The sequence below is a fragment of the Miscanthus floridulus genome, chromosome 2 (genome assembly GCF_019320115.1).
Source record: "Miscanthus floridulus cultivar M001 chromosome 2, ASM1932011v1, whole genome shotgun sequence".
NCBI classification, from domain to species: domain Eukaryota; kingdom Viridiplantae; phylum Streptophyta; class Magnoliopsida; order Poales; family Poaceae; genus Miscanthus; species Miscanthus floridulus.
In genome coordinates, this window is record NC_089581.1 from 53,863,085 (window position 1) to 53,926,827 (window position 63,743).

Below are 63,743 nucleotides of genomic sequence, written 5' to 3' on the forward strand. Positions count from 1 at the left end.
TGAAACTCTGCTCACTAGGGGTAAGGCTAAGGTTGAGGGCCTGGGGAAGTAGATAGAACTCTGTCGTCTTCAGGTGCTGGTAATGGTCCCTCATCACTCTATGAAGTGCCTTGTGTGAGATAGCTTGCAGTCCCTCCTCGATTGTGTCCTCTATAGTCAACTCGGTGAAAGCTGGGACAGAAGGTAAGGTAGTGCTAGCTAGGAACTCAATTGAGGTGACAATCGGTCCTTCGATTCCTCCTTCCTAAGCTGGCTTCCCAGTGCAGGTGACCTTGACAAGCTCGTCGGGGACACCTAACATGACGAGAACTCGGCAGAGGGTCTATGAAAAACCCCCGAGCTCACGTAGGTTGAAGATAAGCTTGGCGTGGTCCAGAGGTAGCAGTCCTAGAGGCGGCCAGCCGACGTTCATTGCCATCTGCATGTTTTTAAGGAACAGGTGTTAGCAGGTCCATAATAGATAAGCCTTACATAAAAGTAAATGCAGGGTCGGTATATAACCGAAAGAAGGATTGTTTACGTCCTATTCTATCGTCCATTTCTGAGGGTTTCATCCTATGGTCAAGTATGTCTCTGATACCAACTGAAATGACCTGATTTTCGCGAAGGGAAATCCACAGATTCAAAGTGTAATAAGACCGTTGTAGATCATATTACCCAATTTTTCAATCGAATACCACATCCATACAACGATAATATCAGAGTACAAATAGTGTAGAATTACATAATTTATTACATCACCGCATTGGCGGAATCAAAAGTAGCATTCATTCAGAACAGCTTGAAGATAAGATCACCAAACTCGAGCATAGGCACGAACCCCTCAACCATCAAACTCCTCGGAGCTATATTCCTTAGCAGAACCTGTGTGCCAAAATTTATCAGTACGATTTGTACTGGCCACTCCCACCCTATGAGCATTGCTTTATGGAAATTGGATGCAATTTGGATATATTCAAAAGGAACCTATAAGGCTAGGGTTTCCTATGTTTTAGCATGTCAAGTATATAATAATAGTTGGTCAAGTTTTAACATCATTCCCACACACATTCCACCCCATTCCCTTTCTAGAGGCAGGTTTCAATCCTAGGATCGATATACCACCATCTCTACATCATCACCACATCACCACCATACCATCGCTCAGTCGACAGGCCAACTCCCTCTCGGCACTGTCTCATGGCCCATAGCCCCTGGCTACGACCGACACTCTCTCACGGGGGAAGAAGAGAAGGACTCAACTCACTATCTAGTTTAAGCGAAACCCAGAAAAGGTCCATAGCCGATAAGTCGACACATGTATCGATCAATCAACCATACACTCTGCAGAGGTTTTACATAACCACAAGATCTACCTTTCTCGCTGACCGTCGTCAACTGGGCTGATTCTGGCCACTTGCTAGCCTAGGATAATGCCACTCTACCATTCAGCCCTGGTACACCCTAAGTCTAGTCTGGGGTGGCTGAAACTGTGAGTTATGAGTTGGGTCCACAAGGTCTCCATGAAGTCTCGGAAGGGTGTGGGGGAAATCCTCTATGCCCCGTACCTCCTTACATTGTCCGCTATCAACCTAGCAGTAGTGGCAATATCCTACCAAGTAGTCCGGCCATCCTGCACCATATAGGGCGAGTGGTACATAAGGCTTCCTGGTGAATCTGAGTACTAGTAAGTCCTTAGGGATGACCAAGGCAGAATATCTCCATTAGGGTTTCCATTTACCGTGCCACCACAACACCTCCATCCCGGGCTCCTCCCATCACAGGTTCACACCCAGGACCACCTCATATACCATTTTACCCACCACAGGTATCCATTCCAGGGGTGCCCAGGTAGCACCCCATGGCAAGACTTACCCTAGGCTCGTCGTATACTCCAACTTGGTCGACACAACCCTCACCCTCCACACACCCAAGTCACACATGCAACACTCTCCCCATAGTCTAGATAACACCAGTTTCCACCACGTATTTAATGTAGTATAAGCGTAGTAGAAGTATAAGCAATAAAATATAGCAGTAAGCATGTATCTAGCCTAATAGCAGGGTATGTAGGGGTAAGGTTGCGCCAAGATAAAGGCCATCAAGTAAGCATACTACCATGCAAGTCCTATCTTAGTATGATTATAACAGTAAAGTAAAGCAATAGCAGTTTTATATTAGCCATGCGTAAAAGGTGCTACGAGATTGGGTGGGATGTGGCACCTTCAGTGTAGTCGTCTCTATTCTCCTCACGGTACTCATGATCCTCGTCCGTCAGGTTCTCCTCTGAGTCTGCAACGATCGCATTATAGTCGCGTTAGCGACATCTATAGAATAGCACAAGGAAGCAATGAAAATTTAAAAGAGCCAAATGCACTCAAACATGGGTTCATTGCGTAGAGCTTAATTTTAGATGAATTTTGGTCCTAGTTTCGTATTTTTCTGAGGTTGTATGAATTAGTTATGAATTTATGAAGTTTAATTCCTCTCTAAAAATGGAAAAAGGTTGAATTAATCCTGGGCTGACATGTGTCACGCTGTAACTGGTCCACATGGTGTGCTGACATCAGCATGATGTCACCGGCTCGGCTCTGAGCTGACAAGTGGGGTCCTGCTGATGTCAGCATGACATCATCAACGTCATCGTTCTGACAGGTGGTGCTAGGGTTTCTTAGGTCACTGACCTATGGGTCTGGTCAGAGTCAACGTCAAGTCAATAGGTGAGTCAACGGTCAATGGGTCAGGGTCACTGACATGTGGGGCCAGGGCTGCTGACATCATCATGACATCACCTCGGCTGTGTTGGTACTGCCAGGTGGGACCCACGTGATGTTGTCATGATGTCAGCATGACATCACTCACTGATGAGTGGGTCCAGAGTCCCTGTGACGATGACTTGTGGGGCTAGGTCAACCGTCAATGTTGATCGGTCAACGGTCAACATGGACCGGGTCTGAACTGGGCCAGTTGGGCTTGGACTGGGCTAGATTTGGGCTGGGCTGGGCCAGACACATGGCATGCTGTGGCGCTGCCACGTCATAGCCGAGGGCCCCCACTGGGCTTGGTTCATAGGCATGGTCCACGGTGGACGCAAGCGCTGGTCTACGGTGGACCGTGTCTCCTTCCGGTGAACCGTGTCCACCCTTCCTTTCTTCTCTCTATGGTCTATGTGTACCAGGTGTAGGCGCATGTGGCCGATGAAAGGAGGCCTCTGCTTCCATCCCTGGCGTGCTCCTACCGGTGATGTGCTCGCCGGCGTGATCCTACGACGGCACTGGCGTCCAATTAAGGTGGGGAAAAGCTTCCCCAGGCCATGGCGAACACGATGGTGGGGTCTAGGTGGTGGCTGAGGCTTTCCAGGGCGCTGGCCACAGTGGTCGGTGGCTTGGTCATGGCGGTGCTCACCGATGAGGCAGCTAGGAGCCGTTCCAAGGGTCTTGGTTCCCCGTTCCCTTTCATACGGCCAGCGAGCGACCAGGACAAGTGACGACGGCAACCAAAAGACATGGCGGAGTCCATGCACGGTGATGGTGCACGGTGGAGCTCCGACCGAGGTTCGATGCACGTGGCCAGGGTGCTGTGGTTGGCTAACAGGGCCTCGGGCTATGCGGCTACCCTCCGGGCATCCTAGTGGTGCTACGGCTGCGTCCTAGTACGGTGAGGCGGTCGGGTGCGCAAGCGGTGGCCGCGCCATGATGGCGGTGTCGGGAGCACGGCGTGTGCGTGCTCTGCTACGGCATCTAGGGGCTAGGAGGGGTCTTAGCAGCGAGGGCTCACCGTTGGTGTTGTGGAAGATAGGATGGTGACATAGTGGCGGGTCATGGCCGTGTCGAGACGAAGCTGTGTAGTGCCGACCCACAACCGAGATGAAGACGACGGCATCGTCTTTGGCTCCGATGACTTCGACAGCACGCGGGTGGCTCCGTTCCTCCTCTCCCAAACTCCTTCTCAGCCCTCTTCTCTCAGTGCAGTGCGGCTGCTGGGCCACCAAGCGACGGCGGTGGCTGACGAAGAGGCTAAGGCTCTGGGCATGGCTTTATAGCCGAGCACCATGCCTCCAATGGCGTTCAGCATCGTACGGTGGAAGGGCGTGCGATGCATCCAACGGTGGCGCGAGGTTGCGTGAGCGCGGCGCAAGGGAGAGCAAGGCCATGCCCCGGGTGTGACCCCCTGGCCCGCTCCTGCCAGCGTTGTCGGCCTCCGGTCACGCGAGCAGTTGAGGTGTGGGCGTGGAGAAGATGAACAGGAAAGCTGACAGGTGGGGTCTAGTGGCAGCGGCAGCAAGCGAGGCAGACAGGCGTGCGGGCGTGAGCGCGTGCTGGGCCGGCTCGTGGGCCATGTGCGCGCGTATTGGGTGCAAGGCGGGCACGGTCGGGCTAGCTAGGCCACGAAGCCGAGCAGGCCTGGCTGCTGCGAGGCTTCCCTCTTCCTTTTCTTTTTCTATTTTGTTTTTCTTCTTCTTTGTTTGAATTCAAATTTGGTTTGAAATTTGAATTCCAAATTGGTGCACCTTATTCGTTGGAGTTTTAGATATGAGGCCCACAACATTCTTTATATATATATATATTAGGAATTTTATTTAGCTATTTTGTATAACAAAAAATAGGTGTAGTTTTGTTATACAAAAATGGAAATAGTTTTCTCTTTAAATATTTATTCTTTGGTTTGAGTAATAATTACTTTATGGTGTATTTCTTTAAGGGAGTTGTTAGGCATTACATAAAATGACAATCCAAATCACCATATGAGTTAACAATGTATGCTATCTTTCGTTTGTCAGTGTTTAGATAAACATGATTAATAAATGGCATGCCATGCTTATGTGTTGACTTAGGTTGGGGTTAGACCTAGTGCATCTCTTAGGTTGGGTTTCTATTCATGACATTCATCAACACATGAGAGTTTTAAGAAAAATTTTATAGTTGGTATTTTTGGTATATGGATTTTTGGATTGTTACATAAACCTAGAGCAAGTGCATCAGCGGTGGTCTAATCAACCTAAACACTTCGTAAAGCACCTACGCTAATCACCTAATGAATCACTAAGCACTATGCAAATGGAGATCACTAAAATAGTGTATCAACACCCTTGGTATGTTTCCTCAGCTCTCCACTTCTCAAATAGCCGGTTGGGTGTCTATTTATAAGCCACATAGAGAAAGTAGCCGTTGGGAGCGAAACTCAGCTTTATGCTACTGACCGAACGCTGCTGTCGTCCTGGCCGGATGCGTTCGGTCGTCCCGACTATTGAGCGCACGCGTAGAGATCGAACGCACTGCTGAGTCCGATCATCATCGACCGGACGCGTCCGGTCGCATTTGCGCCGCTCTAGAACCTTTCTGGATATGATCGGACGCTGCACTTTGTGCGTCCGGTCATCCAGTGCCGCTGCGTCCGATCCTCACTAAGTTGTTGCCGCGACGATGAACAGTGAATCCCGTGCATCCAGTCAGTGCCTCGCTCAGGTCGCTGCTGCTGACGCCTGCTATTACCGAGCAACTGATCGGACATGTCCTGTCACATCTGCCGAGCTCATTTCTTCGCGATCTTGCGTCTGGCTTGGTTTCCATCTTCGTGCTTGGACTTTGCTTGATATCTTGGGTCTTCTCTTGTGCTTCTAGGGTCTTGCTTATTGTGTTGATCATGGAATCATCATGTCGTCTTCGTCCAAGTCACGTCTTGCACCCTATTGAACTACAAAACAATTACTTGCAAATTCATTAGTCTAATTTAGTTGTGTTGGTCATTAAACACCAAAATCTAAAGTAAATGGATCTATGGTCCATTTTCCTTACATGTAATTCTTGCAGTAGCGCGCGGGGCATTCTTCTGGTTACTTATTGATCGAAAGTATTACACACCAGAACCAAAGAGCTACCTACTCCTTACATGGTGGCCTTTAGCCATTCCAACCCTAAGATAAGTATAATAATCATATTTCATCTTTTTCGCCCTTCACACTCGGCTAGAGGGTGGGATTCATTCATCCAATTGATGAGAAAAAGAACATGCCAAAACCCCGTCAAATCATCAACTTGACAATCATAATTAAGAATGTGAAGAGATGGACGCCCTATTTTTTTATGTGAAGGAATTCTGTCAGCTATTGCCTGTGGTCTATGTACCTGATTTCTTCCATGTATAATTGCAATCTTACTATTTTTCAAATGCTAGTGAACTTCACTTCTTATAATAGTCAATTACATAATGGGAACACACTTGAAACCATACACAACTAATACACTATTTCTTTTCGTGTCCTAAAGAACTTCAATTAAACGAGCTCTACTAGGAACCCACACATGGCATGGTTTAGAAATTGGTAAAGGCAACTTGAATTTTCTTGGTAAAAATATATACTTTTATTTTCAAAAGATATTAGTGAACTACATGATTTAGTAGAAAATGGATTTGGTAAGTGATTGTAGTAGCATGATTTGTGGTTTCTCGTTCTATCAATTTCGGTTAATTATCAGAGGAAATTAGTTCCTTGGCCCTAAAAAAATTATGTTTCCTTTCTTGGCCCTTTTCTTTAACTTCCCTATTTGGCCCCAAAATGAAATTCGTTTCCTTTCTTGGCCCTTCCGTCTAGTCCGTTTGTCTCTATCATGAACCAGCCCTTTGGAGCAACGCGAGAAGACCGAAATGCCCTTACCTGTTCGTATTTCTGCACGCGTCGAAGCGTAGCCGTTCACAGTCGCGATATAGGCGGCCAAACTCTAGTTGGTGGTCGGGCCAGCGCCGGATCTACCTCGGGCGCGCCACAGCATGGCGGCCCGGTTGGTCGCGAGCGTCCGAGTCACCCGTGTGGGCCTGAGTGCCGCTGCCTCGGGGCCGGCCACCGTGAGCCAGGGTGTCGAGCAGGGCCTAGCCGCCGGTCGTGCTAGTCTGGGCGCCACCTCAGGGGTGGCCACCGGCTGCGCAGTTTTGGACACCTCCTCATGTGTGGCCGGTGTCACGAGCCAAGAGTCCACCGCAGGGATGGCTGCCGCTGCAGCCTAGACGTCTGAGACAGCTGCTGGCCAGGCTTCGCAGGTGACTGACGGAGATGACGACTAAAGTGACTTGCTCGGAGGGTGAGTCTAACATCGTTGTTTTTATTTCCATCACCTACAAATTTGCATGGCTGTGAATATGACGTCTTCCTTGTGTGAACAGGTTGGAATCTAGTCAAAACTCGGAAGCAACTAACAAAAAGAGAAATAGGGATGATTGTACTCCGGAAGCATATAGAAGATAATTGGCAATAGTGCTGAAAATTTGTGTTACTATTCATGACAACTTGGTTAGGAAACTAAATAGATGCTCTCTATCATCACAGCCAAAGCTTAGAGATTTCAAGTAAGACTAAGGGAAAACATGGTAAATCTAAATCTAGACCATCAAAAAGGTGTTTTTCCTAATTCTGATTTTTTTTCCATTCAACTATTCTATATTAAACTAACACCATTTGTTGTTGAAAATGAACGTTTGTAGGTCAAGAAGAGGCTCAAATCAGGAGCAAGGGCTAGGTACAAAGCATAATGTGTCACTTGACAGCCCCTCCATGGGTACTAGAAGCAAAAAGAACACAACCACCTAGCCCGGCAACGAGTACAAGAAGCAAAAGAAGATTTAGCCTTTGATTTTCGATATGCTTGTTCTCATATGTGATGCCATGCTTGGTTAATGTGAGCCAACATATGTGAATTTATTTGTGAACTTAGACATCTCATTTACATATGCGTGCACCTTGTTCATATATGACCTGAACCTACTTAATGCTCCATCCATTGATTTGTCATTATTGTGTATGTGCACACTTGAATTGCAGTTGTGGATTTTAGATGCATTTCAAATGGTCAGTGTGATGTATGTCATGTGCAAATATAAAAAATAATGATTCCATGAAAATATATTATACCTTATTTTAGAAAATTATTGATAGTAGGCAGCATGAAAGACCTTTATGGCTCTACTGTTGCACGAGGTTGCGATTGATGTACTGTTGCCTTCGACACCAGAGGTAAAAGGGTAATTTTGCGTACAAATTAACATCGTTAGAGCCTCAAACTAATAGAAGGGCCAAGAAAGGAAACAAATTTTGTTTGGGCCAATAGGGAAGTTCAGAAAAAATATCCAAGAAAGGAAATACAACTTCTTTAGGCCAAGGAACTAAGTTTCTCTAATTATTATGTCCACCCTTACTAAATAATAGATGTTGGGCCATCCGAGCCCAGCCCAGCCCAGCCCAAACTTCTGAGTGGACCAACAGTTTGTATAAATATGGCTCAAAATGGCCCAATAGCCCGCCCTTGGGTTTTAGGCTGACGTGACCAATCCACACACTTAAGGATGAATTCGATCGGAAACGGTCGAAAAACTCCTCTATTGTTTTCTACTTTTATATTTGAATACGAACGCGAAAGCGGAAACGATATAGCCGGAAACGAAAACGAAAACGAACTTTCGGTATTTCGAAAACGAACCAATTCGATCGGAATTATGTCGAACACGGTCGGCATACGAAAATTCAATACGAAATACCGACCCACGGTCCATGACTTTAAAAATGTGCATGACCAAACTAAGAAGTGCATGATTTAGTTCAAGTGCACATAATAGTTAACGAATAACGAGTGCATGACCTTAAGTATCATCACAATTGACAAACATATAGTCACCGACACGCTAATACAAGTTACGAATAAGCAATTAATTAATAGGACATAGATAGGACATGAACATCTACAGTTCATTGGCATCATTCATGATGTCAGGACTCAGGATCACTTTCCATGTCAATTGCTTCCTCATTGTCCAGCCTCATTGTCCTCATCCCGCTCCTTGTTATTTTCCTACAAGTATGCAAAGTTAATTAAAATTAGATGTAGCAGCTAGTATATTTCACAGGAAGCAGTACAAATTTGCGAAGTTAATTAAAACTACATGTAGCTAGCAGCTAGTATATTTCATAGGAAGCAGCCAATAAACATACCTCAATTTTCAGTTTAGCCACAACATTAGTCAAAGCATCAACCTCAAGATCACTCACAATTGATCCAAGCTTTTTAGAATCTGAAAAAAATAAGGAAGGAAAAAATGCAATGCATTATTCGGCTGCAACTACAAGTATCTAAGTGAAAATAACAAGTAAAATTAGCACCTTTACTTGCTGCAGCAACCCAATCCTTTGTGCAAATTAAAGCCTGTACCATCTCGGGATCAAGACGACTGCGATAGGGATCAACAACACGGCCAGCAGCACTAAAAGCAGACTCGGATGCTACTGTTGACACTTGTATGGCCATTACATCCCGAACAATTTGTGAAAGGATAGGATATTGTTCTCTCTTGTTTTTCCACCATGCTAAGATGTCAAACTCACCATAAAGTTTCACTAGTGATTCTGCCATATACATGTCCAACTCATTTGACTCAACCATTCCAGATTCACTTGCTTCATATAAGAATTCTTCTAGGCCATGGTCTACATTTCCCATTAATATATCAGTTATGTTACTAGGTCTAGGTGCAGCCCCTTGACTAGTTTTCTTTGATGATGCAGCATAAAAGTTGTACAGTTTCTTTACCACACTAACAAACTCATCAAGTTCAGCTTGATAATAAGCACCATGGAACTTCTTCATGTAGTACTCTATGCCCCTTTTCTTATACCTAGGGTCAAGAAAATAGGCTACAGCTAGAGCAATGTTGGACTGCTCCCAATATTTCTCAAATTTTGCATTCATAGAAATTGCCATTTCTCTAATTGTAATATTTTCAGCATAGCACCACTCATCAAGCAAGACCTTTATCTCACAGAAACCTCTATAAAACAAGTTTGCAGTAGGGTATGAAGTGCCAGAGAGAATTTCAGTGAGATCATAAAATTTCTTCAAGCAACCATAAAGTGTCAATGCATTCTCCCATTCAGCATAAGATGGAGAAAACTTGTCATACTTACGACGATTTGAAGACTTGAGCCTAATAAATGCATCCTTATAGTACAAGGCATCTCGCAGCATTAGATAGGTAGAGTTCCACCTTGTTGAAACATCCATTTGAATACCCCTCTTTGTATCCAACCCAGCTTCAGTGGCACACTTCATAAGCTCTTCCCACTGCAATGGAGAACCTTTCACAGCTAGTACAAGTGATTTGATCTTGCTGAGTGTTCCTGAAATGACTTTCAACCCATCTCTAGCAACTAAATTCAGAATATGGCAGGCACATCTAACATGAAAAAACATCCCATCACAAACTAGGGAACCAGTAGCATTGTCTTTCAGATCTGAAATTATATCGTTGACAGCCACTTCATTTGAACTAGCATTATCCAAAGTCAGAGCAAACAGTCTATTCTCAATGTACCATTTAACCATAACTTCAGTGAATGTTTGAGACAACTTTGCACCAGTATGCCTACCTTTTACATTGAAAAAACCAATAATTCTCTTTTGTATATGCCAATTATCATCTATCCAATGAATAGTAACACACATGTATCCTTTGTTTTGGCATGAGGTCCACATATCCATTGTTGCACTAAAGCGGCACTTCATAGTTTTCAAGTGTGCATACAAAGTTTCCTTTTCAGCAAGATATCTGTCCATTATTTCTTTCCTAACAGTGACACGGGATTTTATCGGAAAGCTAGGACGGAGAGATTTGATGAAATCAACAAGATACTCATGCTCAACTATATTGAAAGGATATTCATGCATGGTTATTGCCAAATTTAATTTCTTCAAGCTAGCTTCTTGGTCATATTTGTAAGGCTGAACATGAGCAATTTCAGAACCAGGTGTCTTACCAGCTTTAAGCTGTTGTTGTCCCTTCACAATACTGTGTTTTGAAAGCAAGTGGTGCTTGAATGAAGTCGTCCCATTGGAGCCCTCAGCTCTATATTTGTGATCACACCTAGAGAAATTGCAGTGTCCCCACAACTCCTCAACTAGCTTTCCTTCCACCTCTACATACTCCTTTTTCTTGGTGAAATATTGCCAGACCCACGATGTCAATTTCTTAAACCTCTTGCCAGAAAGGCGAGCCTGCTCTGGATCGTCGTCATCCTCTTGATCATCAACATTAATTGGCACTTGATTAGGTGGAGATGTTGTGGTTGTTGCTGGTGCATCACTATCAACTGATGCTGCCACTGATGCCGCCATTGATCCTAGCACTGATGCTGCTGTAGCTGGACTTTCACAAGTTCCACTAGATGCAACACTTTGAGATGAAGGCCTTCTAATCCCAGATCCTACCAAAAGCCAAGTGAAACATTGCTAAATCAGAAAAAAAAAACTGGAATTGCCAAATAAAATAGGGACTGTTGCTATTAAAATAATTTGTGTGAGGTAAAGACATACTAAATCTTATTATTCTTACACACTGCTAACTGGTGGGGAAATACACAGGCAATTTTCATCACTGGTAGCCGAAGGAGTATGGGATGAACAGCAAGCGGCAGCAATGTAGCAGGCTAGCAGCTAGGTGCCTAGGTGAGTGAGTGGGTGGCGTGCAGCTTTTGCACCGAGAAATGAAGGGAAACTCTTCTCAATTGGAAAGAAAACGCCAAAAATGATGGGATGGGATCAGGGGACGCCATGAGTGGCCGGACAGCGGAAAGAAAACGCCAGAAATGAAAGCGATGCGTCAGGGCTCGCTGCCGCTGCTGCTGATTGCGGCAGTAGCGGCTGCCGCGGTTTCCGCCGCGCCGGCGTCGACGCTGTCCGGGCCGTCGCGGCCGGTGCCGGTGCCGGTCGAGGACAGAGGCCACGCGGTGGACCTGCCGGACACGGACCCGCGGGTGCAGCGCCGCGTCACGGGCTGGGATGGGATCAGGGGACGCCATGAGTGGCCGGACAGCAGAAAGAAAACGCCAGAAATGAAAGCGATGCGTCAGGGCTCGCTGCCGCTGCTGCTGATTGCGGCAGTAGCGGCTGCCGCGGTTTCCGCCGCGCCGGCGTCGACGCTGTCCGGGCCGTCGCGGCCGGTGCCGGTGCCGGTCGAGGACAGAGGCCACGCGGTGGACCTGCCGGACACGGACCCGCGGGTGCAGCGCCGCGTCACGGGCTGGGCGCCCGAGCAGGTCGCCATTGCGCTCTCCGCCGCGCCCACCTCCGCCTGGGTCTCTTGGATCACAGACTGGTAGGAATGTAGGATTGTAGGAAGATGAACCTGTTGGAGACGTCGTTGTTGTCGCTGCCGGAACAGGCGGAGGCTCTAGAAGTTGACGCACGCTCTTCGTCTTGGGCTTGCCCTTCGTTCCAAGAGGGGGCGCCATCGACGCGCGGGGTGGCGGCGCTGGCGGAGTGGGGTCTGGTCGGCGGAGGACGGCGCTGGTGGCGGCGCCGCTAGGAAGGGAGGGAGGACGGAGGACCGGAGGACGGGAGGGGGCAGGTGCGTCGTGACTCGCGACGGTCGCGTGCGGGTGCGGCGCCGCAATTGCACGGAGTGAAGGGATAAGGGAATACGGGAATAGGAGTGGAGGGTTTAGGGTTGTCAAGTTGGGCTGGGCTGTAGAGTAGGCTTACTGGGCTTCGTGAGTTTGTGAATATTGGACCAAATTCGGTTAGCACCGAATTTCGAATTCGGTTACATACCGAATATAATATAGAAATGTAGAAAACGGTCGAAAATAGCTTAAACCGAATTCCGCTCCGTTTTCGAATTTTCTATCCGAATTTCGTATCGAATTTGTATTTTTCCGAAAAAACTGAAAACAATCGGATCAAATGTAAAAAACGATGCGATTCGGTCGGGAATTTTCGTTTTCGTTTTCAACCGTACACACACTCCCTCCGGCCGCCTCCACGGGTTCTCCATGGAGCGGCTCAAATCGGCGGTTCCGACCGAACTCCGGCGGGCCGTCGGCGAGGGCACGGCTGCCGACCTCCCCGCCACCACCTCTCGCCTGTTCGCCTTCTTCGACAGCCTTCCTCTCTTCCACCAGGTAACCACCGCCTACCCTCCCCTTTCGATGCCCCTCTACCCCAGGAGGCCTGAGTTTAGCTGATAGGTCGCTGGTCTGAATGGATGTTTCCGACTGCAAGGTTATGCAAGAGCTGACCGACCCCGAACTTGCGCTGTGCCGCAAAGACAAGGTGAAGGCTGTAGAGTTGAAGGGCCATGGCAATGCGTGCTTCTCAAGGAGGGAGTTTGGGGAAGCTCTCGGGTACTATTCGCAGGTTTGCGTCCACCAACTTATTTGGAACATGCGGATTGCATTTTCACTTTGGTTGGTCGAAATTATATAACGGCTGTAAACTTGATTGATATTATAAGAGTTAGGTGGCTCTTAAATTGAACATCTTTGTTTGTTACTGTGCCAAGAAAGCATATCAACGGGACAGTTAAAAGAATTACAGAAAGAAACGGTAAATATCTGCTACATTGGAATTGGATGGTGGGCTTAAATGAGTGTAATGTTTCAGTTTTTCACACCAAATATACAATCTTTTGGATGTAACACTTCAAAAGCAGATATCTCTGTAGCTATGATTACATTCCTAGGCGAAGCCATGACTGTTTGAAAGGAGGTGCTTTATGCTTACGTTTTAGCTAGATCAGTGCTATAACATTCGAATTTAACTTCCCAACTGTTCTTAGACTCCTGAAAATACATGAATTGCTTAGACATTCATGGGCTCAGGGGGTGCTGCAGCATGGACAGCACCTGCCCTGGCTCCGCCCCTGACTACATTTTTCACTTGTTGTAACACTAAAGTTAAGCAGCTACATCTGCAGCCATCCTATAATTGAAGTTTGTGGGCAGCTACCAAGTTCAGAAGAAATTGTATTTTTCACCATTGAAGTTTGTGGTCAGTTAGATTGTTAAAATAGTGGCAAATTTACACAACCGATCCCCATACATCCATTTGTAATGGTAATTTTTCTGTGGCTGATTGATGAATATTCTATCATGATAATAACAGATTGTTTGAATTATATCTTGCAGGCATTGCGGCATGTCCCCATTAATTCGGATGGCATGGATGTGAAGTTGGTATCTGCAATATATGTCAATCGAGCCTCCACCATGCATGTTAGTCTTCCGTTTACTTGCTTGCAGAATATGAACAGTGGACAAATTTGTGCCCTTTTAGTACTGAGTTTGATAAGTATTTGAGTCTATTAGGCTGAAAATAGGATGTGAAGATATACTTGTGGCAGGTGGATAGCAGAACAAGTCTATACCCACAGTTCCACAAAGCTTTAGAGACAGTTGGTCAAGATCTGTGAAAAATATTGAAAAGCTTGGAGTGGATGTACTAAATGTGTTTTCTGCTACTATTTATTTCTATCACTGAAAATAATACTACTTTGTACTTTTGGCTGAAGAGTTTCTGTATTCTAATCATTCTTCTCAACTATGCAGAAATTAGGCCTGTTCAAAGAATCTATAAGGGATTGTGACAGGGCCATAACCATATCACCTAATTATTCTAAGGCATGACATTGCTGTTTCACATAATTATACTGAGGTCTCTGTTTTGGAGAATTCAAGCAAAAGCATGGAGGCTACTCTTTTCATTTCGCCTGTTTCTGCATTTCAGGCATGGTACAGGAAGGGAATGGTAAAAACAGCGCTTAAGAATTATTCATCTGCAGTACATGATTTAGAGGTTGCATTGAGCCTGGAAGAGACTTCTTCAGGTAAGAATAACATAGAACAAGAGCTAAAGTTGATTTTGCAAAAGCATGAAAGTGTCAATGAAGCCGGGACATCAAACTGTGATAGCAAGGATGAAGATTTGCCTCTTGCAGGTTAGAATTTCTTATGTGCAGTCCATACTACTTTCTTCTGTTGGATGCGTACTTAGTGACAGATATTGTTTGACTAACTGACAGGACAACCTCAACCTCATAAGGTTGTTATAGAGAGTATCTCAACACCAAACAAAGGTAGAGGAATGGCTTCTACAGATGATATCCCCCCAGCTTCGTTGATTCACGTCGAGGATCCTCTTGCCGCGGTATTAATTAAGACCCATCTCTGTTGATGCCAAATGACACTTCTCCGTCTTCCTATAGTATGTATCACTGAAGCCACAACAATTTGCATATATGAATGGCCCTAAATATTTGTTAATGTGCATACGAGATTGCTTTTTGAGGTCTGGTGTTTATGTCATGTCTATGAACCTGTTTTTCCTCAGATGAATAATTATTGCTTCTGATTTCAGTTTCCTCATAAGCATGAACTGAAGGTTTGTGTGCTGCTTACTTGCAACAGTTGAATGCAGATTATCATGAAATCTTCCCGTGAAATACACTGCCACTTTTGCTTCAGTGAAACTCCAGCAGATGTTGTGTTCTGTCCTTCGTGTACAATACCAATTTACTGTTCAAAAAGGTGCCAGGAGCAATCCATAGGTGATATTTCTTATGATGAAGATACTCATCTTGGATATTCAACAAGTATTGCAAACCTGAGTATAACTTCTTCTAGTTGCAAGTCTCCAAGATCTAAGCTATTTGCTGAACATAAGCATGAATGTGGAGGTGCCCATTGGGCAGCTGTTTTACCAACTGATGTAGTTTTAGCTGGACGAATAATGGCACGCAGCATAGAAAAAACGATGCTATCTGGAAAGAGTTTTGCTATCTCTGGCCCAAATTTGGTAAAGTACCTCGTTTCTAAATTAGGTTGACATTCTCTTATGCTGTTAGCACTCAAATGTTATGGCATAGATGATATCATATCAGGAATTAATGAGCTAAGTTGGCTATTGCAGGATCTAGTTCACCATTACGATCAACATTCTCCTGCCAACAAGTTGGAATCACATATATATGCAATTGTCCTATTGTTTTGCCTCCAAAATCATTATAGATCAGACCTTTTGTGGACAGAAGATTCTTTATCACAGGTATATATGACATTTATCTTCAGAGATTATCGTTCTAATATACCAGGTTAATGAGTATGGTCTGAAATCTAAAATTGACGGCATTTTCTGTTCCAGGTTTTTGAATTATTATATAAATTTGTCACAATGCTAACTGTTATCAAATGTCTTGATCCATACTGTTTTGATGGAGATAACCAGTCCTCCTTGGGGATTGCCAGTTTCATATTCCTCAGTAACCTTAATCTCATCTCAACAATACCAGTATTTATTGAACTTCCTTCTGTGTAGTCGTCTTTAGCACATTTTTTATTGGTTTTGATACCTGGAAAGCCATTTTTTTACATGCAAGAATTTGTGTCATTCCATTTAAAAAAAAAGTGGTACAGAACGAAATGGTCTTTGACTTGGAAACTAAGTAAACACATCAAACCAAACAAAATATGGAAGAAAAGCAGAATCAATAAGGATTACTGTTATATAGTCAATCTTCAACGACTGTAAATAGCCTTTAGATCACTAGCCATCCCACAATGCAAATCTGCAACTGTGTCTAGCGTCTTATCTAAAGCCCACTGATTGCCCTCATGCCAGTCAGACAAGAATCAGGCAAGCTTGGAACTCAAGCTTCAGTCAGATACCCCTAAGGTACTTGGGTTCAAGGATGTTCTTATCTATACCATGGTTTTGTTTCTCGTTACTATGGTTTCCTATATACTGCAATTCCCTACAAACTTTTTCCCTGAGGTATACAAAACTTATAGAGTACCACATTCACATTTTATTTTGGGAAAGATGAAACTCATGTGTTGATTATCCTCTACAGCTGGTTCTTTTGATATTTCAAATCAAAGTCAATTCAATTGCTGTTGTCCGAGTGAGGTCGGTGGATGGAAGCCCAGAGCTCACAGTAAATAGAGGTGTTTCTGGAGCTGAAGGTGCAAACATGTGTAGTGTGGAGCAGGTCTGTCTTTTTATACTATCTGTAATTTTTTCTGGGATTGGGAGCAATCTATCATCCAGCTATTAAAGCTGCAAAAGGTCGTTTGGTTCCTGTTGTCAATCATTGTGCTTTATCTCACGCTGATAGAACACAATTCCAACCTAGAAGCTCAAAAGTGGATTAGATTAAAAACAAACGGAGAAAGAGGAATTCATGGTCATTAAATTTTTTTTGTATCAATTATCAAGTAACTATAATCACAGTATATGAGGGTGGTTTATTGGCATAAAGGTGCCTCACTATGAATTGTGGTCTTGTGCTCTGTAACCTTTATCTTATGTTTTGTTTTCTCACTGTTAGGTTAGGGTTGCTCAAGCTGTTTATGTATCTGGTAGCCTGTTCAATCACTCATGTCAGCCCAATGTACATGCATATTTTCTTTCACGTGCGCTCGTGCTGAGAACTACAGAATTTATAAAATCCGGGAGCCCAGTTGAACTGTCATATGGTCCACAGGTTTCACTGACTCCCCCCAGTTTCCTCCATCTCTCACTGGAGCAGAGATGAATGCCTTATGCTTTGAACTTTTCATGCTTCTGATTTCTAGGTTGGTGAGATGCAACTTTCAGAGAGACAGAAGTCACTTCAAGAGAATTACTACTTCAGCTGTCAATGCTCAAGTTGCTCAGAACTAAATCTATCAGACCTTGTTATGAATTCATTTTGTTGTCCACGAAGCAACTGCCTTGGTGCCATATCAGAATCAACTTACTACAGGTCCAAAGAGAATTTTGTGAATGTTTCCCTAGGAGGATCTTATGTCTGCAAACTATCATTGCCTGTACGGTTATTTTCGTATACTATGGTTTTTTAAGTATCTTCTCATTTACTCCTCTAGTCACAAATAAGTGGCCTTTTAGACTTTGATTGACATGGTCTTCAGAACACAACTTTGAATCCTACTTTTCTTACAGAATATTTATGAATCAAAGCAAATTTGTTTACTTTTATGACACTATATTTCATGACACCTGACAAATCTACTCTTGTTATTTTTAAATATCCAAACTCAACACATAAAAAGAAATATTGTCAAGGGCCTTGGTGTCTAGGGTAGGAGGCCCTCGGCTACGGAGATTGTAACCGCGGTCCGTCGTCTTCTCCGGTGAGGTTATGCCCCCCTACCGCAGGCTTAGTTGAGAGAACGAGAGAGATTAGGGATAATAATCTTCCTTCCCTTTGACAGTGCCGGTTACAAGACTCAAATAGCCCTAAGGCTGAACTAACCATGCCTACAATTAAGGAATAAATAAGGAAACTAATCTCTTCTTTCTAATCTTAGCCACTCACGGTGGCTTCCCCAGCCGCGCTGGCGCGCTCTGTGGCTCGGCGCACGTCACGCGCGCGACGGCGTCTCGCGTACGTGCGTCCCCACATGACATCTCTCCCCTCCTCGGAAGCCAGCTCGTCCTCGAGCTGGAAGTCTGGGTACTTGGCGGTGAAGGCGTCGGCGTCTTCCCAGGTTGCCGAAGCCGGGGACTCGCCCTTCCACTGGATCAGCAGCTGGCGCACCCCGCGGGCGAGGCGCATCTTGACCGTGCGTTTGGGCTCAGGAACCACCGCACCATGGCACCATGGTAAACAGCAGGCAGGGCCGGTGGAGCATCCGGCGGCGACCCATGGAACTTCTTGAGGAGGCCGATGTGGAAGACGTCGTGCAGACGAGCTCGGGGTGGCAGGGCGAGGCGAACCGTGACGTCGTTGAGGAGCTCGGTGACGCGGTAGGGGCCGTAGAAGCGTGGCCGCAGCTTGCCGGTGACGGTCTGTGGCAGTGAGGACGCCGCGCGCTGCCGGAGGCGTAGAAGTGCCCAGTCCCCCACCTGATACGATACATGGCGATGTGCCTTGTCATAGTGGCGCTTTTGGACCGCCTGTGCTTGCTGAAGTCGGGCGCGGATGTCAGCGAGGAATTCATCCCGCTCTTCCAAGGTCTTGGCGACGGCGGCCACCCTGGTGTCTCCGGGCTCATATGACCGGATGGATGGAGGATCACGGCCGTAGACGACGCGGAACGGCGTGTCCTGCAGTGACGTTTGGTAGGCGGTGTTGAAGACGTACTCCGCCCACGGAAGCCACTAGAGCCACTGCCGCGGCCGGTCTCCGGTGAGACATCGCAGGTACATGATGATGACGCGGTTGGCCGACTTGGACTGCCCATCGGACTGGGGGTGAAAGGCCGTCGTCATGTGCAACTTGGTGCCAACCAGCCGCATCAGCTCGCGCCAGAAGTTGGAGGTGAAGACCGTGTCCCTGTCCGACACGATGGACTGTGGCACGCCATGGAGGCGGACGATATCGGCGAAGAAAGCCTGGGCGACGGACTCCGCGGAGTACGGGTGGGATAGAGGGATGAAGTGGCAGTACTTGCTGAACCTTGTCCACCACCGGCAAGATGACCGACTTGCCCCGGACACGCGGCAGCGCCTCAACAAAGTCTAGGGCGATGTCAGTCCAGACTTCGTGCGGCACGGGCAGCGGTAGAAGGAGGCCGGCCGGATGTAGATGCTCCGACTTGTAGCGCTGGCACGTAGGGCATGCCCTCACCCAATCCTTGCACGAGCTGTTTCATGTTAGGAAAATGAAAATCCCGCCGCATCCGGTGCAGCGTGCGCTGGACGCCTTCGTGTCCCTCCGCATGGACCGCCGCCAGGAGCTCTGGTAACAAGGGCGAGGCCGGGGGAATGTACAACCGCCCACTTGTACTGGATCAACCCATCCACCACCGCCCACGGCAGAGCTCTGGAGCCCACAGCGAGCTCTTCATGCATGGCGACGAGGGCCGGGTCAGTAGCTTGTGCTTGGCTGGAGCCTATCGACGAAGTCGAAACGTGGGGCCGAGAGCGCCAGGATGGTGCCCTCCGCCGGCGTGTCCCGACGCGACAGCGCGTCCGCCACGGCATTGGCCTGGCCCAGCTTGTACTCGACGGCGAAGTCGAAACCGAGAAGCTTCCCCACCCAGTGATGCTGAGGGATCGTTGCGAGCCTCTGATCGAGCAGGTACTTGAGGCTGTAGTGATCAGTCTTGACGACGAAGCGGCGCCCCCACAGGTACGGTCGCCAGTGCCGTACCAGCGTGCACGAGGCCGATCAGCTCACGCTCGTACGCCGCGAGCGCGCGATGGCGGGGCGCCACCGGCCGACTGAAGAAGGCCACAGGGTGGCTGTCCTGGACCAGCACCGCCCCGAAGCCGTGAGACGACGCGTCGCACTCGACGATGAAGGGCTTGGAGAAATCCGGCATGGCGAGTACCGGGGCGGTGGTGACAGCAGCCTTGAGCGCGTCGAATGCCGCCGAGGCCTCCCCTGACCAAGAGAACCCATCTTTCTTGAGGAGGGCAGTGAGGGGTGCTGCGACGGTGCCGTAGTTGTGCACAAACTTGCGGTAGTAGCCCGCTAAGCCGAGGAAACCACGGACCACGCGGGCCGAGCGCGGCGTCGGCCACTCCCGCACCGCCTGCACCTTGGCCGGGTCCATGGCGACGCCCGCCTCGGAAATGACGTGGCCAAGGTACGCGACGGACGCGCTAGCGAAGGCGCACTTGGCGCGCTTGAGGAAGAGCTGGTGCCGCTGAAGCTCGCTGAGGACGGCGCGGATGTGGCGTAGGTGATCCGCCCAAGTCTTGCTGTAGATTAGTATATCATCAAAAAACACAAGAACGAAACGACTGAAGGAACGGTCGGAGTACGTCGTTCATCAGCGCCTGGAACGTTGCCGGGGCGTTGCACAGCCCGAACGGCATGACGAGGAACTCGTAGAGGCCGTCGTGGGTTCGGAAAGCGGTCTTGTGGACGTCGGCCGGCCGCATCCGCACCTGATGGTACCCGGAGCGGAGATCGAGCTTGGTGAAGAAACGCGCCCCGTGGAGCTCATCGTCGACGACGGGGATCGGGAACGCGTCCTTGACCGTAAGCGCGTTGAGGGCGCGGTAGTCGACGCAGAAACGCCACGATCCGTCCGGCTTCTTGACGAGGAGGACCGGGGACGAGAACGCGGAGTCGCTGCGACGGACGATGCCTTGAGCGATCATGGCGGCGCATTGCCGCTCCAATTCATCCTTGTGGGCCGCCGGGTAACGATAGGGGCGAACGGCCACGGGCAGCGCACCCGGCTTGAGGACAATGCAGTGGTCCCAGGGCGCGCTGTGGTGGTAGGCCGGAGGGCTCGGCGAAAACCCCTTCGAAGGAGGCCAGCAGTTTGTCGAGGAAGTCCGCCGAGGCTGCTGTGGCGGCGATAGTCGGTTCCGGGCGCGCCGCCACGTCGGACCAGCACACCTCCTTGCCCTGGCGCAAAAACGACATGGTGCGCGCCGTGAAGTCCCACGTGATCGGCCCCAGGGTAACCATCCACTGGGTTCCCAGGACGAGATCGTATCCCGCCAACGGCATGACGAAGAGGTCCACGTGGAACGCCTCCCCATCGATGGTGATCGGCGCCTGCCGTAGGACGCCTGGGTACTGGATCTTCTCGCCATTGGCCACTGTGGCGGTGAGGCGTGGCTTGGACTGGATGGGCAGGGTGGTGCGGCGCGCCGCCTCCTCGGCGATGAAGTTGTGGGTGGAGCCAGTGTCGAGGAGGGCAGTGAGGGTCACCGCGCCCAAAGTCACCCTGGACCTGCATGGTGTCGCAGAGCGGCACGCCGGCGACCGCCTGCAAAGAGAAGACCGGGGCCTCCTCCTGGTCCCCGTCCAATGCGGCGTCTTCGGCGTCGGTGAGCGTCACGCCGTCGATATAGAAGATGCGGCGGCAGACCCGGTTATGGCCACGCGAGTACTTTTCGTCACAATTGTAGCACAGCCCAAGGCGGCGACGTTCCGCCTGCTCCTCCAGAGAGAGACGTTTCACCGGTTTGGTCTCCATCTTGGCGGCGGCGGCGGCCGCTGGTGGTGGTGCAGGGAGCGCGGGGCGCTGAGGCGGTGCTGGAAGCAGGCCGCGGGGCGCTGACCGGGCGTTAGCCAGGGCCGGCTTGTCGAGCTCCATCAACTCCACTTGGCGGGCCAGACTCATGGCGGCCGCGAGCGACTGCGGGTTGTGAATCCGCACCGCGTGGCTCAGCGGCGGCAGGAGGCCCCCCGTGAAGAGCTGGACGCGCTGGGCTTCCTCCAATGGACCGGCGCGTGGCAGGAGCGCCTGGAACCGGTTCTGGTACTCCTCCACGGAGCCCGTGCGCCGGCACTCGGCGAGCTCGTAGAGCGGCGCGGAGCGCAGGGGCGGCCCGAAACGCAGGTGGAGGAGATCCTTGAAGCGGCTCCACCGGGGAGTACCCTCATCCTCCTGGAGTTGTATGTACCACAATTGGGCGACGTCCTCCAGATTGTACGAGGCCATCCAAACCTTCTCCTCCTCCATGATGCGCTGCTGATGGAAGTAAGATTCACAGCGGTTGACAAAGATCAGCGGATCGGTCGTGCCATCATAGCAGGGAAAATCCATCTTCTGAAATCTCGGAGGGTGGTCGTTGTGGTGCTGGCCATCAGCGCTACCGCCCGGGCCAGACGATGAAGAGGATTTCTCCTTGTCCTTCTTCAACGTCGCGACGTCGGACTGCAGGGAGGCGATCGTGCCGGTGAGGCTCTCGATCATCTTGGCGATGTCGGCGTTGGAGGGCTCCGCCATGGGCGATGTGACGAAGCTGGCTGATGGTGGATATGGTGGTGGACTGGTTGGTGGCGCGGCGGCTGTGGGGAAGGCGGCGGCGGCAGATGGGTCGGCGGAGCGGGAAGAAGAGGATCGGCGTGACCGTGATACCAGGTTGTCAAGGGCCTTGGTGTCTAGGGTAGGAGGCCCTCGGCTACGGAGATTGTAACCGCGGTCCGTCGTCTTCTCCGGTGAGGTTATGCCCCCCTACCGCAGGCTTAGTTGAGAGAACGAGAGAGATTAGGGATAATAATCTTCCTTCCCTTTGACAGTGCCGGTTACAAGACTCAAATAGCCCTAAGGCTGAACTAACCATGCCTACAATTAAGGAATAAATAAGGAAACTAATCTCTTCTTTCTAATCTTAGCCACTCACGGTGGCTTCCCCAGCCGCGCGCTCTGTGGCTCGGCGCACGTCACGCGCGCGACGGCGTCTCGCGTACGTGCGTCCCCACATGACAAATATGCAATCAAAATTTTGAATGGTTGACTCAAGACAACTTCAAAACATCACTTGTGACTGGAGGGAGTACTTAATGATGATGGATCACAGATGACATGATGATGGGTTTCTTTTTGTTTAGGATGTATCAAAGATTGATAAGGATATGGAGAATGTCGCCAAATCTCTTTTAGGAAATATTGGTGTCAGTCTGAACATAGATCATGGATGTTGCATGAGTTGTAGATCCCATATTGATGTGTCGTCTGCTCTGGCTACATCACAAAGGGAAGAATCTACTATAGATAGGTATATTCTTAACAATTGCATATGAAACTTCAAATTTGATTACCTTGACTTCTTGAGTTCTTCTAGGAATTGTAAATTTGGGGTTTCATCCATACCAGGAATTGTGATAACAACTGCACTTGACAGGTTGAAGAAACTTACATTGTTAGACAAGACTCTCATCACAGAGGCATTACAATCCCTAAATCTACTCAAGAAGTTGAGGCACCCATATAGCAAGGCTCTTGCGCAGGTGAGGTTGCTCATTTGTCTTTGTTCAAATTGGGTATCCAAGTCCACTTGCACTTGTGTACAACTGTACACATAAGTCTTGTGTACTACTGTACACATAAGTCGTGTTCTTATGAACATGTGGAAGTATGTAGGCCAAAGACACAATTGCAGAGGCCTTTGCGAAGGTAGGAGACCAAGAACGAGCAAGAAAGCACTGTGAAGCATCAATTCAGGTAACCTGTTTTTCCTTATCCTCAATTGCCACTCAGGATATTTACTTGTCTGGGGCCTGCTGAGTCTTTGCAACATCTTTATGCAAAAGGAGAGGTGTATATGCTATTGCATGGTTCTGAAGAAGTGACCCCTGTGATGTTGCAGATCCTCCAGAGGCTGTATCACCCCAAACACATCATCATTGCGCACGAGCTTATCAAGCTTGTTTCGATTCTGCTGTCCCTGGGTGATGGGGCAAGGGCCGCAGCCACATTCGCTCAAGCAGAGGAAATATTTTCGCTTTACTACGGATCTCATGTGGAGAAGACTTTGACATACATGGGTGCCCTGAAGAAAGCTGTCAGCGACGCGTAGCATGCAGACAATCCACTTGCGGAAATGGCCAGCACGGTTCTGTGGAATTACCTCACCTTTTGCGCTCCTTCGCTAATCAAGAATTATGTGACTCTTACCGAGGAGAGTTTTACTCTCGGGAAAAAAATATTTACAAATCAGTGTAATATTGCTTGGTGCAGCGTGCAGTTTAGTTTGTTTCTGGACGGGCGCGAAACTATAAAACACAAACTAGCTCAACCCATTTCCTGGCTAATGAGTTTGGGGAATTTTCTGAGTGTTTATGTTAACGACTTGTTTCTGAATTTTATTTCCTATATACTCATTGCCTTAAAAAATAATTTTATTGACTCCTGATACTGGTGCGAAATACTCGAGGTCTCCCAGAAGCGTGGGTGTGGTGGATCTGGGGCTGCTTCGGCATATGTTCATTTGCATCGTCACCCCCATCGTCTTGAAATGTAAGAGATTTTTAGATGTATTAAGCAAACCATCCTAAATCTAACCTAACTTTATTCAATAAACAATTAGTACGATATCAAATGAGCTTTGTTAGATAAATTATAGAATGTATCTTTATAATTTACCTCTTTTTTATTCAAGGTGCTTTCTATTACTCATCCGTCCCAGCTAAATCGCTGGTGACCATTGCCTCAATCTCATGAGGTACACCCTCCCAAGTGGCCTTATGTCCACCGGGAAACTTACAACCATGAGCAGCTAAAGCATCAGCCACTCCATTACAGACGCGATTACAAACACTGATCTTACAAGAACTCAGTATCTAGCAAGTGTTTCATCTCCGTGATGATGCCTCCTACCTCTTAGACCGGTCAAAACTACTCTTTTCATAATTCACCTTTGTGAGCGAGTTGGTGGGCTCCGCGTACAGCGACATTGACGAGTCAAGTACGTACTGTCTCCGTTCCATATTATTTTCTATTGTTTTAAAAAAGACGTAGTGCATATGATGTCTTTGACTAACTGTACAAGGCCAAAATGACTCTTATTACGAACGGAGGTAGTATGATGGGCACATAGGTCCGTTGGCAAAATAATGAATAACAGAGGTTATTAATTACAGGGCCGTAAGACAAGCTATTTACATATTGGAGGTACTTTCTTTGTCAGAGTTCCACGAAATCATCCATCCAAACACATGCAAAATCTATGTCAGCAATTCGTATAGCTCGTTCGGAAAAGAAGGCTGATGTGTGACATGTGTCAATCATCTAACTTCGTTAGTTGTTTGCGTCTAGCTTACTCTCAACCTCGTCGATGATCTCGAGTTCCCCCAAGAAAGCAGCGAGTTTCCTCGTATCCTCGTCTTGCTTCCTCTGCGGAGCCTTCTTGCGGTAGCCCGAAGCATTCATTTTCTGCGACAAGGTGTTGTGTTGCCTGCATTTCGGTTATAGAAAAAAAGACCACTGAATACACACTGGAATTGCTAAACTAGTTCGATACAGAGATGGTTGAACAGGGAAGAGGAAGACACATTGTGACCACACTTGCCTTTGGATATCCTCCCTCTTTCTCCTTAGTTTCTCGCGCTCGGCTTCAGTGTTCAGAGCTCCCCGAAGCTGGAGATACACGGATAGATCCTTGTTTACGATATGTGTGGCACAGTGAGGTGCAGATCATCCTCTGTCAGGATCTGGTAGATTACCGTTTGGATCAGTGCCCATGTTGTTCCAGTGCAGTTAACTTTGACAGATTAGTAAAATAAATATTGGAAGCATAAAAATGGATAATTCATCAAACCTTCAGAGATGATACAGATGTAAGCGTTGTAATTTGTGAATGGTAGCGCTGAATGGTTGCTACAGTCTCGAAGCTTCGGCAGAGCACAAATGCAGGACGTCTGTTCAGGTGCACACAGGAAATGTGGAATTAGATTCAAATGAACTAATTATCATGAATCAGAATAATCTATTGAAATGACAGTAACAATACGTATCATTCCTCGCAGAATGCTCACACAAAGAGCACATTTCATTAACACAAACAACCCTTTCATATGTATCTGTAGATGGCCGAAGTGATCGTAGCTTGTTCACGGTATCTAACACAATCTCCATTTCATTCTCAATATGATCATTTGTCCATTTCTGTCAATAAAAAAAGTCTCCTGGAGTGAAATAGGGGTTACAAAGTTGTATTGCAGGATGTGGAGTTATCCAATCTCTCAAACTGGGGTAGATATGCCTTGTCAATTCTGTTCGTGTCTATATGTATATTCATTCACTTCAATACTGTTTTGTTTTTATTATGCATCTAAACATAGTGTATATCTAAGTGCATAGCAAAAGCGACATATCTAGAAAAGGCAAAGCATCTTATAATTTGGAATGTAGGGGGTATCAAGTATATTTTTTTCCACCACGCCAAACTCCCACGCCACAGTAGCAACACTCCGGGAAAAATCCCCAAGAGCTGAAGCAACTCCTGCGCCTGTACTTGAAATGCCCGTGTGTACTGCACTCTGGGAGAAGTAGCAACTTACTGTACAAATGAGGGGTATTCTAATATCATAATGGAATCTTTCCTCCAAGCCTCTTTAGGCTGAGGAAGACGCTGCCAAAGCTCCTCAGTTATGTAAGGCATGAATGGATGTAGCAGGTGCAAACCAATCTCCAAGCATACCCATAGCGTATCTCTAGAAGCACTTCTTGCAGATTCAAACTCTTCAGATTCATTGAAATAAGGTTTTATTGCTTCAATAAATACATCGCAAAGCTGGTACTGCCACCACGACTATATAGAGGATGTAGCCTCAGAGAATTTATATGCTTCTAATGATGTCACAGTCTTGCCAATAGCCTTGTTAAGTACTGAGAGTATCCATTTGCAGACTGGTGGCAAAGAACACACATCAACAGTTGCTGTTGGCCTGTACTGCTCTCCAAGCTTGTTCATTGCAAGACGAATGGCATTCCACAGCTTATTGCACCACTGTCGATACCCATGCACCCTTTTGATATCCAGGTTTATCTTGTCAGACTGCAATACAACATATTTTACTACAAGAAGTTTGGCAAAGACAACACAAAGAAAATAAAATGAATTGGAGTTACATATAACCTGAGAAGTATAGGAAATCAGCGCAAAGCGAAGGGCATCGGTACCACACTCTGGAATTCCGTCAGGAAAATCCTTCCTCTGGCCATCTTTTGCCTTCTCTAACTCTTTTGGATCCAGATTGCCATTTTCCAACTTTTTCTCAAGATTTTCCAGCGATATGCCATTTATTACATCAGTGGGATCGATGACATTTCCCAGTGACTTGGCCATTTTACGGCCATGCGCATCACGGACAATGGGATGCAAGTAAACCTGATAAATAAACACAAAAGACAGTCATTAATACAGGTTTCATCTTCTACTTGTAAGGCATCGTTTCTACTATGCGCCTAAAATGGAGTTTCTGATGGTCACTAGGGAATTGGTTTTCTTCACATTCAGCATAACTAAAACTATTGCAGTTGAGTTAGACCCAGAAATCATGTTAGATTTTAGGTGATTATGTAAACTGCACTAGTTTCAAGTAGATGTTGTGACATATGGTGCCGAAGTACATCAATTGGTGCAAGGGATTTACATGGAAGAAATGATTTAAAGTGATTAACGCTAGTTAGAATGTTCTCTAACAGGCCAAATTGATGGAGGTTTACAGCCTGTTCGTTTGGCTGTGGCTTGTCGTAAATGATCGTAAATTTCTAGCCAGAACAGTATTTTTCTCTCACACAAACCAGCCAGCAGTACTTCTTCACGAACCAGCCAACCGAACAGGCTGTTAAATAGGTCAAGCATCCGACATGGGTGAATTATTAAATATTATTGATTTCTAACCTTTAACAAATTATTATTTTTTCTAGAATGCACACGAGAGCTGCGCATCTTTTAGGGGGGGGAGGGGGGGTTGTTGTAAAGAGCCCCATATAAAGCAACCACTTCAATGTCCTGTAGGATGCCGAAGAAGGTTGCAAAACCAAAAAAAAAAACTAGGACTAGTCGCCGATAACAAAAAACAACAGCGACCTCAGCAGGGGGGTGGGGGTGGGCTCACAACCAGCCTTCTACCCAAACCAACCCCTCTACCCTACCCATGACCAGCTTCTGGAGCTTTGTCCCTCTAGCCAAGCACCAGAGCCTTGCGTCATCTATGAAGAAATGAAGGGCCAATGACGAGGAAGGAGAGGCCCTATCAAAGACTCCTTGTTCCTAAAGTTTTGTCCATACCCCCAGGATCAATGGTAAAAGGCTGTTACACTGGTCTACAGTCTACACGGAAGTGGAATTGACAGAGCAAGAATTTGGCACGGCTGCAATTGACAAAAGATTGGCACTGCAGTTTTGTCAGAATACTTACGTTCTGAAATGGAACATCCCCGCCGAGTTGCATTCCCATCATCACCATCCGTGCTACCCAAAAGAATAGGACATCCGATCCAGTTTCAAGGACAGAACCAGGGTAGAAAGTACTAAGATCAGGTTTATCGTCTGGCCAACCAAGTACACTTATTGGGAAGAGGCCCGATGAAAACCATGTGTCCAATACATCAGGATCTTGATCTAACTGATATTTCTTTGCTGGATACCTCTGCTTTGCCTCCAAGATTGCATCATTTTCATTCCTTGCAATAATCCAGTGGTCACTATAACTACCCATATCTTTCTCTTTGTCATCTTCTAGTGTTACGCATACCAAGCAGGTATGCGGTGTCCCCACCAAAGTTGTCTTGAAATACACCAATCACGTATGTTTTCTAGCCATCTGCAACACCGATCACGTATGTGGTATTGATCATTGTTCTATCAATTCTGTAATCCAGGAGGTGAACACGATGCATAAATTGACCATAAAAAAGGATTCATGCCTGAAGGCAAAAAAAGTGTTTACCTATACCAGTCTTGCTCATATTGTGGTGGCATGATCTCAATCTTTTTGGATTTGACAGCATCAAGAGCTACCTTTACCATAGAGTTACAACTAACAGACAAGTGGGGCCTCATCATTGGCTCCACAACATCTTTAGATCTTGAACAAAGACTCAAGCTTGTCACGGTATTCTTTGTGCCTTGGTACAGATCCTTGAATGACAAGTGCAAACTGTTTACAATTTTGCAATTACAATAGCAATAAAATACAGGAAAAGATGGATAATAACAGCAAGATGAACAAACAGGCAAAAGTTTCAATAAAAATTGGAAAACAAATATCAGTAATCTTCAAACAGATGTCATATAGTATTAATAAACAGGTTTTTTCCCACAGCGAACAGAAAAAAACTGAGGCAGGTCAAAAGCTTTAATGGAGTTACACTACTAAATATTATAGCTGGAGTGGAAAATATTTTGTCAAACAAGGAGTGGAAAAGATAAAGCCAATTGAAGAAATAAAACATGTTGGTAACAAGCAACATTCAAGTACTGGTGCACCCATTTAACAATTAAGTTTACTCTTTGTCGAAATTTGTAAACTCCTATAAGATGCTACCGGCGGAACAGACTCGAGGAGGCATCCTCCTTGCGGTGAATGAAGACTTCTTCGACCTCTCCGACATTGTACTTACCTCAAATACCATAACCGCGCAGATCAACATGAGGGCCGATGAAACAAGGTGGCAAATCACAGTGGTATACGGCCCGCAGGGAGAGGCGGCTAAGCTTCAATTCCACCGCTGGTCCACAATAGATGGCTCATCCTGGGAGATTTCAATCTCATCTACCAGGCGGAAGACAAAAACAACTCCAACCTAAACCGGCGCCTCATGGGGGCATTTAGAGCGACGATCGATCATTTGAGGCTCAAAGAAATCAAGCTAAATGGGTGCCGCTTCACTTGGAGCAATCAACAGGACAACCTGACGCTCACCAGAATTGACAGACTACTATGTACCACCGAGTGGGATCTGTTTTTCCCTGCGTGTTTCTTACACTCCCTCCCATCGCTCATGTCAGACCATACCCCTCTGCTACTCCAGGGAGAGCTTGAACACCATCACAGCACGTCCTTCCGCTTCGAAAATTACTGGACTAAGATGGAAGGATTTCAAGACCTCGTCCATAATTCTTGGAATAGGCCGGTCGCCTCGGCTATTCCTATGAAACGCTTGCATATCAAAATGGCGCGTGTGGCAAAAGCGATCAAGCGTTGGAAGAAAGACAAGATAGGGGATACGAGGATACAGCTCGCCATCGTGAACGAAGTATTGCTACAATTAGAAGCAGCCCAAGAGCATAGGGTGCTCACTGCCATGGAGCTTCACCTATGTCGCCGCCTCAAATCCTGTAGCACTGGGCTCGCCGCTATTGAAAAATCAAGAATCAGGCAGAGATCGAGGCTAACTTACATCCGAAGTGGAGATGCTAACACAAAATTCTTCCATAGTAGAGCCAATGCATGGCGGAGAAAGAATTACATACATTGTCTATATACGGATGGGGGAATCACGGTGGCCCATCAAGATAAAAGAAAAGGTCATACATGATTATTTTAGAAACCACATTGGCTCCGCGGCGCCGAGAGATTCCACAATCAACTGGCAAGCCCTAGGCTACAATCAACATGATCTTTTCGATCTGGAGGTGCCTTTCTCCCAGGATGAGATAAAAACCACTGTATATTCCATGCCTTCCGACAAAACGCCGGGACCGGATGGCTTCACGGGCGCCTTCTTCCAATCTTGTTGGGAAACCATTAAAGATGATGTTATGGCAGCCATGAATAGCTTATTCACATTGAATGCCCAGGGTTTCCAATGGCTAAACTCGGCTTCCATTATCCTTCTACCCAAAAAGACGGATGCAACAAGAGTTACTAACTTTAGACCCATCAGCCTAGTCCATGGCATTGCAAAGATCTTCTCCAAAGTGTTAGCTAACAGACTTGCCCCCCGACTCAACTCCCTCGTCTCCAACTACCAGAGCGCATTTATAAAAAAGAGAAGCATCCATGATAATTTTCTGTACGTCCAGAGCGCGGTCAAAAGACTACACAAGCAAAAGGTTCCAGCTTTGTTCATGAAATTAGACATCCACAAAGCCTTCGATACGGTACATTGGGGGTACTTGCTTGAGACGATGCAGGCTCTGGGATTCGGACAATGATGGCGTGAATGAATCTCTATCCTCCTACGTACATCCTTCTCGACACCCATGCTCAATGGGCGACAGGGGGCCACCTTTAGCCATGCCAGAGGCATCTGCCAGGGGGATCCGCTTTCACCGATGCTATTCATCCTAGCTATGGACCCGCTTCAACGTCTGCTTGACCTAGCAACTCAACAGGGGATACTCACCCCCTTACCAATCATGGCGGCTAAATGGAGAACATCAATGTATGCAGATGATGCCGCCATTTTCATCACTCCCACAAAAGACGATGTAGAAGCGGTCAAAACCATCCTGCAGGCTTTTGGCACATTCTCAGGACTCCATATTAATCTACAGAAGAGCTCTGTGCATCCAATCGGTTGTGCGAATGTCGGCCTAGACCAAGTACTGTCACCTTTCACCGGTACTAGAGGGGGCTTCCCATGCAAATATTTGGGGCTCCAACTACACATTAAATCAATGCAAAGGATCCATGTGCAACCTCTCATTGACCAAATTGGGCACATGCTACCCAAATGGAAAGGAAAATGGCTAAACAGAGCGGGACGCCTCACTCTTGTAACCTCTATCCTCTCCTCCATGCCAACCTACCACCTGACAGTGTTTCCTCTCGCCGCTTGGGCAAAGAAGAAGATCGACAAAATCAGGAGATCTTTCTTGTGGAAGGGGGAGGAGAATGCAAATGGCAGGCACTGCCTAGTTAACTGGCAGACAGTTACCAGACCAAAAGACCTTGGCGGTTTAGGCGTCCCTGACCTGGAGAGATTTGGACGAGCTCTCCGGTTGCGATGGCTTTGGCAAGAATGGGTGGACGATTCCAAGCCTTGGAGCGGCTCGGAGCTCCCATGTTCTGATGATGACCGCCTCCTCTTCAACTCCTCAATCATTATATCTTTGGGGGATGGTGCAAAGACTAAGTTTTGGCACCACAGCTAGCTCGATGGATAGGCTCCTAAGTATCTAGCCCCGAACTTGTTCCGGCTAGTCTCAAGGACAAACCAAACGATGCAAAAAGAGCTACGGAACAACAATTGGATGCATAAGCTAGGAAGGAAAATCACCTCGACTACCCACATAGAGGAGTTTGTATCCCTCTGGATACGAATACATGATGTGCACCTACAGCAAGGCGTCCAGGACACCATCACCTGGCGTTGGACCAATGATGGGAATTACTCCACCCGCTCAGCCTACAAAATCCAATTCAGAGGTTCGCTGCTCCACTTCCATACGGACTTGATTTGGGAAGCGCATGTGGAGAACAGATGCAAGATCTTCGCCTAGATCTTAGTGCAAGATAAAATTCTAACGGCACATAACCTACAAAAGAGAGGGTGGCCGCACCAACAACAATGTGTCCTGTGCAACGGTCCCTTAGAAACAAGCCTCCACTTATGCCTGTGTTGCCCTTTTGCTAAAGCGGTTTGGGGTCAAATCCTATCATGGGAAAACTTCACTCAACTGCAACAGCAGCTCCAGGTAGATCCCACCCATATCAAGTCATGGTGGGAAGACGCGACAGCGAAAGTGCCAAGATCTGAGCGGAGGCGGCTTAACGGGGTAGTAATCTACACCTTCTGAAATATATGGAAAGAGAGAAATAGAAGAATTTTTGAGAACTTGATGCAAACGGGGCCGCAGGTAGCTGCAAAGATAAAGGAAGGCATACACCAAAGGAAGAGAGCTCTTGAGCATGTTTAGCTCACATGTGTATGGGGGGTGGGGGGATGAAACCTTAATCTCGTTTGTCTTTGCTTGTACATAAACTTTCTTTCCCTATCTTAATTGAAAGGCAGAGCTCCTGCCATTGCGTTAAAAAAAACAATTGCTAAGCTTCAGGTTCAAGAAAATCAAATTATGTGCACAATTACTCTATATATTATTGGTACAACAATCAAACAGTATTCAACTATATTTTTTCCCCCTATTTGATTCAACTGAATCGTGAATTCTGGGTATACACTCTAAGATGGTTAAGAAACTTAAATAAAAATAAATTCTAGCAAACCATATTGAATTTCTCGACTACAGATTGAGGTAGAAAAAGAATTAATTATGAATAGCAGCAAAAATAAATCATCTAGCAACACCTTATCCTTCAATGCATCAATAACAGCAGTACGAGCAACAAAACGTGGCATCCCTGAAAATTGTGGGCCTCCCATTTCATTTATGTTCCCATCATCTGTGAAAATGTTAATGAACTCAATGTTATGCCGTTCCCCAACCTTGAAGTCATTGGGATCATGAGCTGGTGTAATTTGCAGGATAGCAGTAAACCACAATATATATAAAAAGAGTGGATACTTATAGCAATATGTAAATAGACCAAATAGGAAAAATCAAAATCAAGGTATCCAAATCACCACTATGAACACACCAACCTTGACAGCGCCAGTACCAAAATTAGGATCCACTAACTCTGCATCGCAAATAATTTTGAGTTTTCGGCCATTGAAAGGGTGCAGGGCATATTTTCCATGTAAATGCTTATATCTTTCATCCTTGGATGAACAGCGATGGCAGTATCGCCAAGCATTGTTTCTATCCGCGTTGTTGCAACTATAATTTCACCAATACCTTCTTCTAGAGGATAGGCAAAACATATCAAAACACCAAACTGCACTGGAGATCTATAACCAGGAACCTCTAACAAAGTCTTTCCTGTAAGATCCTTATGGTCAACCTGAAATAGATAATGGATACCATTATTATATTATACTGGAACATGTGGGTGCTGCAGTTATGCAAGCAATCAAACTGTCCGTTCTGTTGGAAATGTGGAAGTCTCATATACCTCAATATCAGAAATTGCTGTTCGAAGTGCACAATCCCAGTTCACAAGACGATGAGCCCTGCATCAGGGATCAGGGTAATCCGACATATATCAATCAAGATGGGAAAATTCCAACATAACACATACTCGATTGTAATATAGAAAAAATACACACACTTTGTCGATGTAGAACCAAAGATACCACATTACCACATACAGATTACAGAACTTTCAAGATTATGGAAAACTAACCTATAAATTAGGCCATCCTTATAGCCTCGGTCACAGCTTTTGATCTCTGCTCATCCATTGAAAAACACTGAACATAGATTGCAAAGAAATTTGAGAGTTGAAACAAAACAAAATAGTATTCCATACATAAATGTAGAGTTTTTCCAAGCTAAACCAACGAGGAAAACAAAAAGGAATACCCCACGTGACCAATCAAGTGAGGCCCCAAGCAAGCGAAGCTGTTTCAGTATGGTACCACCTTACTGCTCTTTCCATTTGAGGACCTGTGAAACAAACAATTCAGAAAAGGGAATAAGGAAATATAAGAATGAACCAGCAACTTATAATATGGATGGTATCTAACTTTTTAACAGGTAATTAAGTTAACTCAGCAATGCATATAATGCCACTACAAAGTTTTAAAATTTTCTGTGTCGGATGGTAGATTGACATATGCAAATTTTCGTTGCAGTATGGACATCAGTTCACACTGACATGAAATGGAAAACATATTTTGGCACTAAATCCCTACTTAAGTGTTTAAACAATGCTTATCAATGTGGCAATACACCTTGAACATTAGATTCCATTGTGACTAGTGAGGTCGAATAGGTTATACTTAAGGAACCAAGCACTTACCTTAGATAAAAAATTCTCACGTCCTACATCATGCCTTGATAGATTCCTCTCACGCATGAGTTTTTCTCGACCACCACCTAATGGCAAAACAATAATTTAGCTGATGCAAGCTACCATAGAATACTAGCCACTGCTGCCCGCGCTTCGCTGCGGGTGATGTGTTTGGTATAGGTAGCTCATATGTCTAATATGTTTTCTCATCGCGTTGGTACGAAAGGTTGGTCTATTTGGTACATTAAACGGGTAAATATGGGAAGGAAAGGTAACATGGCTTTTTTTTCATTACAATGTTGTAAACGAACATAGATGTTGGTTGTCATTACATGGTGCCTATTGTAGGCCAACAAATCAATGACATGTTAGTGGAAAGAAGTATTTGATGGAGTTGGGCTCAAGCAACTAACACACTTAGATTCGAAGCACAACATTGGCTAGGATTACATTATAGGTGGAAAGAGCAAGAACTATAATACAAGTATGTCTCCTAACGCGAGGGTTTACAAAAGAGTGAATTAGGATCCACTCCCCTTAGGCGAAACTACAACACATTTCGTAAATCTAGAATCACACGAAAGATTACACGGCATCGAACACTAAATTACACCGGGATTTAAAGTTACATGGTTAAGAGCAACCTAGTACAACCAAGGCTTACTCCAGATATCGGGATAGACGAGGGCAATGGAGAAACAACAAGATAATGATTATCCAAAACATGGCGTATGACCAACAGATCCAGTAACAAGAGACTGAGAAGTCAAACATCGTGAACCCTAAGACCAAACTAACCAACGGTAGACTTGAACTTCTTAGAAAACCAGATCACTTCTTCTCAGATTACACCATCACCTCTGTCAGACGAACCTAGTTCCACAATGACGACTAGATCTCGTAGCTCTACTTCAGATTCGAGAGGGACGAGGATGAAGAAGAGCAAGGACCAAGGGCATCTTATAGTGGCGAACGGAGATGGAGCGCAGCGCACCAGAAGTGGAGACGGCATGGATGGGATACACTGCTGGTTCACGCTGTGGGGATATAGCCGGCCATGGCGTGCTTCCTGCGCAAGCGAGCGGAAGGAGGGGAATAAAGGAGAGGAGAGAGGGTTCGCTCGACGAGGGAGGCGTGCGGGCGGCCTTGTCCCCAAAGGAAGAAAGAAGGGAGGGGGTCTGGTACGGGGATGAGGGCGAGTATCAAGAGCGGACCGGAGGCCGAGAAAAGTAGAAGCGCATAGTGCACGATGACGGCAAGTGCGGCATGATGTCGTGGCCATGCGAGGACAGGGTGCTAATGGGCCCGACACCGACGATGTCCGCGGGGCACGCGGTGACAGCGACCCGACGTGCGTAGTGTGCTCGAGCTGGGCACAGTGTTTGGGACTTGACATCCACTCAGGCTTTTCTAAGCACTCCCTACTACCCAAGGCTAACTTTTCCCTTAGACCTCGTTAGACTTACTTAGGGTTCTCGAGGCAAAAATCAAGCAGGTCACAAGAAAAGCAACCATTTAGATGCAAGCAGACCAGCTATGATTGGATGACAGAGAACATGTATCAACTAATTGTGGGTGTCCCAGCAGAACACTTGGATTTCCTTAAAAATTAAATCCATTGTGGGATTTGATTTCTAGTGCCCTTGCCGTGAAAGGAACCCTTGTTGTCTGAATCTTCCCCTACAATCCTCCCCTGATTCCGTGGTCAGTGACCCCACTGCTTTCATTGCGTGTAAGTTGGTAAAGTTGCCTGGTTAAATGCTTATGGTGCCGCGATGAAACCGAGGGCCCCTGTGGAACAAGCTACCACATGGCGAGGCTGCTCGGCATGCGCTGGTATAGAGGTGGTTAACCAGGCACCTTTGCCAAGTTACACCACCGTATCGCTCTCGCAACAAAATATTCTCTTTTGAAAAATATCCTTGTGTTCTAACGGAAAATCCACAACGGGTTGATGAAGTAGTGCTTTTTCTAAGGAACTGAGTTAATACGGTTTCTAAAGAGAGAGAAGAGCAACAAGAAAAAGTTAGTATTCGAGTAGTCTGGAGTGATTGAAACGCTTAAATTGATGCCATGTCCCAATCCCAATGTCCGGTTTGACCGCGCTACGCACGCATCGACACCTGCGGACGCTGTCGATACTGGGACCCACTTGCTTTCAGCTCTCGTTTGGCTATGCCGCACTCGCCTTGTTCACTCGCACAGTTCGTTTTCTCTCCTTTTCCCGCACCTTGTCGGCTCTCGACTCTCGCCCTCGCCCCCGTACCGGACCCCTCCCTTTTCTTCTTTTTGGGCACGGCCGCTCGCACACCTCCTCGTCAAGCGAACCCCTCTCCCCTCCTTTTTCCTCCCTCTACTCAAGCTCGCGTAGGGAGCGCACCATGGCCGACGCTCTCCCCACCTCGTGACCCGCTAGTGTTTCCCTTCCACGCCGCCTGCACTTCCCGGTTGCTTGGGTGCGCTCGAGTTAGCTACATTTACTCCACACCTATGCAACCAGCAAAGTGCACAGCAGACCACGTGGAAATTAAAGCCGCACGCACCGCCAGTGGCCACTCACCCATGCTCCTTTTCCCGCACACTGGTGCCAGTCCTCTCAGCGTCACGCCGCTGTCTCTTCTGCATCGCCACCCACTCGCACGTCGCACCACCGCCCCACGACACCGCTCGTGATGTCACCTCCATTGGCCCGATGCTGGCGCTGCTGTCCCCTACAAACCTGATTCCCTCAGGCCCCGATGTTGCTCAGTGCTCGACAATAATGGCGCGCACCCACCCTCTAAACCCGCCGTCAATCGCCTATGAAAAGCCCTCCCGGCTCCCCCTCCACAGCAATACACTCCACACTCAACACCAATCACCCGCATAAGCCCCTATTCAAATGCCAACCTATTTCAACATTTTTAGAAAAAGCCTGAGATAAGTGCTACAAGCTGGAGACTATCGAAGAAAACATCAAGCAGTAGCCGGAGTACATTGTCAGAAGCAAGAAGCTGACAGTCTCAAGATGTGCTTAGATGAAGATGAGCTCACCATGACCATCTTTGGTATCCTGATTCCTACTATGGTGGCATCAATCATATTGTTGTGTGAGTACAAATGCCGATGCATGTTCCTCGAAGAGGGAGCTGTTCTTCATGCACTGATAGCAAGGAGGCCAATCACTAGATGGACCCACCTACTCTCGCCTATGCTGTGCGTGTGAATTTTTTTAACCGAAGGCACATGAAGCTTAGCATGCATGGTGTAAAAGAAGTACTATTTTACCTCCAACAAAATATTTAAGAGGCACTATTAGGTAGCTACGGTGCACATGTTCATGGTAAATCTGAATGGCAAGAACACATACAATTTTTAAATAGTCTAGGGAACACTCGTGCATGCAGGAAAGTTTACCACATTGTCTTGAGCCACCCGTAAATTTTTAACCACATGTGATGTAAATCCCTGCTAATCGGTAAATTTTCTACAGGCAAAGAGGCCCTTGCTATGGTCTCACCTGGGGTTGCTGCTACGGTGCACATATTCATGGTAAATCTGTAGGCAGTTAAAGAGGTCCTTGCTATGGTCTCAGCTGGGGTTGCTTCCTTTCATATAAAAATTTGGTGGCAGTAAGTTCCTCTACGTAAAAGGAGAAGGCATTACATGTCCTGTAAATTCTTACCGTCCATAGCAAACTTTCTGTATGTAAAGGGGAGCCTACATTTATAGCTTAGGGAGGGACCCGTGTATGCATGAATATTTAAATGTAAAAGGATAAGGCACAATGATGTAAATACCCGTGGTAACTTCTGCATGCAGATGATAGCTCATGCATCACAAACCAACATAAATGTCAGCAGTGTCACCAGTGCACCCGCACACACAAACAGATAGCTCATGCATGCATGCAAAGCAAGCAAAGCCCCAGCAGCATGCACGCACGTGTACTCGCATGCGTGCCGACCACCATGCTAATTAGGCACCAGCCATGCATGCCGAGAATCCACTGTCCCCTGCTACGCGCCGTCGTCCATTTGTGTGCCGCGTACAATCACCAGGGAAGCCATACTTCATTGAATGCGTCCACCTGCTTCATCTATCCACTGCCGAATACATAGAGGAAGATCGGTTGTGACGCGCTTCATCTGAGTCATAGAATTTCTATCTAACGCACCAACTAAATAGAACGTACGTTGACACCCTAGGAGGCCACCTATTCGGCATGCCTTCATATCTCTGGGAGGCCACCTATTCGGCGTGCCTTCATATCTCTAATTGAACTCAGAACTGTGAAATACAGTCAAATCAGCAAGGAGACACAGTTAATATCAATAATCATGTTACACAGACCAACTGCTTCTCCTTAACCGACTACAGTCTACTGAGTGTCCACGATGATCTCCCACAACGCGCGTCTTGACGCTTCCACGTCGCACCGCGCAACGAGCGGATGTGAGAGTAGCTGTGCCATCGTGGCGCGCCGCGTCGGCTCCTTATGCACCAACTAAATGGAACATATGTGGACACCCTGGGAGGCCGCCTAGACGGCATGCCTTCGTATCTCTAACTATATATATGTGTGGGGAAGATGTAGAAGCTGCATGCATCAAGTCCACCACCAAAACCTAAACAATGCCGCTCTAGCAGCCTGCAACTTCTTGGATTTACATCAAGCACAACATCTTTGAGTTCCAGGCATGAGTCGTATAAAGCTCACAGACTCACAGCGAACAAGAATGAGATACTATAGTATCTGACCCAAAAAATAGTAATAATTTGAGCAGAATTATCTGAACCATGAGGATGCCAGTGACCTCTATTCAGACATGGCTCCCTTTGCTTTGTTCTGTTGTCTATCTATACCACACCCTGATACACACATCTTTTTTACCTTTTTCAGTAAAACTATACCGTACTCGAGTGTTTCTCGAGCAGTGAACACTCAATTTTTTACGGGTACGATCCAAAACCGATCCAGCACAGACAGCCGCCCGTGCCTGTGCACGACACGTGCTTCGGAGTCTCACGCGCGTCGCCCCGAGGTGCATGGTCTGGTCCGCCTCTGCACCGACCAATTGTAGGTGCATGCATGGCGTGCTGTGGTGTGGTAGACCAGACCAGGGTCACCCGTTGCCATCAATCACCTCGCCCGCTGCATGAACCTATGCATGCATAACTATTTGTAGCGGATTACATCTATTTGGATCATACTTTACTATTTCTGTTTGGGGTGTAAATTTTGTATTCAATTGGTTTAAATTAATTATTCGTAAATGAGAATGGTAAGAATTACTTGAACAGTTATCTAATCATTTTTTGGCCTTCTTTTATTTTTTTGTATGTTTCAATTGGTTTCCCTTTAAAATTTTCCAATTTGTCTTCCATACAAATAATCTGGCTATTTTCTTTTTTTGTTTAATATTTTTATATTATTTGGATAATTATTTTGATCCGTTTAATCTGGATGCAATGATGATGAGAATCGAGTGTTGGATGGATTAAAAACACTTGATTTTTTGTTCCCCTGTCAATCGGTGTTTTATGTGCCACCAGCACTCGGGTGTCACACGCACCTAGATCACCCGAGCGGTGGGTAGACATTCCCTTTTTTCCTTAAGCAGTTAAGCTTAGTTTATCTATGGATCCTTTTCCATGGCACTAAGCACTACTATGGTAGCATCATGAAGAAGCAAAAGCAGCAAGCCTTAAACAATAAGCACCTTGCAAAGTTACAGGACACTGCTAGCTAGCTAGCCTCCAAGGACAATCGAATGCACACTTGGTGGTGGATGGCTGGGCCGGGGAACATGCCGTGGCGGCACGCGCGGCGTGTCACGATGCTGCGGACATGGGCATGGATTTCCTCTTGCGGTCTTGCCGGCGAGGACATTGTCGCCGCCCCTGACGTCGACCTTGTAGTACTGCACGAACCAGTCGACGAAATGGCGGAGGCCAACCTCGAGCGAGGTGGCGGGGCGGTAGCCGAAGTCACGCGTGGCATGGCTGACATTGGCGTGCGTGAACGGCACGTCGCCATTGGTCGAGCATCGTGACGACGCGCTTGTGCGCCTTCTTGCCGAAGAGCTTCTCGAGGATGGCGACCATGCGGGTGACGGCCACCGGCGAGGTGTTCCCAAGGTTGTACACGCGGAGCGACACGGGCCCACGCTTCTTGCCGGACTTGGAGCCCGTGCTCTTGTCGGCCTTGTCGAGTGCGCTGAGGCAGCCCCTAACGAAAGTCATCAATGTAGGTGAAGTCATGGCGCGCGTCGGCGCCGTCGGCGGTGAGGAACAGCGTGATAGGCTCATCGGCGATGATGCTACGAGCGAATGAAAAGTAGGCCATGTCGGGGTGTCCCCACGGCCCATAGACCATGAAGAATCGTAGGGCAGTGATGGAGAGCCCGTAGATGTGGTTGTACGCATGCGCGATGGCCTCACCGGCCTTCTTGGTGGCCGCGTATAGCGACGTAGGGCGGCCCGTGCGGTGGTCCTTGGAGAAAGGCGCCGCGGTGTTGAGCCCGTACACCGACGACGACGACGCCCACACGACCGCCGGCTGCGGGTCGGCATGCCTTGCCGTGGCCTCGAAGAGCACGATGGACCTAGATATATAGGATATCATATGATTATATATGAGCGACAATGATTTTGATCTCTGCATGAACAATGTATCTGCATCAATTATGAAGTGATTTTAAATGGTACATTAAGGAGGCCTAATGTGCTGATCCTTTTTTAGGGCATTTTCCCTGTGCTTGAGCCGTACAATGTATGAAATCTGCAGGTTAGCAAGGCACCTGAGCACCAGCCACCTGAGCACCTGCAAGTCAATTGAAAAGGAGTACTCAGTTGTGCGGACAACACTGAAGAAAGGAACAAAGCAACAGAGTAGAAGTTAATGTTTGGTACAGGAATACTATGAGGAACATTCAGGCTGCTCCTCTGAGCACCCTGTACTATGGCCATATGCATTTTTGAAGACGCTAGATACATATAGGGTATGAAGTGAAGGGTTGAGGCTAACACAGTAGAACAAAGATCACGTATATACTGAACATCTTAATCGATTCATGCATATACATTCTCAAAAAATAGGAGCGAATGGTAGAAAATAGGAAACGAAATTAGCAAATGTGGTTCATTGTTTAATATCAGACATCCAAACCTGTGTTGTGGTATCTGGGATCGCAATGCTGTGCCTCATCCTTTGGTATGACAATTCATCTGTTAAAAATAACACTAAAAATTCAGGACCCGAATACAACAGCAGGCAAGCATATAAGACGAAATCCACAAATTCCCTCAAACAACAAAATCCACAGAAGTTCATTAAGTGCACAGAAACACACTTTGACCTGAACATTTTGCAGGCATTCATCCTGAAATGTATGTTTACATGGTTTTGCGGTGCTGTCAACTTGAATAAGGCAGACAGAAACATTGAATCGAACAACAATATAATGAACTAACAAAGGAATATCAGTCGAATCCCGAACAAATAAACACAGATGCTGAACATGACAAAGGAGTTGGAGAAAACATCACAAAGTAGAACCCAAGAAGGAAGCTCTCAAAATTCATCTTAATTTGGCATAGAGCACACCAGCAGCAGTGTACGTGAGGTTTCAGCGTATGGTAAGACATACCAGCTACAAAGCGCGTGGGGTAGGGCGGCGCGCTGGATCTTGGGTTCACTGAGATAGGTGAGATCATATGTTGTTTAGTCTCATTTGAACATACAGTAGTTTTCAGAGATCGTAAAATGTTTGGTGTCATTTAAACATATTAATTTTGTTTTCCGGATAATGCGAAATGAGACAGTTTTGTACACAACATTTATAGACAGTATATGTTGGAGTCAAATTCTGGAGTCATGCGAAATGAGACTAAACATCAGATATAAACTTAGGGAGGATGGCGGTCAGGCAAGTGCAATGAATTGCAAAGAAATTACGAAGGAGTGTAAAACATAATTTGGGGAGCAACATGTAGAGATTCCCAATATGTGATCTTGCAAAGAATAACAACATTGGGTACTAAAAATGACAAATTTTCTATCAGACAGGGAAACATTGTCGCCTAAATGTAACCACAGATAGTAACGAACTATAGGCGAACGTTTTCGTTACGCCAAACAAACCTGAGAGCTAATTAGCAGAGATTTGGCAAACAAACTGCACACCTTTCATTAAGGAGGAAACGAATACTTACCTGGTGCAATTGATGCTGAACTAACACCATGTAGGTTCAAATGGAAGGCTGTACATCAACCTACATACCTGCAAGTTCCCTGGAATAGGAAGAAATTGACCACAAAATTCAGTGGCCTACTCTTGATGCATGTGTAACAGCTGCTAAGTTAATCAACAGCAAATATATTGTAAAAAGAGAGAGAAACTGTATTGCCCAGTGTTGGATACTATCCATTCATTGTAACACGTAATGTAAACTCGGTAAGCCAACTCGTCCAGTGGATCTGATAATCACTGCATACAGACTAACATGAAGGGCTTACTGTCCCATATAATGAGTTTGATCCAGATAGGCATTTGTAGCTGGAAAAACTATTGCTTGGAAAATTGAATTAACTTTTGAGCAAGGGTACCTTTCAGTGCTTCTTGTTTGCTTCTTTTAATATATAGGACGCCTTGTCAGATGTAGATATGTGCCTCTGCATCTCTATTCATGCAGAAAGCTGAGCATGGTTATTTGGTTAGCAACAAACATTATTGTACAGGCAAATCATTGAGCATGCGGTGTAAAGCATCCATGAGTGAGGCATTCGTTAGTAGAAGATGGGATCAAAGAGAGATAAGCACCATGGTGTCCACTGTTGGTGGACCATGTCGCGGCGGAGGCGCTATGCCGCGCTGCACGGTCTGGTGGGGGTCGTGGGAGGACTGAGGACAGCCAAGTCGGTGCTCCAGCGCGGCTGTCGGAGGGCATAGGCGGGTTTGTGTTCTGGCAGGGTCGCGGGCCAGCGGCGGTGCTACTGCGTCGGGGCGCTCTGGCGGGTTGCGCGGGAACCGGCGGATTTTCCTACGGCTAGGGCGGGGCCGCGGGGCTGGAGCGATGCATAGCCAGGTGAGAGTGGTGAAGCGGTGCCACACCGCACGACCGTCGGAGGGCGCAGGCGGGGTCGCGGTCTGGTGGTGGTGCCACGGTGCCGCGCTGAGCGAACGGCGGAGGTCGCACGGGAGGCGGCAACCGCCTGTGCGTGTCCGTGCGGTCGCGCCGCAAAGCTGGGGCGGCGCTAGTCCTGCCGCCTACTATGCTCCCCTGCCACGGGGCTGCACCAGGGCGAGGTGTCGGGGAGGGGGAGACCGATGCAGGGGAGGTCGAAGAGGCCGTGGCAGGAGGCGACGACGAGGAGGGTGACTACGACGGTGACAGGGTCATGGAGCTCGTCGGGGCTAGGGTTGTAGGGGGAAGGAGGGAGGAGCAGAGGAGGGGAAGGCCGGCGGGGGAGGGACCAGTGCTGGCGGTGAGGTGGAGCTCATCTGGCTAGGGTTGGAGGCGGTGGGTTCGGTTGCCTGTGCGACTGAGAAAAGGAGATGGGGATGGGATGAGAACTAGAGATGGGGACGGGATGGGAGCCGTACTAATGTTCCTAGCCCCAACAGCATCGCATGCATGCGCCGAACCACCATGGTAATTAGGCACCTGGCCATGCATGCCGACAATCCATCATCCCCTGCTACGCGCCACCGTCTATTTGCGTACCGCGTACAATCACCAGAGACACTTGCTTCATCTATCCACTGCCGAATGCATGGAGGAAGGCCCCCAGCTCTACAAAGCAAACAAGGCCCCAGCAGCATGCACGCACACGTACTCGCATGAGTGCCGACCACCATGCTAGTTAGGCACCTGATCATGCATGTCAAGAATCCACCGTTCCCTGCTATGCGCCACCGTCCATTTGCATGCTGGGTACAATTAGCAGGAAGTCGTACTTCATTTAATGCGTTCAGTTGGTTGATCTATCTACCTGTCGAATGCACGGAGGAATACCAGTTGTGACGCGCTTCATCTAAGCGTATGAAATTTCTATCTAACGCACCAAATAAATAGAACGTACGTGGACACTCTGGGAGGCTGCCGATTTGGCGCGCCATATATATTTAATTGACAAAGAGATAATCAGCCCACTCCCATACTGTAAAGAAGAGAAATATCAACCACAGGTGGTATTGCAATAACACATAATTTCTCATGTGGAAGAAACACATAGTTGTATCCCAACTACTTGTAGACCACTTTAGCTTGGTCCTAAGTTAAATTTCTCTAACTTTGAAAAAGGGTTTAGAAAAAATATATTGAAATATGCAAGTCCAAAAGAATGCACTATCAAATTGGAACGGGTGGAGTATGTTTTATGTGTTGAACTTATCAGATGACAGTAAACAGAAATACCTATGTAGCTTCCTTCAAAAAAAGAAATACCTGTGTAGCTATGCCAGCATGGTCCATTCTAGGAACCCATAAAGCATTGTAACCTGACATCCTCCGCCAGCGAATCATAGCATCCTGAATTATTCTCAATGCATCAAAATAAAAGGGCATGAATGGTTGTTAGCCTACAGGATTACCGGCTCAGGTGAGTCGACCACTTACCAGTCTTGCCGAGCACGGCCGACCACGATAGACGCTGTCCGACCACACACTATGGCTAGAGGTAGAAGAAGTGAGGGAGAACAGAGCATACACACACAACAGAGACACCAGTGTTGGTCGGAGCCCTGTATAGGAGATGGCAAATCTGAACTCTCTTTGTTGAATTGTAGTGGCAAACTATATATATAACTCTACCCATTTAGTACAGCTGCCCTGCTGCAACAGTGACTAGATAACACAGCAGGGCTAACTCTGGCGCCTACTCCTGTTGTGGCTACAGTGCGACAGGTGAGCCGTTCGGCGTCTGCCCCTACAGCTGCTATAGTGCCACAACAGGGAACTATTTTCAGCACTGCCTTTCCCTGCTATGCATTCACACAAGGGATGCAGAGAGGATTATCTAACAATTCTTCCCCTAATCCTGCTGCTACCCTTGTACCCCCTCCATACCGATCATCATCTTCAGCTCCGTGAGTCGAAGACGGCCGAGCGGCTTGGTGAGGACGTCCGCGAGTTGCTGACTAGTTTCGACGAACTCAATGACGATCTGGCCTCCATCAACACAGTCCCTGATGAAGTGGAACTTCACGTCGATGTGCTTGCTCCGGTTACGGAGATCCAGATTCTTCGCGAGGGCGACGGCGGACTGGTTGTCCACCATCAGAGCTGGTGGATGAGCTTCCGCATCGGTTAGCTCACCCAATAGCTGGCGCAGCCACATAACTTGGCACGCCGCTGTGGCCGCCGCTACATACTCTGCCTCGCATGTAGATAGCATCACCACCTTCTATTTCAGCGATAGCCATGAGATTGGAGCCGACCCGAGGAAGACGAGCATGCCAGAGGTGCTCCGCCGTCCGTCGATATCCCCCGCCATGTCTGCATCGCTGAACACAGTGAGCTATAGTCTACTCCCGTCGGTCTTGGGGAAGATGATCCCTTGATCCACCGTCCCCTTGACGTAGCGTAGTAGCCGCTTCACCGCAGCCCAGTGATCCTCTCTGGGATCCTCCATGAAGCGACTGATGTAGCCCACAGCGAACACAATGTCCGGCCTCGTGTGGACTAGGTAGTGCAGACCGCTAATGATGCTCTGGTAGAGTGTTGCATCCACCTTCACCGTGGTACTGGCCTTTGTCACCTTCAGCCGCTCTTCCATCAGAGTTACACACGGCTTGCACTCAACCATGTCGCTCGCTCTAATAGCTTCGAGGCGTACGCGCTCTGACCTAGCATGAACACCTCCTTCCCCAGTCTCACCTCGATGCCGAGGTAGTAGGAGAGCGTGCCGAGATCGCCCATTCGAAAACAAGCCGCCATCTCGCGCTTGAAGCTGTCGATGTTCTCCGCATGCGCGTCGGTGACGATCAAGTCATCCACATACACGCTGAAGGGGACCGTGACACCTAAGAGGGGGGTGAATTAGGCAACTTAAAAATCTAACTCTAAACTTTGGCCTCTTTTTCTAATCCTATCAAAACCTATGCAAAAGATAAACTATCTAAATGTGCAACTATGGTTTTGCTAGTGTATTGCTATCTCTACCACAAAAGGAGTAATACAATCAATGTAAATGCAGAAGCTAAAGAGCAAAGTAGAGATATGCAAACTCCCATCGATGACTCCGGTATTTTTACCGAGGTATCGAGAAACGTGCAAGCTTCCCCCTAGTCCTTGTTGGAGCCCCTCACAAGGGCCAAGCTCCCGGTCGGGTAACTCTGTGGATAGCCTCGGGCCTTCCCCACACGCAAGTTGGTCTCCGACATGCCTTCCGGCAAGCCTCTTCCAGATGCTCCCCGCCGTCTTCACTATCAAGCTTCTAACCAAAATGCCATGGGCCTTGTTCCCTCTGATACATGGTGGCGGCCACACCATAAACACGGTTGGTGTGATCTCATAAGACTACAAGCCCATCCAATGTACAACAATGGTGCACGCAAGCACCGAGTGGTAAGAGGTATGCAAACCTCACTAAACACTAGGCCTAAACCTAGAGCAAGCGCATAAGCGGTGGTCTAATCAACCTAAGTCACTTCGCAAAGCACCTACGCTAATCACCTAATAAAACACTAAGCACTATGCAAGTAGAGATCACTAAAATGGTGTATCAACAACCTTGATATGTTTCCTCAGCTCCCATACTACTCATTTTGGTCGGTTGGGGTTGTATTTATAAGCCCTACTGAGAAAGTAGCCGTTGGGGAATGAAATCCTGCTTTTCAGCTACTGACCGGACGCTGATCACATCTTGACCGGACGCGTCTAGTCGTCCCGACCGTTAGAGGTACGATTAACTAATCGGACACTGCCAGCATCCGGTCACATGCCACCGGACGCGTCTGGTCGCATTTTCGCCGCTCTAGAACCTCTCTGTACTTGATCGGACGCTGCTGTCCTGCGTCCAGTCAGTTTGCCACCAGCGTCCGGTCAATGCTGAATGTGTTGCAGGACTGATGAATAGTGCCATCGGGTGTGTCTGATCATTTTGCTTGTTCAGCATCCGGTCGCTGCTGCTTACGCCTACTGTAGTTGAGTCACTGATTAGAGTGTCCAATCACTTTCCTCCAGCGTCCGGTCTAGCGTCCGGTCACCTCTGTGAGCTCATTTCTTCATGATCTTATGTGCAACTTGGTTCCTATCTTCATGCTTGGACTTTGCTTGATATCTTGGGTCTTCTCTCATGCTCCTAAGGTCTTGCTTAAGGTGTTGATCATCGGATCATCACGTTGCCTTCGTCCAAGTCACATCTTGCACCCTATTGAACTACAAAACAATCACTTGCAAATTCATTAGTCCAACTTGGTTGTGTTGTTCATCAAACATCAAAATCCAAAGTAAATGGACCTAGGGTCCATTTTCCTTACACACACCGATGACGAGCTCCTCCTTCCCTCATCGCCACGTGTAGAGCGCGTGCTCGGTTGCGCACCTCATGAACCCAAGCTCGCTGAGCGTGGTGTCAAGCTTGGCATTCCACGCTCGTGGGGCTTGCCGTAGCCCGTAGAGCACCTTATGTAGTTAGAGCACCCTTTGCTCCTCTCCCTTGATGGCGAACCCCATAGGTTGTCTGACGAAGACCGTCTCCGCTAGCTCGCCATTGAGGAAGGCCGATTTAATGTCTAGGTGATGGACGCGCCAGTCCTTTGCTGCTGTCAAAGCTAGTAGCAAATGGATAGAGTCCATGCATGCTACCGGCGCAAAGACTTCCTCAAAGTCGATGCCCTCACACTGGACAAAGCCTTCCTATTAGTGGAAGTAAGGTCCCGATACCATGATGCATGGCACCAATTATACAGATGACATAAGGACCTCACTAGTGTTACACAAATGACATAAGAACCAAACATCATCTATATCTATATCTATATCTATATCTATATCTATATCTATATCTATATCTATATCTATATCTATATCTATATCTATATCTCTTATAAAGATAATCCCCACTATAAGTTCTATTTCAACATGTAAGTCATCTACATCATCTCTCACTAACGATATATCTAAATCATCTTGCACTGATAGCCATGTCATCCCACTAACATTTAACCTCTTAATGCAAGCTATCCAAATATGCATATATTGCTATTTGTTTTGTCACTGCATCATCTTATCATTTGATCTAATTCTATTAGCTTTTTATTGAATTCTTTGATTGCCTTGCTCGATTTTGATAAGAATGGGCATAAAAACATGTAGGTTTAACTCATACATGCAATCGTATGATTTTATTCTAAGTAAGTCTCGCATCAATGTGTAGGATACACTTCTATTTGTGTTGGTTGTGTGGCACCCTATTGAGGGTTTGGCATGTGAAGCCAATTAGCGCGTGAACCTCCAAGTGAGTGAATCGCTACAACAAGGACTAGCTTACCGGCTAGCAAGTGAACCTCAGTAAAAATCATTATGTTCATCATTGATTCTGAGGTGATTGGTCTTCATTGTTATTCATCCTTGTGATTGATTGGTTCCTTCATCTACACGGCGGTATAACCTTCTTGATCACTCTCTTTACATTACCGCAAACTAGTTGTCGAGCTCTTTAGTGTAGCTAGTTGTGAGAGCTTGTTTGCTTGGTTGGTGTGGCTCTTTAGTTAGCCTTTGAGAGCACACTAACATAGAGTAGTGTCATAGCTATTGTGTGAATAGACACTATCTAAACTAGAATTGTGGTAGGTGGCTTGCATTTTGAGTAGGCTAGCGCAACACTTGCTTCGCCTCATAATTGTCTAACTACTTTGTTAAGTGTTGTTGTAGAATTTTATTAGGCTATTCACCCCCTCTAGCCATTAGGACCTTTCAATTGGTATCGGAGCTGAGGTCACCGTGATTTGAGGCTTAACAACCTTCGATGTAAAAATGGCTCAAATCAACAACACCAAGAAGCCACCCCAATTTGATGGCATAAATTATCCTTATTGGAAGTCAAAGATGACCACACACATCAAGTCAATCAATAGAAAGGTGTGGAAGGTGGTAGAAACCAAAATTGAGATTGGTGATCCGGAGAATCCCACCGCGCCCAAAGAAGTGCTTCTCCAAAACAATGACATTGCTCTAGGTGCCATTCATGATGCAATTGATGAAAGAACATTTGAGCAAATTAAGAATATTGAGATGGCACATGAAGCTTGGAAGAAGTTGGAAGAATCATTTGAGGGCACTCAAGCCATAAAGGGTGCTAAGGCATATATTCTCAAAGAGAAGTTTGCAAGCTTCAAGATGAAGGAGGATGAGAGTGTGCCGGAGATGTTCTATAGGCTTCAAGTGCTTGTCAATGATCTCAAAGCACTTGGGGAAGAGGTGAAGGACAAGGACTTCTCCCATAAGTTCTTGAGATGCTTACCTTCAAGATTTGGCGCATTGGTCACCATTCTAGTAAGAAGCAGTTTGGACACCATGACACCAAACCAAGTATTGGGAGATATAATGACCAATGATACTTATAGAGATGATGATGAGAAGGAAGAAAAGAAGGAAAAGAAAGATGAGAAGAAGGATGATAAGAAGAAGAGCATGGCATTCAAAGCCACATCATCCATGTCATAGAACTAACCAATTTACAAGAGCACAAGTACAAAAACAATCGCCGAAACAATCAAATTCTCGCACTTGAGCCCATATAAATCCGGTAGTCAACTGAAACCACGAAGGATTTCAAACCAACTTGCATACAACCAAGATCACAGTAATTCAACATAACATATCATACATTACAACATTTCACAGATGGTTTGCAAATAGATTACATCACCTCAGAGTCATTGTTATTACAAAACAAGTGTTGTAAAGTACGCGGAAGCAAATAGTTTAACTTACACAGTCGAGTTCAAATACAAATACCAGTTTGCTGATCACAACCCGCAAAAGCATTCGGATAAGAGAAACAGAGATCATGCCCATGATCTAGTCTTTATCACCCGCTGGGTGGAGATAATACTTACAGAAGCCCTAATATAGAAGGTCATCTGCAACAAGAGGGAATAAACCCTGAGTATGAGAATATACTCAGCTAGACTTGTCGGAAACCAAAACAAATGACACCAAGGATCATGCATAGCTTAATGTAGTGGATCTAGCTGACACTTTCTTTTTGCGGAAAAGCATAAGTAATAATAAGCAACTCTTAACCTGAGCTAGCAGTGACTTTTAGCCATTAACCTGTCATCTATATTAGCACCTGTACTAATCAATCATTTGAGTAAGATACAAACATTAATAATTATAGCAGGTATACATCATGGCAACATTATCATCATTCTCCATTTAACCATATCGTTAAATAATTGAATCTACGTTGTCGTTGCTCAGTCAAATTCTCACTATCCGAGAGAGACAGCGATTCAAATCGATTCCTATCCAGCTGGAGGGGTATTCCTAAATACAAACCATGCTTTCCCCGTCAGGGTCATAAACAAGTCACCTTTGGCACAATTTAGGAGTCACGAGTCCGAACAGATCAGCATTCTCAGAGAACCACTCTGCCAAGGTTGCTTGGGACTCTAACCCGCCTTGGACTTATGCCAATGGCTCTCCGCACATCCCTACTACCTCCAGAATGCACACCACTGCTCGCATTCCTGGCCTAAGTCGAGCTACTAGGCTTCGTGGTCGGAACAAGTTATCCGACCAGCTAAGTGTTAGATTGCGTTCAACATGACATGAGGACGTATAGTGTATCGGTCCTTATACGACACAGACAGAGTCACTATGTCCAAACCTACACAAGACTCTGCCCGGTCTTAATTCATTATTAACATGGTTCTTTTCCACGATAGCAAATATAGCCAACCGTGATCCACCTCATCCTAAAGCTCGTAGGTGATAGGAAATCACCTGACTTCTACCGCACTAAGCATGGCTAAGCATTTAACCTGTTCCTAAACTTAAATAGGATTCAAGTGCGATATCTGGACAAGGATGGATATATAATGCAACAATTGGTTCCAACCAATTCCTATACTTAATGCATCATCAACGAATAAAAGATACTCAAGATATTTATAAAAACATGGGAGACTTAATATGCTCTGGGGCTTGCCTTTCAGGAAAGAGGAAGGACAGTGGTCAGGGCACTCGGGCAATTCCTCCTCGGCGGCTGCTTCGTCGATTGCCTGCACCTCGGGCTCCTCCTCCTGGCTCGCTCCCTCAAACTCTAGAAGCATCACTCCCTCCGGCACACCTATTGCATGCATGCGCATGATAAATATCATGGATGCACATGAACAAAGTTAGAAATGCTCGGGGAATGCACATGCTTACTGCAGTCCACATTTTTCGACTTAAGCTCTATTCAAATCACTTTAACTTACCAAGTTTATACAATCTAATGTACAATTGCTCATCTTCAGTTAAGGACCTAGCACCTGCACCTAAGCATGTTCTCAAGTTAGGCTAGCACCTAAACAATCAACAAGAACATCGCAACTGATCACACACAATCAATCGTATTTCAGCAAAACAGGAACTTATATAGCGGTATAGTAAACTGACCAAAACTGGAGATCTACAAATTGAAATGATAGGCAACAAGACAATTTGGAAAGCTTATGAAATTTCCTACAATTCATTTTCAGACCTCAAGGCAGGATTCCAACTTTTACCCGATCTAATTTATAGAACCACATAATCAGGTCCAACAAGACAGAGAGCAAGCAAAACTGTGATCTAACTTTGAACAACTGTAGCTCCTAAACTACTGGGCCAAATGCCCCCAAATTTTGACAGGAGCTAGATACATAAGTTATCTACAACTTTTGTATTCACCACATTCCCAGCAAACCAAAATATCATGGGGAACTTTATAAAATCCCAAGAACTGTCCAGAAAGACAATGCAAGAAAATATTTATTAACTTATGTTGCAAACAATTAATTGGACAAAACCAACTGTACTCACTTATCACACATATCACAAGAACACCAGAAAGTAAAGTGTTCACCACCAATTCATTTCTTTTAATGCCTTTTTTAATTTATTTAATTAATTAAGAGAAATGATAAACATATATGAGAACTACACCATTTAATCTACAACAATTACAGTAGGTACTACATGCTCCAAGTAGACTACTATAAAAATTTTAATTCATTTGAGCAAGTATAACATCCTACACAAAAATGACAAGACATAAAGGCTTAAAATAACATAATTAGGAAACCCTAGTGAAAAGTGTCAAGCAATAGATTTTATATTTTTCTAGCATCCTTAAGGTACTAGGACATCCGCCACAAAATTTCATGGTCATTGGATTTATAGATAAATTACAAAAATTCACACAAAGATCATTCAATGATAAAAGGAAAATCTATAACTCAAAAACCATATATGCAATGACTCTCATATTTTTACCAGAGCTTACACTAAGCAAGAAGAGCTCACCAACAAAATTTCATAATTTTTGGAGCATAGGAACTCAATATATAATTTAAACAAGTTTGCATGCATTTAAAAACATATTTCAAGTTTCAATTTAATTCATCCAAAACTTCCACTACAAGTGTTCATGTTATATTTTCCTAAATACTACACTTCACTATGATCATAACAAAATTGGAATCACCCACTTTGGATCTCCCAAACTCTAGATATAGATTTTACAAAATAGCATCAAAACTAGAAATAATTGAACTAGCCTTTGACTACACAGTCACTGTCAGGCGGGGTCCACACGTTAGCTAGGCCCGCATGGCAGTGAGACAAAAACAGAGCACGGCGGTTTGCTCGACGGGGACCGGTGGAGCTCGCTGACGGTGGTGTCTCCGGCGACGACAACGGCACCAACGTGACCGCCTCGACCTCCCGCATCGATTGGTACCCTAACCTCACTCTCTACCGACCTCTAAGCACTCGGCCACGGAGCTTGGTGGCTCGGCCATGGCGCACGGCGGCGCGCGGCCACGTTCCAACCTAATCGGACCGGCGGAGCTGGTTACATCATCACATGAGCATCAGTGAGTGATGAAGAAGACAAGACGAAAGCTCAGGAAGGAAAAGGAGAGCAGTGCAGTGCTGGCCACGGCGAGCGCCACTCCGGCGAGGTCCGAACGGTGGCGGAAAGCTAAATGTGACCACTACCTCGGTTCACCGGCCCAACGGCGTGCTAGACGAGCTAGGTGAGGTGACGACGGAGCTGTGGGCTAACTGGAGGCAGTGATTATGCGGTGGCAAGTGAGATTGGCGACGGCGCTTGCTCGGCATCGATGGCGGAGCCGGCGCGCGGCTGCTACTGCGAGCGGAAAAGGCAAAGGAGGGTGAATGAGAGTGAGCAGGGAGGGTAGGAGGACGCGGCTTCAAGCGAAGGACACCGAGCAGTGGCGTCAGGCCGGCCATGGTGCGTGGCGACCATGCGGTGGCAGAGCTCTTCTCCCGGTCGGTCACTGTAGCAGGTCTGAAATTCCGATTCAGTTACCAAATGTGCCGACTGACAGCGCCATTTCCCTGATCCACAACTTCCAAATCGTGAAGATCCAGGCTCCGGTGCAATTGACAAAGTGGAAGATCTACATGAGGGCTACAACTTTGTCAATTGGAGCTTGAGCTGATTCGGCTTGGTTAGGGAGCTACAAGGCTCACAAGTTGGGTACAGAAAACTAAAACTTGACTTTATGACTTAGAATATTTCAAAGTCTCAATTTGAACTCCAAAACTGACTTGTGGGCCCCTTTAGAGCTTGTTCTGCATATTTTCATGACTTGGCTCCTAAACAAAGTTTGTTCCTTATAACATTTAGTACAACTTTCCTTTAGGTTGCTCAGACATGCAAACAATCTAAGCTATACTTTTTAAACAGTCAAACTCAGGAGCTCTAGGGTTCCACAATAGTCAAACCATGACTTGGAAACCTAATTAGGCAAAATGATCAACATGAACATTGTTCCTAATGACATTCTAAGTATAACTAAGTTGCTTAAGAGGATAATTAGCCACACCACACATTGGTCACACCAAAATCAAGCATCACATGTATTGAAACAAGGACAAACAAGTGACTTTGTGACTTCTGTTTCAAAACCATGTTTCATGTGTTTCATGAGTTTGTGGCATTGTACAAGCTAACTATGTTTCACTAAAGTGAGTTGCACATGTTTCACTTGAGTGTTACCCCCTATTCATTTCCTAAAACAATCACACATAAAATGTACAATATGTTGAAATGTTTCAAAAGCATGTTTCAGACAATTCTAAACTCATGAATGGATGAGTGATGCTCATGTTTATGAAATGCAAGTACAAATGTGGAAGCCAAACACCTGAGGTGTTATGGCCTTCCCCCTTATAAAAATCTCATCCCGAGATTTGACAAGCGTACCATTGTTGATAGGATTCCTTATAATCGTCCCTAAAATAATCTTCTCTTTCCCATGTTGCATCGCATTCACTACCCTGATTACTCCACATGACCTTGTAAAACTTGACCACCTGACTCTGAGTCACTCACTCACGAGTGTCAATTACTCTGTTTGGCTTTTCTTCAAAGGTCAAATCAGATTTTAACTCGATATCCCCCAGTGGAACTCTCTCTTCAGGGATGCGAAGATATTTCTTCAATTGGGATACATGAAAGACGTTGAAGATAGCACTCATCTCAGGAGGTAATTGGATCTTGTATGCTACCTTACCACTTTGTCCGATGATTTCAAATGGACCAACATATCTCGGCGCAAGCTTTCGCTTCACACCAAAGCGTTGGACACTCTTCATGGGTGAGACTTTCAGATAAACAAAGTGTCCAACTTTGAACTCAATAGGTTTTCTACGATGATCAACGTAACTTTTCTGCCTAGCTTGAGCTACGGCCATATGGGTTTGGATAGTACAGACTTGTTCTTCAGCTTCTTGAACAAAATCAATTCCATAATATCTCCTTTCACTGGCTTCAACCCAATTCATCGGGGGTTCTACACTTTCGGCCGTACAAAGCTTCAAACGGTGCCATCTTGATACTCTCTTAATAACTATTATTGTAAGAGAATTCAGCTAGGGGCAACCACTTTTCCCATGAACCCTTAGCCGAGATGACACATGCTCTCAACATATCTTCTAAGATTTGATTCACTCGCTCAGTTTGCCCATTGGTTTGTGGATGATAGGCAGAGCTTCTTACTAACTTAGTTCCCAATAATCCGTATAAGTGCTCCCAAAAGCGAGCAGTGAACTGTGGTCCTCTATCAGAGACAATAGTGCGAGGTATCCCATGAAGTCGGACTATCTGATTAAAGTATAACTCCGCATAGTCAGTTGGACAGAAATCTATGCGGACCAGAATAAAGTGTGTAGACTTGGTCAGACGGTCTACAATCACCCAAATGGAGTTAAAATTCCTCTGAGTAGTAGGGAGTCCAACAATAAAATCCATACTTATCTCCTCCCATTTCCAACCTGGAATAGAGGTGGCTGAAGCAATCCAACTTTCATGTGCACTGCTTTGACTCGACAACAAGTGTCACACCTAGCCACATAAGCGGCTATCTCTTTCTTCATTTTGGTCCACCAAAAGCGAGGCTTCAAATCATGATACATTTTGCTACTACTAGGATGAATAGACAATTTTGAGGAATGTGCTTTGGATAGGATTTGATTTCTAAGCTCTCTATCTTTTGGAACCACTAACCTATCCTTAAACCATAACACGTCATTCTCATCTACCTGAAAATGCTTAGTTTCTTGCTCTTTCATCTTGCGCTTGATGTGGAACACACCTGAATCCATCTTCTGTAGCTCAATAATTTGACTCTATAGAGTACAACTGACAGTGATGTTGTGAAGGACTATAGGATGTAGGAGTTTTGACAAATGGAAATCACTTTCAATCAAAGAGTGGCAATGAGATTTCCTGCTTAAGGCATCCACAACGACGTTTGCCTTGCCAGGGTGATAGTGCACTTGGAGGTTATAATCCTTGATCAACTCGAGCCATCTTCTCTGATGCATATTCAACTTAGGTTGAGTGAAGATGTACTTAAGACTTTTATGATCAGTGTAGATGTTGCACACATTGCTGAGCAAATAATGTCTCTAGGCCTTCAAAGCATGAACAACTGCAGCGAGTTCTAAGTCATGCGTTGGATAGTTCACCTCATGCTTCCAAAGTTGGCGAGAGGTATAAGCAATGACTCTACCCTCCTGCATAAGAACACCTCCTAAACCTATACCTAATGCATCACAGAACACATCAAAAGGTTTCTCGATATCCAGTTGTGCCAAAACTAGAGCCGAAGTTAGAAGAGTTCACAGGGTGTGAAAAGCCGCATCACACTCGGAAGTCCAGACAAACCTCATGTCTTTTTACAGCAACCAAGTCATAGGCTTGGCTATTTTAGAGAAATCTAGGATGAAGCGACGATAATAGCCAGCCAATCCTAGAAAACTCTGAACCTCGTGCACCGAGATTAGAGCCTTCCAGTCCAACACTTCTTGCACTTTGGTGGGATCCACCATAATTCCACCATCGGACAACATGTGTCCGAGAAAAGGTACCTCACGAAGCCAGAATTCACACTTGCTAAACTTTGCATAAAGCTTGTGCTCCCATAATCTAGTGAGAACCACTCGCAAATGTTCAACATGATCTTCTTCATTCTCAGAATAGACCAGGATATCATCTATAAATACCAACACAAATTTCTCCAACTCAGTCATAAACACCGAATTCATCAAATACATGAAGTGTGCGGGGGCATTGGTCAATCTAAAAGACATAACAAGATACTCATATAGACCATATCTTGTAGAGAATGCAGTTTTTGGAACATCCTCAGGCCAAATTTTGATTTGATGATAACCAGATCTCAAATCAATCTTGGAAAAGACTTTTGCTTTAGACAACTGATCAAATAAGATATCTATGCGTGGCAGAGGGTACTTATTCTTGATTGTGACTGCATTCAAAGGCTTATAATCTACACACATGCATAGGGATTGATCCTTCTTCTTCACAAAGATAGTTGGGCACCCCCACGGAGACAAACTAGGACAGATAAGGCCTTTCTTTAGAAGTTCATTCAACTAGGTCTTAAGTTTGGCTAGTTCGTTGGGAGGCATTCTATAAGGCCTTCTAGAGATGGGTGATGCACCAGGTAGCAACTCTATTTGGTCGCTTTCGGGAAAATGGAATGCCTATTTTCTATTGCGCCGGATGCAAATTCTGATGGTTAGCACATTGGAGCAAGGGTGAAGAAGTTAGAAGTGAAAATGAGTTGGTCGCGAAGATGCTGGCGTCGGTCAACTGACCGGACGCTGGATCTGCATGCACCGGACGCTGGCTGGCTGCGTCCGGTCAGGCTAACGTACGGTGACGCAGTAGCTGGAATGTGACCGGACGCTGGCTGCGTTCGATCGCGTTCGACCGGACGCATCCGGTCATGCTCGGGAGCTTACTGGCGAATGCTACTGCGTCCGGTCAGGTCAAGTGACCATTGGAATCGGGACACGTGGTCGTCTGTGAGTGACCGGATGCTGAGGTCCAGCGTCTGGTCAACACGACCGGAGCGTCCGGTCGGCCCGACCATTGCCCAGTGAAGGGGTAACGGCTAGTTTAGCCCTTGGGGCTATAAATAGAAGTGGCCCTCGGCCATGGCTGGTGTGGAGCACCTCAAGGGACTTAGTGTCCATGCTTGTGAGTGCTTGGGAGCCCTCCATCACACATATACTTGATAGTGATCATTCGATTGTGTGAGTGAGCGATTCTAGTGTGATTGCATCGTGAGGTTGCATCGAGTGGCACTAGGTGATCGAGTTGCAAGCCGGTGGTGCTTGTTACTCTTGGAGGTTGCCACCTCCTAGACGGCTTGGTGGTGGTCTCCGTCGAAGCGCGCAAGAAGCTTGTGCGGCGCTCCGGAGAAGTGCTTGTGAGGGGTACTTGTGCTCGCCCCGCGGGAGCCGCGAAGAGCAACTCTAGTAAAGCGTGTCATTGAGCTACCCTCACTTAAGGGGTAGGTTCTTGCGGCGCCCGATGTGCGGGCTTAGCGGGTGATGCTAATTAGCCACCAAACCACCAAGTGAGCAGTCGACACAACGGGGACTAGCGTGTTGGCAAACACGTGAACCTCGGGAGAAAAATCATCGTGTCAACCTTATTCTTCCCGTTGGTTTGCATCCCCGTTACACAAGCTTGCGTTTACTTTCATATACATATTAAGCTTGTGTAGTTGCTCTTGTAATTAGATAGCTTGTGTAGCTTGCTAATTACCTTCTTGCTTGTGTAGCATAGAAGTAGCTCCCTTGCATGGCTAATTTGGTTTTAGTAACCTTGTTAGTCACATTGCTTAGTTTGTGTAGCTAAGTATTTGTGCTCTCTAATTAGGCATTGGTTGCCTTGTTATTGAGCATTGCTAGTGAGCTTAGTTAGCTTTGTGCTTTTGCTTACTAGCATGTGTAGGAGCTCCCTTGTCGCTTAAAGTACTAGTGGCATAGGTTTGTGTAACCATGCTCCTAGAATTGTTTAGGAGAGCTCTAGCTAGCCCGGCACCTTTGTTGCATAATTGTTATCTTTGCAAGGTGCTAGTGAACATATATAGTGGGGTGTAGTCTTGGCTAGACCGTTAGTTTAAATTCCGCATTTGTATCGGTTAGCCGACGCGATTAAGTTTTAGAAAAGACTATTCACCCCCCCTCTAGTCGCCATCTCAACCCTTCAGCTGCGCGCCCTCTTAGATCGGTCTAGGGTTTGTCGGTGGGGTTTGCGGCTCACGGCGAACCTCGTGCTTTGAGCCGCCGGCCCCCACCTCTTTATATAGTGCAGTGCGATGGGGGCCCACCAACCATGTAGGGTTGGGCGCCCCCGATCAGGGCGCATGACCAGGGCCCAATAAGCCGTTGGGCTTATTGGTTAGGAGATCAATCTAACATTCTCCCCCTTGATCTCACTATTACTTTTATCCTTAAACTTTAAACTTTAATCCTTTTATCCTTACTCATTTTTTTACAGATGATGCATAGAGCATGTCTCATCGTCACGGTCAATCGCCGATAGATTTAACAGCTACAATGCACGTCTCTGATCTGAAATAGTTACTTTAACTTTTGGGCCCTTTATAGTCTAGGAATCATAGGCTTTCCCTTAAACCCATGTTGGCTACATATTCTCTGAACACGTTGGGTGGTAAGCCTTTTGTAAGCGGATCCGCGAGCATCTTTTTGGTACTTATATGCTCAAGACTTATCATTTGATCCCGGACTTTATCCTTCACAACATAATACTTTATGTCAATGTGTTTGGCAGCACCACTTGACCTATTGTTGTGAGCATACTGTACTGCTGGATTATTATCGTAGTATAACTTCAGTGGTCTATTGATGTCGTCAACCACCTTCAAACTGGGTATGAACTTCTTTAGCCAGTTCACCTGCCCCGTTACCTCATAACACGCTACAAACTTGGCATACATTGTGGACGATGTAGTGATGGTTTGCTTTGAGCTTTTCCATGAAATAGCTCCCCCTGCGAGAGTAAACACATATCCAGATGTGGATTTTCTATTATCTCTCGCATAATCAGAATTTGAATATCCCACTATATGGAGTGAATCAGATCTTCTATATGTCATCATGAGGCCTTTCGTTCCTTGCAAATAACGCAAGACTTTCTTTACCAATTTCCAGTGTTCTATTCCAGGATTGCTCTAGAATCTGCCAAGTAACCCGATAACAAATGCCAAGTCAGGGCGCATACACACTTGAGCATATTGCAAGCTTCCGACAACTGAAGCATATGGAACCTCTTTCATTTGATCGATCTCATATTGGTTCCTGGGGCATTGAAAATCCTCATATCTGTCGCCCTTGACTATAGGAGTAGGTGAGGGACTATATTTGTGCATACTGAATTTCTTTAAGACTTTTTCTATGTATGCCTTTTGTGATAGTCCTAATACCCCTTTACTTCTATCTCGATGAATCTCGATCCCTAGAATGAACGAAGCTTCACCAAGATCTTTCATATCAAATTTTGAGGACAAAAACTTCTTTGTTTCCAGTAGTAGACTGACATCACTACTAGCAAGTAAGATATCATCCACATACAGGACAAGGAAGATAAACTTCCCATTCTTAAACTTTACGTAGACACAATTGTCCTCAACATTATCTTTAAACCCAAAATTCTTTATTGTCTGATCAAACTTCAAGTACCACTGTCTTGAAGCTTGTTTTAATCCATAAATGGATTTCTTTAGGCGGCATCCCAAACGTTCTTTTCCTTCCATGACAAAACCTTTTGGTTGTGCCATGTAAACATTTTCTTCTAAGTCTCCATTGAGAAATGCCGTCTTTACATCCATCTGATGTAATTCCAAATCGTAATGTGCCACTAATGCCATTATAATTCTAAAGGAATCCTTACATGAGACTGGAGAAAATGTCTCATTGTAATCAATCCCTTCTCTTTGTGTAAAGCCTTTTGCCATAAGTCGGGCTTTATATCTCTCTATATTCCCTTGAGAGTCAAGTTTTGTTTTGTAGACCCATTTACAGCCTACTGTTTTGGCTCCTTTAGGAATTATCTCCAAATCCCAAACTTTATTTGCATTCATTGATCTCATCTTATCTTCCATGGCCTCAAGCCACTTTGATGAATGATCACTTTTTATGGCTTCTTCAAATGAGGTGGGATCATCCTCCATTTGAAATTCTTCAGTGTTGTACACTTCATAATCAGCAGGAATAGCTGATTTTCTAACTCTTTGAGACCTTCTAGGGGCCTCCTCAATTGGCACATTTTCTGTTTGAGGCTGTTGTTGCTCCCCCTCATGTGTGGCAATAGGTTCTATAGGATCCTGAGGCACAGGTTCCTCATCATCATTCAATGTTGCCACAGGCGGGATAATAATAGGTGCTGGCACCATAGTGTCTTGTACTATTGGTGCAGCAACAACAGGTAGTGAGAAAAATGGCTCATGAATGATCGGAGTGGGTGCATACACCCGCTTCTCTTCAAGGTCAATTTCTCGAGCTATCATGCTCCCCCTAATCATTTCATCCTCTAGGAAGACAGCGTGTCTCATTTCCACAAAGTTTGTATGTCTGTTATGATAGTAGAAACGAAAACCTTTTGACTTTTCTGGGTAGCCAATGAAATGGCAACTCACTATTTTGGGATCTAGCTTCCCAATGTTTGGGTTAAAAACTTTAGCCTCAGCAGGGCTCCCCCACACACGCAAGTGGTTAAGTGAGGGTACTCTTCTTGTCCACAACTCATACGGTGTTTTGGGCACCGACTTACTTGGTACTCTATTGAGAATATGAATGGCGGTTTTTAATGCCTCCATCCACAGACTCATGGGTAAAGTGGAGTAACTTATCATACTATGCACCATATCCATCAGGGTACGGTTACGCCTTTTAGCTACTCCATTCTACTAAGGTTCGCCCGGTGTTGAATACCGGGCGACTATACCATTCTCCTGTAAGAACCTTGCAAAAGGTCCAGGAACTTGTCCATATGGGGTATGCCGACCGTAGTACTCTCCTCCACGGTCAGACCTGACTATCTTAATCTTTAAATCATGCTGATTTTCAACTTCTACTTTAAATATTTTGAATTTATCCAACGCTTCTGTTCTTTCCTTAATTGGATAAATGTAGCCAAACCGAGAGTAATCGTTTGTGAATGTTATGAATGAATCATAACCATCCACACTTTTCATAGGAAAAGGACCACATATGTCTGTATGAATAATCTGTAGAATTCCTGCGCTTCGTTTGGCATCTTTCTTAATTTTCTTTACATACTTTCCTTTTATGCAATCTCTACATTGTTCTAACTCTGAGAGCTCTAATGGAGGAAGAATATCATTCTTAACTAGTCTTTCTATTCTCCCCCCTCGAAATATGGTCTAAACGACAGTGCCATAATTTTGACAACGCATCGTGAGCTCTCTTGCGTTTTCTGTTTCCATTGTTCGATGAGGATACATTTTCATTCACATCACATACGGAATTCACATTTTCATGAAGTGATAACAAATAAAGCTCGTCTTGTCGGAAGGCAAGACCAACACATTTATTATTAAACAATATCTGACATTTGCCATTTCCAAAATGGCAATCATAACCATCATGGTCCAACTTTGATACACTAATCAGGTTTCTTTGTAAAGAAGGTACATAAAGAACATCTCTAAGAAAAAGAATGAAGCCATCTAGAAGCTCTAGAGGAAGATCTCCAACGGCCTCAACATCTGCTTGTACTCCATTTGCGACTTTAATGAAACTTTCACTTCTTTGCAAAGTTCTCATCGAACGGAATCCCTGTAATGAATTAGCAACATGAATAGTTGCACCTGAATCAATCCACCAAGTAGATTTTGAAAACTTTACATACAAGGATTCATTTACGAACGTAATAATGTTCTCACCTTTATTCTTCATAATCATCTTTAAGAAATCAGGACAATTCTTTTTATAATGTCCCGTCTTCTTGCAGTGGAGACACTGGTCTTTAGCCACTGGGAATTGCTGGTTGAGACTGTTGCATGGGACCTTTTCCAGATGATTTGGAGGAAGAGCTGTTATTATAGTTCTTTTTCTTATCTTTTAGGTAGTTGACAGAACCACCTTATGAAACTTTTATTCTTTCCTCCTCCTGCACACACATGGCTATGAGCTTTTCTAAATCCCATTTTTCAGGCTGTATGTTGTAATTAACAACAAATGTGTCAAATTCTTTGGGCAAAGAAGCAAAAATCAAATGAATAAGGAACTCATCCTTAAGTGCCAAATCCATTGGTTTGAGCTTAGATGCCAGATTGCTCATTCTCAGTATGTGCTCTCTAATGCCACTGCCGCCACCAGAGTATCTTTCTGTAACCAGCTGCTTGATCAGCTGGGTTGCATATGTCTTTGAAGAGCCAGTGAACTGACTCTTTATTCTATCTAGGTACTCTGTGACCGTGTCACAGTCT

The 63,743-nt window shown here is 45.9% G+C and overlaps 1 protein-coding gene and 2 pseudogenes across 2 annotated transcripts; 1 reads left to right on the plus strand and 2 right to left on the minus strand.

The window, feature by feature from the left end:
• The first annotated feature begins 8,277 nt into the window (after positions 1 to 8,277).
• LOC136538808 (uncharacterized) lies at positions 8,278 to 24,301 on the plus strand. Of its 2 annotated transcripts, XM_066530764.1 has the most exons (17): positions 8,278 to 8,300; positions 12,753 to 12,916; positions 13,017 to 13,151; positions 13,922 to 14,008; positions 14,342 to 14,413; positions 14,520 to 14,730; positions 14,815 to 14,939; positions 15,210 to 15,587; positions 15,702 to 15,836; positions 16,410 to 16,463; positions 16,642 to 16,779; positions 17,119 to 17,274; positions 17,366 to 17,599; positions 23,038 to 23,204; positions 23,331 to 23,436; positions 23,570 to 23,650; positions 23,796 to 24,301. In XM_066530764.1, exons 2-17 carry the CDS (start codon positions 12,788 to 12,790, stop codon positions 24,003 to 24,005), a joined length of 2,418 nt encoding a protein of 805 aa, XP_066386861.1. In that variant the 5' UTR covers positions 8,278 to 8,300; positions 12,753 to 12,787; the 3' UTR covers positions 24,006 to 24,301. The 2 variants fall into 2 exon arrangements, with proteins under 2 accessions (XP_066386861.1, XP_066386862.1); XM_066530765.1 differs by lacking the exon at positions 16,410 to 16,463.
• A 924-nt stretch (positions 24,302 to 25,225) lies between these two features.
• Positions 25,226 to 46,000, minus strand: LOC136536553 (valine--tRNA ligase, mitochondrial 1-like; annotated as a pseudogene).
• Positions 40,470 to 42,963, minus strand: LOC136513383 (UDP-glucuronate 4-epimerase 6-like; annotated as a pseudogene).
• Positions 46,001 to 63,743: the final 17,743 nt, after the last annotated feature.

What these genes read in the sequence shown, in the direction of transcription:
- LOC136538808 (XM_066530764.1), top strand. Translation starts at nt 12,788, where the DNA reads ATGGAGCGGCTCAAATCGGCGGTTCCGACCGAACTCCGGCGGGCCGTC. An exon ending in CTCTCGGGTACTATTCGCAG is followed by an intron (nt 13,152 to 13,921) that starts GTTTGCGTCCAC and finishes TATATCTTGCAG; the next exon opens with GCATTGCGGCATGTCCCCAT. An exon ending in ACATGTGTAGTGTGGAGCAG is followed by an intron (nt 16,780 to 17,118) that starts GTCTGTCTTTTT and finishes TCTCACTGTTAG; the next exon opens with GTTAGGGTTGCTCAAGCTGT.